Source organism: Glycine soja, chromosome 15 (genome assembly GCF_004193775.1).
Source record: "Glycine soja cultivar W05 chromosome 15, ASM419377v2, whole genome shotgun sequence".
Classification (NCBI taxonomy): Eukaryota; Viridiplantae; Streptophyta; class Magnoliopsida; order Fabales; family Fabaceae; genus Glycine; species Glycine soja.
In genome coordinates this window covers 12,601,746-12,671,429 of record NC_041016.1, presented here as the reverse complement: position 1 = coordinate 12,671,429, position 69,684 = coordinate 12,601,746, and the positions used below count along the sequence as shown (strand labels likewise).

Below are 69,684 nucleotides of genomic sequence, written 5' to 3'. Positions count from 1 at the left end.
TTGAAAGACACCGGAATCTATTGCGTTTGAAAACGACCGTTAGAATAATTTAATTAAGTCGTTTTAGTGTCACTTTAATATCTAGTATATTAGATATTGGGTCCCACTAATGTTCGGGGGTGATGAAATTAGGGTTTGGTTCATGCACCTTCTAATTATCCTTTTTCTTTTTTTCAACCAAAATTATTGAATTGTATTTGTCACTCGTTAGTGTGTCTCGCATCGTCAACCCAAAAGCTTTACGCATTGATCCGCAATAGTTCTAATGCGTGTTCAAAAAGATCTGCCTTTGAAAATGTTGATGAATGTAGTACTTTTGTTTTTCAAACGTAAATTTCGCCTCTCTGGTAGAATGCATGAGGGTGGATATAGAACATCAACCCACGTCGCCTTCCCCTAAAGAATCAGGTAGACATAAGTTAGGTTTAATTATTCGTATTCAAACGCACGGTTTCACTTTATATATATAATATAATATCCAAAAGAAAAGCCCAAATAGATCAAAGGTGATTGTTGAGATCAGCTTATTTTGTTAGAAAAAATTTATTGGGTCCATCGGTCTATCTCTGATGTACACCGATTGATTCTTCCTTTCTATCAACGATGCGCTTCTGGCTTTAACTAGTCGGGTCGTACTTTCAGTATTATATATATATATATATATATATATAACAATCATCCCCCTCTATTTTTTAAAAACACCCAAGACCCCCCTCTCCTAATTATTTCCCTTCTTTCAAGAACTCACCTCATCTCTCAAACTCTCCCTTTTTTTCTCCATTTTACACAACTTTTCACTCATTTTTCTCCATTATTCTAAAATTCATCAAATTTTTTACATTCTTATAGCACTCTCAAGCATCGGAAGGTGGTTGGTGTAAAAAGAAACACCACTCATTTCCTTAAAATTTATATTTGATCTCTTTAAAGTAAATTTATAACCCATTGACTTAGATGAGTATTTTATAGTATAGTTTAGTTATGGGTTATGTGAGAAGGGTTAGAAAACAAAGTATTAGAAATTATTGTGGTTTCCTCAAAACCCTATGTATTTTAATAATTTTATCTAATCTCTTGTTCTTTTTATTTTAAATGCTTAGATCTTGTGAAAATACAATGGTTGATCCTCCCAAGGATATTAGAAGACATTGATTGCGTTCTTTTTTGTGTGAGTAGCTAATTTACTTAGCGGTATTTTTAAAATTCTTTTTAGGAGAAGCATGTAAACTCCAAAAATATATTCTTTTGTCATCTTTGAAATTCTAGGAGTACTTGAGAAAGAAGTAAGATGTTTATTTTCGCTTGATTGAAATTTATTCTTTGAGATTTTTTATAAGGTATTTAAGAATGGATATTGGATTATTATTTTTATTTATTTATTATGAGTTTATGATTGATTGACATTCGCTACAACGAAAAGATAATGTAGCTTATGAGTTGAATACTCATAGTGTATATGTTTTTCGTTTGCTACAATGAAGAGATAATATAGTCTACAAGTTAAACACATAGTATATATATGTATTTTATTTATGTTTGCTACAACGAAGAGAGAATACAACCTATGAGTTGAATATCTATAATTTCTAAAGATCTGTTCACTGTAATGTATCATACAAACTAAATGTCGTAGTTCTATAATTATCATTTGCCATAACAAAGAGATAATGTGGTCTATGTGTATATAGTAGAATGAAAGTTCTTACAAAGTTATTATTCTTGAATACAAGTTTATATGTAGTTTTAAAAGTTTCAAGGGAGTATACAATAGTTTCTAAAAGTGAATTGTATTTATTTCACTTTTATTTAATGTCATTTAAATTCTTTTTGGATATAAAGACTCATGCTATGTTTGTGCTCTCTTCCTGTTCACTTTGTATTTTATGTCCTCACTAAGTTTTTGTGACTTATCCATTTCTTTCATTTTTTTTCCTCAGATACATAGATAGTTAAGTAGCTAATTTCTTGGGATTTGTTGACTTACCCATGAATTTGTTGATCTTTTTGGTAAGCCTCAATTGCATTTGATGGAGAGTATTTTTTTGTTATGACTCCAGTATAATGCGACTATAGGGATAAGGGTAGGAATACATATAGAGAAAATCTCTTTATTTTGAGATGTAGATGATCCTATCTTATAGATATGTTTATGGTGTAATCATGATGCTTTGAGTCACTTTGATGATTAGTATATATGACCAACATCACTATTAATTGATATTTTGGATAGTATGTCAAGAGCTTATGTTGTGGTATGTGGCTTTGATATGTACCGATTGGATATGCATATATGTATATATAAATTTGTATGGATATATGATATATTTTCATAGGTTATTCAATATGAGATTTGTTCTGTTTAAAAAAAAAAAAAAACTCTGCTGGATTTTTTATAACCCCTTTTGGTTGATATTTTAATTGTAATTTAGAGTAAGATACTCCTAGGCTAGCTAGGTTAAGAAAATTATAATATGTACGCCGATCATGGTCCAAGAGTGGATTATAACACATATCGTCATATACGTACAATGTTTACTTTTGTCCTTAAATTTAATTATAAATTCTTTTTTAGTTCGTACACATTTTTTAATTTGTTTTGACTATTATACATATATATTAGTCCTTATAAATTTGGATGACAAAAACTAAAATAAATTAAAAATGACATACGTAAAAACTTAAATGAGTAATTTTTAGGTTGTTCTAACAGTTACAACAAAATTTCACATTGCTTAGGAGTTGAAGCTAAAAGTCGTTTATAAATATTTTCTTCTCTCAACCTGAGGGTCTGTCCTAACATTTTGAGGGGCCAAGACAAAACAATAGATATACAAATATTGTAAAGTTTAAAAATATAATTATTTCCTTAAATTTAGTCTATTGTTGCTTTTGGTCCCCAAGATTTAAATTTCTTTTTATAGTCTCTTAATTTAAAAAAATGTTCTTTAGACCCTCCTATTGTAAAATATAGGTTTAAATATAATTTTGGAGACAAAATGCAACAATTATCCAAATTTAAAGGATCCAAAATATATTTAAGCCTATTGTAAAATATACATAAATATAATCCAGTTCTCCTATTTTACCAAAGATGTAGTTTTGGTCTCCTTATTTTAAAATAAAGATATTTGATCTCCCTATTTTAGAAAATTCATAATTTTGAACGTATCCTCAATTTTTCTTATATTTATTTCTTTTGTTTTTTACATTTTAATTAATTAAATCATTTTTTATAGTAGCTTAAATAAATATGTTGTGTCTAGGATTCAATTGGACCAAAATAAAAAAAATAAAACATAGGCCTAAAATAGGAGAATAAAATGTCTTTATTTAAAATCGAGGGACCAAAATCACATATTAAGTAAAATAGGTATGCCAAAATTGTCTATAAACCTAAAATATAAACATATATTTCATTAAAAATACATAATTTTCAAAAGATTTAAAAATATTTTTTCCTCACACTAACGTACTTTTTTTGGGTCCCCTTTAATTAAGGGCTTAGTGTAGTCACTCCTCTAGACAACCCTCAAGGTCCGACCTGCTCAACTCATCAAGATGATTCTTATAAAAACAAAATTATGACGGTCGACCTAACATTTAAACGGATAATACCTTAAATATAAGAATTCTAATGATTCAAGCAAATTTAAGGTTGAAACATTAACACTAGAAAAACAATCCAAAAATTATAACAATTAATCAAATACCTATGCGGATAATAATATTTTGGATACAAAGGTCCTAATAATATTTGCGAACTTAAGGTTGCAGCATATGTATAAGAAGTAAAACATAAAGAGATTACAAGTTTAGATATAGAGATTAAATTAAATGAAAAATTAAACCTAAATAATATTTCCCATATCATTGAATTTAACGTTTAAATTGTCCTGGTTACATTTCATGACGAAGTTTCCCTTAAGTTCCTTCAGTACGGATATTAACCTAGCTACTAGAAAGTAGTGATTTTCTTAAATAAAATATTACGTGCACATTCCTCTATCAACCATTTTTGTTCATACTTGACATGCTGCTTCCTCTTCACTCTTCCCTTTTATTCATTGTTCTTCCAGTTATATTATATTCTTTCAAAAACAATCGTACCGGCTGGATAGTCAAAGAAGACATGGGGGCATAGAAATTTCTGTGTTTTTGACGGTCAGCTACATAGGTGCTATGTTGATGATGACAATGCATACATATGTGCTTTAGTTTTGAAATCATCATCATTATTCAATTCCCCAGTCAACCAGTAGTAGCAAATTTTCTCTTTAAAATTGTTTTTTCTTTGATCGATATTGTCAAAAATAAATAAAAAATGTTGGTTGGGAGTCGAGAAACAATACGTAGAACATGTGCTGAAAATGAATTTATTTTACAAAGGCAGTAATATATTATATATATGAAGTTACTTTATCGACAGCAGAGAAACACCGTTTGGTGCGTGCACCTACCATGACCCATTCACTGGTTTCCCAAACATAAATATAAAATCATGCATGTTGCAGTAAATTACGCATAAACCCTGCTGGCCTATACTCTTGCCATTTCTGAATTAATGACCCAGTGATTTAAGTTTTAAGTGAAGTATATTTAATATATAGTGAGAAAAATATATTTATAGAGAGTTATTATTTCTTATAACCATTAAGTGAAGTATTCGGATTTGTAAAGTGATACATAATTTAGAGTATGTTATAATCTTGTAATCATTTTTGTGACAGTAAAATACTTTTGAGATGGTTTCATGGACATAAGCAAGAGGTGTCAAATCACGCTAAATTCTTGTGTTTGTTATTATTTTTTTTACAATATAATATTTGTGTTCTTATAATTCTATATGAGTGTAGGTAATTTTGTTTGAGGGAATGTTAATTACCAAAAAGTTCTTACTCTCCTTTCTTCCATAAGGTAGATATGACCACTGTTAGAGTTTTGTGGTCTTAGTTCCTTTGTCCCACATTGCTTGGTTTGTAAAAACTTGTGTCCCATTAGTGTTATATATAGAGACACCTTGTAAGTTTTAAAAGGTGCAAGTAATAAAAAGTTCTCTTAGTGTAGCCATGAACATAGGTACATACATTGTGTGTTGAACCACGTTAAAACTTTGTGTCTTCTCTCCTTTCTCCTTATTCCTTTCTCTTCTTCTTATTGCTCTATACTAACAACTGGTATCAAGAGCTTTTGGTTACTCCACGAGATTTCATTAGTTTAGAGGAATTAGTGGGAGTCTTCTCAGTTTAGAGGAATTAGTGGGAAGGTGAAGATCGAGAAGTTCGATGACAGTGATTTCAGCTTTTGGAAGATGCAGATAGAGGATTATCTATATCAGAAGAAGTTGTATCAACCCTTATCAGGGGTTAAGCCAAATGACATAAAGCAAGAAGAATGAAACTTGTTAGATCGACAGGCTCTTGGCGTGATCAGATTGACATTAGTCAAGAATGTCACGTTCAACATCGTAAACAAGAAGACTACTGCAGGCTTAATGAAGGCGTTATCAGATATGTACGAGAAGCCGTCGACAGCCAACAAAGTATACTTGATGTGTCGGTTGTCCAACCTTAAGATGGGAGAAGGTATCTCTGTAACTGATCATATTAATGAATTTAATACTATTCTTGTCCAGTTGGAGTTAGTGCAGATTAAATTTGAGGATGAGATGAAGACATTGATTCTATTGTCATCACTACTGGATAGTTGGGCTGCAACTGTTACTGCAGTTAGTAGTTCTACAAGGGAGAACACATTAAAGCTTAGTGACATCCATGACTTGATCTTAAGCGAAGATGTTCGCAAGAGAGATTAAGGAGAATCTTCTAATCATGTTTCCAATTCAACATTGAATACTGAAAGCAGAGGAAGGACTACCCAGAAGGGTCAGAATGGTCGAGCCAAATCAAAGTCAAGAGGGAAAGGTCAGACAAAATTTTGAAGTGACATTATCTGTTGGAATTGTGACAAGAGAGGTCACTTTACCAATCAGTGCAAGGCGCCAAAGAAGAACAAGACTCACAAAAACAAGAAGCGAGATGATGATGAATCCGCAAATACAGCAATTGATGAATTTGATGATGCATTAATTTGCAGCTTCGATAGTCCTGTTGATTCATGGATTATGGACTCAGGTGCGTTGTTCCACACCACTATCTCTAAAGATTTATTGTCTAACTATATTTCTAGAAGATTTGGAGAAGTTTACCTTGTAGATGGAAAATCTCTTGACATTGTCAGAAGAGGTGATATTGACATCAAGACCTCCAATGGATCCCTATGGACATTGCACAATGTCAGACATATTCCTACCTTAAAGAGAAATCTAATATCTATAGGGCAGTTGGATGATGAGAGACATTACATCACTTTTGGAGATGGAGCTTGGAAGGTAACAAAAGGCAATCTCGTTGTGGCTCGTGGAAAGAAACAAAGATCTCTTTACATGATTGCAGATGACGATACGGTAGCAGTTACTGAGGCTGTCAATAATTCAACCTTGTGGCATCAAAGACTTGGACACATGAGTTAAAAAGGAATGAAGCTTATGGTGGCAAAGGGTAAGCTATCAAGCCTGAAGCATGTTGATGTTGGTGTTTGTGAACACTGTATCTTTGGAAAGAAGAGAAAGGTTAGCTTCTCAAAGGCAGGGAAGACTCCTAAAGTTGAAAAGCTAGAATTGGTGCACATAGATGTTTGGGGGCCAGCCCTAGTGAAATCTGTTGGAAACTCACGCTATTATGTCACCTTTATCAACGACTCTACCAGAAAGGTATGAGTTTATTTTCTTAAAAATAAATCTGATGTGTTTTCTGTGTTTAAAAGGTGGAAAGCAGAAGTTGAAAATCAGACAGGTCTAAAAGTTAAAAGTCTGAAATCTGACAATGGCGGGGAGTATGATAGTCAGGAGTTTAAAGACTTCTGTTTAGAACATGGGATCAGAATGATTAAGACAATACCAGGAACACCTGAGCAAAATTGTGTTGCAGAAAGGATGAATAGAACCTTGAACGAGAGAGCAAGGTGATAGCGGATCCAATCTGGCTTGCCTAAAGCATTCTGGGCAAAAGCAATAAACACAACAACATATCTCATCAATAGAGGATCATCCGTTCTTTTGAATTATCAGCTTCCCGAAGAAGTATGGTCTGAAAAGGAGGTAAAACTTTCACATTTGAGAATTTTGGGTTGTCTTTCATATATACTGACAGACTCTAATAGTAGAGATAAATTGGATCCGAAGGCGAGGAAGTGTTATTTTATTGGTTATGGATTTGACATGTAAGACTACAGGTTTTGGGATGACCAAAATAAGAAAGTTATAAGAAGCAGGAATGCCACTTTTAATGAGAATTTATTTTAAAAGGACAAATTTTCTGCAGAATCTACATGTGTAGGTAAACTGTCGAAAATTTATGAGAAAGAAACACTTGAAGAAATTTCAGAAAGTGATGTAGCCAATAGAAATCAGAGTACATGCCTAGAGGTTGAATCAGAACCAGAATCATCAGCTCCTCCTAGAAAATCTAGCAGAATTTCAGTACCACCAGATAGGTATTCCCCTTCATTGCATTATTTGTTGTTAACTGATGCTGGTGAGCCAAAATGTTTTAGTGAGGCTACATAGGGGAATGACTCTATTGAGTGGGAGCTAGCAATGAAAGATGAGATGACATCCCTTCAGAAGAATAAGACGTGGTCTTTAACTAAATTGCTAGAAGAAAAGAAAGCGTTACAAAATAAGAGGGTCTATAGGCTAAAGGAAGAATCTGACGGTAGAAGAAGATACCAAGAAAGACTTGTGGTAAAATGGTTTTAACAGAAACAAGGAATTGATTTCACAGAGATCTTCTCTCCAGTTGTAAAGATGACTACCATCAGAGTTATTCTGAGTATTGTAGCTGTAGAGAATCTTCACTTGGAGTAGCTAGATGTTAAAACTGCATTCCTGCATGGGGATTTAGAGGAAGACATCTATATGACCCAACCAGAAGGTTTTGAAGTGCCGGGCAAGGAGAATCTTGTGTGCAAGCTTCATAAAAGTTTATAGGACTTGAAACAAGTATTGAGGCAGTGGTACAAGAAGTTTAATGAGTTTATGAGCAACTCAGGATTCAACAGATATGACATAGATCATTGCTGCTACGTTAAGAAATATACTAATAGCTATGTTATCCTTGTCGTGTATGTTGATGACATGTTGATTGCAGGATCTAGTATGGCAGAAATTAACAGGTTGAAGCAATAGTTGGCAGAAAACTTTGAAATGAAGGATCTTGGTCCACCTAAACAAATCCTTGGTATGAGAATTCTTAGAAACAGATCATAAGGAATTTTGAAGCTGTCTCAGGAGAAATATATACATAAGTTGCTTGACAGGTTTTACCTTTAAGATTCTAAGATCAGGAATACCCCTTTAGGATCTCATTTGAAGTTTTCAAAGAAACAATCTTTGTAGACAGATGAAGAAAAATGTTACATGTCAAGAGTACCATATGCATCAACAATCAAGAGTTTGATGTATGTCATGGTGTGTACCAGACCTGACATAACACATGCAGTGAGAGTTATCAGTAGGTTCTTATCAAATCTAGCAAAGAAGCATTGGGAAGGCGTAAAGTGAATACTCAGATATCTGAAGGGTACTTCAAGGATGTGTTTGTGCTTTAGAAAAAGCAATCTCACTTTACAGGGATTTTCAGATGCAGACTTGAGAGAAGATTTTTATACCAAGAAAAGCACCACAGGCTACATTTTTACTTTGGGAGGTACTGCTATGAGTTGGAAGTTTAAACTTCAACATAGAGTTGCTCTCTCAACCACAGAAGCCGAGTACACAGCTATCTCAAAATCAGCTAAGGAGATGATTTGGCTAAAGAATTTTTTCAATGAATTAGGGAAAGAACAAGATAATGCTTCAATGTTCAGTGACAGTCAAAGTGTTATAAGTCTTGCTAAGAATCCAGTCTTCCATTCTAGATGCAAACATATTCAATTAAGATATCATTTTATCAAGGAGTTGATAAATGGTGGAGACTTATCTTTGTTGAAGATCTTAGGATTAGAGAATCTAATAGATATGTTGACTAAAGTTGTTACAACTGACAAGCTGAGGCTTTGCATTGCCTCAGTTTACCTTCAAGGATAATTGAAGATGAAGGCGCTACACTAGGTAAAGAGTCGATGAACTCATTTCTTACAAGGAGCTACTAGAGTTTGAAACTTAGACCCCAAGTGTGAGAATTGTTAGAGTTTTATGGTCTTAGTTCATCTGTCCCACATCTTTTGGTTTGTAAAAACTTGTATCTCATTAGTGTTATATATAGATACACCTTATAAGCTTTAAAAGGTGCAAGTAATAAAAAGTTCTCTTAGTATAGCCATGGTACATACATTGTGTACTGAATCACGTTAAAACTGTGTCATTTCTCCTTATTCCTTTCTCTTCTTCTTATTGCTCTATATTAACAACCACATGTATCTTTTACTTTGATATATAACACATTTGTATACTACTAAAGTTTGAACTTATGACCATTATTTAAATTTAACTAGTTGATGTGAGCATTCAATTTATTTTTCTCTTTATATTATACTATTTTTTTTAATTATTGTAATAACTTAAAACCTTTGACTTTTTGTTACATGTTAAGATATTTTTACAAGTTTTAATTTTTTAGACTAATTATAAGAATAATCTTCTATTCAAAACTTAATTTTCTATTAACTAATTATTTCATATTATGTTGTATCACTTATTATATTTATATTTTTCTCTAAGTATCATATAGCATTGGAGTTTCCTCTGTTTGTGAATTTCCTTTTTTACTTAGCTTTCTTAAATTCTTCTAAGTTTAAAGTATTATTTTTCTGGTTAACTTTCAAAGTAATACTTTTTCAACCTACTTCTTAAAGAATTTTATTTTTGGTAGCAATGAGTTATTTGATTTTAGTTTGCAAAAAGTATTTTCAATTTTTGAAAATGAAAGAAAAGAAAAATATGTTTATGTGTTTTCCATATATGTATTTTGAAAATTTTTCTAAAACATAAAGATTTAAAACAAAAAATGGAATATATAGTTTAGAGTTATATATTCGTACGTACTTTTGTTTTGAAGATTGATGATATTCTCGTATATAATATATAATTTGACAAATGTTTCATATCTCATACTCTTGTGTACACAGGTTATATTAAATAAAATTACATGAAAAGTTAGTGGGTTGAAAGTTGTCAAATTTACTTATTAAATTTTAAATGTTTCATAAAATTATCTATTGAATCAGCTGAAATTTTTAAAATAACCAAAATATGTATATTTATATTATATTTTTATATAATTTTCAATTTTATTTTATAAATAAAATATATTTTGAAGTTTTATAATTTTAGTATTCAATTAATTTTAAACTCATATTTTTTTATTTATAAATAAATTACTTTCATTATATTTTTAGTTTTTTTTCATATGAAATAGTATTCCACTATTAATCTTATATCAATCTTGAAATATTTTTAATCAAGTTTAAAATAAATTTTAAAAATATTTAAGCAAACATTATATTTTTATCATGTTAATTGACATAATAGTTCAAATAAATCATCTAATGCAAAATTATTTAAAATATAATAAAAAATTAAATAAATCTAGTATTTATTATTGTCGATTTCGTGAAATATAATGTCGAACTAATAAAAATAAAAGTAAAAATTCTCAGACTAAATGCCCCCTAAACAACTTTAGTGTCAGTTTAGTTTAAAGAGAAGCTAATTTTATTGCTTATAAGCTAACGAGGACATCACGATTTAATGTTGGTATTTATGATTTTGATTGTATTCCCTGTCATGTTCATAATTTTATCATGAATGAAATGAAATAATTTACTTTCTATAAAAAAAAACTACAAAGTTAATTTCACAACGTTATCATGAATGAAATGAAATAACTTTACTTTCGGTAAAAAAAAACTACAAAGTTAATTTTTAGGACGTATAATCTAAAATAAGCAGAATTATGTTACTGATATAAAAATTATTTCGATAAAATGCTGAATAATTTGACTTTGATATTTAAAGAAAATTTTAACATAAAAAAAAATTAAAATCATAAAAGTAGTCAATAGTAGAGAATCAAGGTCATAAAAATTAAAGTTAATTATAATGATAGCTGTTGTAAGTTATTAGATTAATTGTTGGAAATTACTTTTTATTTTTTTTATAGAAATAGAAATTACATTTAGCTAGCTAGGATTATTCAATAAGTAACAAGTGTTTTTTTTAATTGCTAAAAAATTATATAGTTGCTGCCATCAAGAATAAGTGACACAAAAAAGCAGGTAAGTTGGGGATATTAATTAAGCTTTGATTAGATGAATGTCAATTTTGCAGTCACGTTTAACCAAAATCTTAATTTGCATTTCAAGGCATTATGTATTAATATATGGATTCATGTAGATCGGGACATGCAGAAACTTAGCATTGCATAATAATAGAAGGTTTTATTTATTTATTTAATTTAATGAAGATTGAATCGGTAGAATAATATTTGAATTCAATTTTTAACGAAAATCATTTTTAATAATATTAAATTTACTTTTTAATTAAACTCCGAAATAATGAGAGTCTCTATTCCTTTATAAATTAGAAAGTTAAAACTTAAAAACTAAAAATAATGGACGAAGGGAAGGACACAGTAGTTCTAGCCGGCTATTGATAAAACTAAATCGCAACAAAAAGGACAATTGAGATTATTCATTGATAATAATAGGCATAATAATTTCTTATTAACAAGTAGGCTCATTTAAATGACCAACTAAACATATACACGTTTTAACTTAAATAGAAATTATTAGCAAAATTAAATTTTTTAGATATAGATAAGTGTACCTATTGGATTTGTTTTAACATCTTGATATAAGTCTTCTTGTATTAGGGAGACTTTTAATTTTCTTTAAGTGCTGAGTATGTTTCATCTATTATTGTATCATTTTAGATTTAATATAATTTACATTTAAAAAAAAAAAAACATATACACGTTAAGACAATGGAACATATATAATCTAGAAACTAGACCTCAAATTCATGCACCAACATCACAATCATAAACGAGGTTTGCAAAAACGACAAGTAGAACCATACTATATAATATTTGCTTAACAAGTAGAACCAAATAATGTCATGCCAAATATATTATATACAACGCATAAACTACATATAAACATGCACGACCCAAACGCTAACACACCCTAATTGGCCTTTATTTATAATCATAATCATAACATATAATCATCCCTCTCATGATACGTTGCACATAATTTTGAAATCATTCGACCGTACAAAACAGAAATTACCAAAGCGAGAGGACAAGACAAAACAGAAAACTAAGAACACATACACCAACATAGTTTTATAAAACTATAACTTAAGAAAACGCCATTTATTAATTAATTAATTATCTCCCTTCTAGTAAATTAAGTGACGGTTGGGCACAACGACGTCGTCCAGCATCCACAGGTCATCCATGTTGTCCCACTCAGCACCCATGTTGTCCAACCCTAGAAACCGTTCAAGTTGTTTCAGGTCGAGTTCATCTCCTCCGCCGTGGAAGGCGGCGGAAGGCGGCGATCCGGTGGATCCAGTGGTGGATTGTGAGCTGCTGCTTTGTTCGGTGGTGGTGTCAGGGCTGAGGCAGCGTTGTTTTTTGGAGGGTGGCGGAGCGGTGGCCGGGAAGTTGAGCTTGGCCTTGTCGCCGCGGATGCGCTTGGCGGCGTCGTCGTAGGCTCGGGCGGCTTCCTCGGCGGTGGGGAAGGTGCCGAGCCAGACGCGGACGCCCTTATGTGGGTCCCTTATTTCCGCGGCCCACTTGCCCCACGGCCTTTGCCTGATTCCTCTGTACACGTTCTTCCGAGCTCGCCCACCACTCTTCTTTTCTGCACTCACACTTTTCTTCTTCTTCTTCTCACATGATGACACCACTGCCACATACAAACACTGTGTTAATCCATCTATCATCATGTGACACCTTTCAATCAATTTCACATACTTATCCGCACAAAGTCACATATATTATGATTGATATCTCTTTTAAGATTATTAAATAAAAGTTTATAAACTTTTTATACACAATAATTAATTATTACATGAAATTATTAATACGTACATACTTCTTTTTTATCTTCAGAAAATAATGTTTTATCTTTTTTGATGGGATGGTTGCTAATGGCTATTATTGATTTTCTGGAAACCGCGAAAGGCCATATATGTGTCCATGTGTCTACCGTGAGGACTGTGATAAGGTCTGATAGGATCAGGGTGAGTTTGATTGTTCTGTCTAATGAATTTTATTTACTTATTTATGAGTTTGCTTTTCTCAAGTTAAGAAACTCTTAAAAAGTTATAAACTTTCCCTTTTCTTTTTACTCATACTTTTCCTTCAATTGTAAGGAAAAAACGTGAGCAAAAGAAACATTGGTGTTTTGTTAGTTTTTAATGTCAAATTAGTGAAAAGCTTCAACCTTACTTTTGAAGGTATTCAACTAACACCACCTCTTTATCTACCACGAGAAACCCAACCAAAATCCCCACACAAATTAAAAATAAATATTTAAAACATTTACAGAGCTATTTCAGTTTAATCCAGCGAGTGATTTTATTTAGTATATTTAGGTGAAAAAAATTTAACTGCTTAAAGAGATCATATTCAGATCAGACAGGATTGGAAATTTTTTTAAAAAAAGCTACTACAGTTTGAAAAAAAAAACAGATTAATACAAAGAGAATTTCATATATATTAGACCTTGTATATACATGTTTTTTTTTTGCTTGACAGACTCACATATATACATGTTATGATCATCATGTTTTTTTTTTTTGCTTGACAGACTCACATATATACATGTTATGATCATCATGTTTGATAATACAATAAAGGAACAAAAAAATTCTTATTGATGTTAGTTTAATTTTAAATAAACACCACTGAAGATAACACCAAAAATAAGAAAATTGGGCGACAAAAATCCAGATAGAAAAGTTGGAACGTGGGGAATTCAACAGCCAAAGAACAACCTTAAAAAACACAGAACAAGCTAGAGCAAGAAAGTGATAGATACACTGGTAGGTGGGTAGGGGTCAAAATTTGATTTTGATTAGGTAGATACATACCTTTTTTGTCTGGAAGGGGTGGTTGGTTGGTGGTGGTGGTGGTGGTGGTGTCGAAGCCAAGGAGGTCAGAGAAAGGGTCAAGCTCGGACCACAGTTCCTGCGCGGCGAGGTTGCGGCCACGCTTCACACCAATGAAGTCTGAGATGATAGCACCTCCACACATGCTTCTTCAGAACTTCTTCTTCTTCAGATAGAGAAAGAGAGTTACTATAATTTGGCAGCACTATGGGTCTCGTGACAAACACACATTAATGTGAGGAAGTGAGAGAAATATAACACGCTGAGTGCTTTCATTTATATAGAGTTAGACAAATACTATCGCTTTAGAATATTGATTAAAAAATTAAAAATCAATACTAATCAATATTTTTAAGATATTAATTAAAAAATTATTATTTTTTATTTAAATGTTTAAAATTATGTTTTTATCATTTTTTTATAATCTTTATAATAAATATTTTTTTTTATAAATATTAGATTAATAATTATTAAATTTCATGACTTGATGATGGAAGCGTGAACGAGATTTCATATTATCTATCAGATATATAAGTTGTATTTCAAGAAATAAGATAGTAACTTAGTTATTTTTCAATATATATATATAAGTTGTATTTTAATGAGTGAGATGAAATTTGAGTATTTTTCAATAATAAGATTAAGAATTAAAAAAGAGATTTTTTTTTTTGAAATAAATAAGATTGTGTTGTTAATGAATAAATAAAATAATTGCTTATGGTCCAGCTAAGAGCCTGAATCATAGAATGGTTGCTAAATTATGATCAGACTGTGGAGAGTGAGGGGGCTGGTGACGTGGCGCGATCTGGCTGGTTAGGGGTTAAGACGGTGTTGCAGTTTGGCTTGGGAACAAGGAAGAGTTGGATTTAACGCACGTCACATATTAAACACAAGCTTTGGGTGTGGGTGTGGGGACCACTTGGTTTTGGAGTTAACCTCGCATCATGTTTCACCCTCTACTTCGGTCATAATAACCCTTTAGACCATCAATGTAAAGTTACTACTTACAATATGATCGAATCACCTACCAACCACTCTAAAATTTTCTTGGTTAAAACTTAAAAGTAAGTTGAAAGGGAAATGACTGTATACAACTTGGTAGAATACATAATGGAGTAAGGTAAAGGTGCATCTAGGACAGGTTTGTCTTTGGGTTTATTTTTGTCTCTGTTATCTAAAATTTTGATGAAAAAAATAAGTGATAAAAAAATTATATATTATTGTCCAATCATAAATTATAAATTTATTAATGTTTATTATAATTATTTTAATAGTCATATTAATAATTATTTATTTGTGATTCTTTGAGAATATAAAATAGTTTTATAATATTATTTAAACTCAAATAAAAAATAAGATTATATTAACTTCATTTTTAAAGTAATGCATCAATTTTAGTATATTATATATAAATTGTAGAATAAAATAAATACAAAATTTATATTAAAGCATTTTTATAATATATATTAAAATTAAAATAAAGAGAAAGAAGTGTACAGCCCACACAATTTTTTTAAAATTTCTTCTATTTTTTTTCTATTTGAACTCCACCTAAAAGAAAAGAAGAAAAAAAATGTGAGTTGCATACTTTTTATGTCAATTCTATGCTCAAGAGGCGACATTTTTAACTATATCATATCAACGTTTTTTTTTAAAAACAAAAACATTTTTTCCCCACAATTGATTGTCATATTCTATGTAATAAAAATAATTAATTTAAGGAAAAAACTCATTTTTTACTCAAAACAATCAATTATTTTCTAAAACAATCAATTAAGACGATTTTTCTCTCTTTCTTTTTACCTTTATCAACCCTGTTTCTGTCCTTTTGTGAAACATAGCTTTAGGCAAATATAAATCTCAAGGTTTGGGGGGAATAGCCCATGGCGGCTAAATTTGAAGTTAAATTATTTTATTCCTTTTTATAGTTATCAAGTTAATAATTATGGTTGACTAAAAAAAGATATTATCATGTGACAGCAAAACATGGTTACTTTTGAATCTGTATCCTCTCCAATTGAAAATAATTGGAGAGTCATAATTAATAATTTTTTAATTATTAAATAAAATTAGGAGTTGAAATTTGATTCTGTGTTCAACTTAATTTTCCTGTTAAAACTATAGAGCTCTTGTATAATTTTTCTCCTTCAAAGTGTTTTTAATAACATATTTTACTAGAAAACAAGTGCACATGACAGCGAAGAATCTTTAAGAACCACTGAAATTCAATTTCTATGATGGAGTGGTTCCAATTGCTGCCTTCCACCCTTTCATCTCTCTCCTTCCACACTCTCCTTTGTCGACCACAGGCTCCACCCTCACTAAGGCTCCCACCTTCATTGTTGAGCTCCAAGTTGAATTACTCGATCGATGAGTTGACTCGATGACTTAGAGCGGGTCTCGTCATGTACGCTTGCTTCTCCTGAAATCCATGACCTCTTTGACGACATTACTAAGAGATTATTTGCTCTTCCGTCCACCGTTTGAGTGATAAGAATTGCTAGAGTTCTTCCAATGTCACCGCAGATAGAATTGGAGACATTTGAGTTAAGAAACCTTATGGGAGCATTGCATGTTACAACGATTGAACACGTGGCTAAATCTCACTACTAATTTAATCTAATGGTTAAAAATTTGTTAATTAAAGACTCTTCAATTATTCAATTTGAGAGGATCCGAATCCATTCCTTTCATTCATATATATATAACCAATTACATTGATGTAACTTTGACCATTTATTACATCATTTAAAAATTTTCAATTGGATAATATTTTTTCAAAATCCTCATTGGATGAAAAGCTCTTTTCACATAGATTATGTATACAAAATTTTATATTAATTCAAAATTATTTACTATATCATTCATATAAATTAAAATTGACGTAATATAAAATTTTTAAATTATATTAAAATATCGATAATTTGATTATTTACTTATTGATATTTAATTTTAACAAAATTTGACTTAAAAAATCTTGATAATATAAAGATATAATTCAATTGTTAAATTAATAAAAATCACATTCTATATAAATAGTGTAATAATTACTTAAATTACACTAGTATAATTTGATCACTTCTTTCTCCATTTAATAACTTTAAATTGCATATGTAAGATTTTTTTAAAAGAACAACTTTCATCCAATGAGTAATATCATATCAAGGGGGCGCAGTTTTTTATCTATTGTTTTTTCTTCTTAATTTTCCTTCTATCTTCACATGTTTTTTTTTTTTTCGTTTTTTTTTCTGAATCTATCTTCACATGCTTTAAAAAGAAAGATAATATTAATGGAGTTATCCTTCAAGATAAAATATGCAGAGGGCGCATTTAATTTTATTAAAGTAAAGTAGCTAGAATGTAATACCAAAAAACAAAAGAAACAACTAGAGTGGAGGCATACGTAAAAATGCAGGTACGTATATGTATGTACATAACTTGCAATTGACCATTACAAACCTGAAAATAGCCTAAGCATAAAGATAACATACAGGTTGTAAACTTGTAATAGAAACAAGAAAAAGCAAACGGATAAATGCAGAAAAAAAACAAACAAGTTGAGAAATCTTTGACATCGCATACGCAAATGATGCGAAGGACTATAATAGGATGAAACTGATGGAACTGCCTTCCACAATCACAATCCTAGAGTAACCGGCTTTAGTTCAGGAAGCTGCAAGATAAATGTGAAAAGGTAAACACATACTTTAAACAAAATTGCGTTTAAATATTTCAATCTCAATTCTATAATTTACTATGGAGCACATAAATCAATTGATACTGATAATGATTTCAAATTTAAGTCATGAATATATAATTATGTCATACTAATATGAGAATTTATCATGCATAATAATTGTAGGACCGGTGGAGTATGATTGTTTCTTGCGAAATCAATTGTGGGTTTAGAGGGAAAAAAGGTCTCATTTCCTTTAATAGTGGTATTTTCTCTATAATCCAAGCTCAACCCCACCGCCATACATTTTGTAAAGAGTGTGACAGTGTGAGGTCCCTACGTAGCTTTAAAAGAGTAGATTGACTTGATTCTTACTAGTATCATTATCATCAAAATGCTCTATGCATATATATCATAATGAATTGCACATTTCGAAGGGGGTTTTCTGCGGTTCTTGTTTCTTCTTGTTTGCAAGTTGTGTTCAGCCCCACGTACCTAAGCTGAAGATATTTTTTTCAGCCGCAATTGATGCACCTTGCATTCGTAATATATGTGTATTCTACACCTTTATCTAATTAAGGTTGGAATGAAAATCTGGAAGCATCTAAGTGGTCCTGCTTACGAGTCTCACTGCACCCTCTTGCTTTGGAATTGTATATGTCATGTCATGATTGTTATAACCATACTCGTTATTTACTAAAAAAAATAAAAACCATCACATGTATTTTAATGTTTTAACATCTTTTTTAATATGTGATTATTAAATAACAACTTAATGCTTGTACCAAAGAAAAAAACAACTTAATGTCGACTAAAGTTTAGAAAAATCTAAATTATGCATAATGTCAAATTCTTACGTTATTTCATAACTATGCAACAACGACAACTTTCTTCGCTCCAATAAGTATGTTGTTCAGCAGCCACCTATATATAGATGGTAACGATACCTATACATCAATGATCAAACTATTCTCAAACCAGTTTCTGCCGTCGAAATTCAATTCCTATATATCTGTGATGATTTTAACTAAATTCAGAATGATATATATATATATATATATATATATATATATATATATATATATATATATATATCATAAAAATTAAACTACTAAGAATTTATTAATCAGAGACTGATTTAGAAATTAAAAGTATTCAATAATTATAAAAATTGATTCAAAAATTAAATTAAGAGTTGGTTTCTAAATCAATATCTAATATACATCTTTAAAAAATTCTTATTTTTTTTATGTATCAGAAACTAATTTCCCGATTTCTAATTGAAATAGTTTCAAAATAATTTTTCAGTAAAAATAACAGTGCATATAGGAATTAAAAAAAATATAATAACAATTTATTTAATAATGTTATTATATATATATATATATATATACATATATGTTTTAGTCATTTACTTGTATTTCACTTTATTTTATCATATTTTTTATTTGGCTTTACCCTGAAAGCATTTTCTTAATTTGGTACGTGCATGTTGTCAGCGATCAGACTCATTCAAGTTGGTAGACCCCTCCTTTTCAGTAGCGTGGGGCAAGCAGTCAAAACAGCAAAACAGCTCACAGAAATCCTTGAGTCTGCTGGTTTTCTCCCAAATAATACAAATATATTTTTTAAAATAAAATAATTTATAAAAATTGTTATAATTTTAAATTTATTTTTAAACATATTTGTTTATAAGACATTCGTAGCAACATGTAAATTTATTGTATTCTATTTAAAATTTATTTATATAAAATTTACTAAATAATATTCTCTTTCCAAAATTTAATGTCGCGATTGCATTTCAAAACATGGATGAGAGAATGTGTTACTCCAATCATCATCCAGTCATCACAGCCTATATGGTGACTCCTAGAAACTGAAATTTGAAATCCCTATTCTTTATTTTCGCTTATGATTAACTTAGCCTCATAGATAGGATAAGATAAATTAAAATATTACTAGAATCAAAGCTAAATGGTAACTTACCCTCCTAAAGATACAAGTGTATGAAAATTTTAAGTTAGTACTTAAATATGAGATATTAAATGTGAAGTAATATCTTATTTGTTGTATTCGTGATGTTCATGTCATCATGATGATTTCATTTTAGTCTCTAGTAATCTAAATACAATATGACAAACAATTAAGATATTATTTGATACTTAACATGTTATATTAGTACTCTTGTTGACGTTAAAAAATAGACATTCATATAGTTATATACACGAGGACTAACATAATTACGAAAGAGATTTTAAAAGATTTTTTTTTTTATTAATTTGCTTACATTTAGAGGCTAACTAGCTAGAAATCTCTATGTGCTCTTAGAGACTAGGTTGACCATTTAGCCTAGAATTAATTTTAATAGTTGAATAGAATAAAAATAAGATAAAATTTTATATTATTTAGTGGTTAATATTTTATGTTTGATACGTGAAAAATAGAAGATATATAATTTGTTAGATGATATATACATTATCTTTATGTTGAGATATATAAATTAATGAATTTAATAGTTATGCACCATTAACCAATCACAAATTATTAGTATGATTTTAAATATAATTATTATAAAGTTAACAAATTTAATAGATATAATATATTATAGTTGGATAATAGCCTATAGTTATTTTACATTGTCAATACATAATCTATTTTCTCTAAATTAAATAATATCATGATATGAAATGAAATATAGGTTAAATACACTTTTGACCGCCCATTTTTTTTTTAATTTGATTTAAGTTTTTTAATTTTTGCTTTTAGTATTTAAACAATTTTTTTAACGTTGTGTCCTATACTTTTTCTCTTTTAACCATTTTAATCCATTTTGTCGAATAATATCATTAATTGATGATGTGATACCCAATTGATAATTCAATGATTTATTACATCATCAAAAGTTTAACGGACAGTCACTCAACTTTTTTTTATAAATTATGTTTTTAATCTTTTATTAATTAGTTTGACATCATTAACTACTATGAACATATGAGAGATTAAAAACACAGCTTTACAAAAAAGTTAATTAGTTGTGTAGTTTAATTTGCCATGTAGTATTATGAAATATATTAATTTTTTGTTAATAATATATTGGCTTAATTGTGTATTTTACCACATAACTTTTATTATTTTGTAAATTTTACCACTTAAGTTTTTGTTTTTGTGAATTTTAATATCTAAGTTTTTAATTTTTGTGCATTTTAACGATAATGATGTTTCACTAAAAAGTTACAATTTTTTTGCGAAAAAACATTGTTTTGTTACTAATATAATTGTAAAGTGCGTAAAAATATTCACGGAAAACAAACTTGGTGATAGAATGTGCAACTATTAAAAACTTGAGTGGTAAATTCGCAAAAAAAACTTAAATGATAAAATTCATAAAATAATAATAATTGAATGATAAAAATACACAATTGAGCCTAATGTATTTTTCACCATATGGATAAATGTTCATAATTATTTTTGAATCACATATCTCCTTGACAAGGTTCTTATATATGTAACCCTATTGGAACCCAAAAAGAAATAAAGGAGACGGTACTAACAAGACAACAAATTGAAATCATGTAGGGGATTTATTAATCTTGTTATATTTCCTGATTTGTATCCATTTAAGCCATTGATTTGGGATAATATAATTTGATATTTTAGATTAAAAGTGAATGTTTAAGTTAATTTTACATAAGATCGTATGGAATGTATTTAGTTTTTCATTGTACAGGTACGTTGAAATCATTTTTTACATTAATTATATTAAAATTTTCTTCTATAGAAATGATAAAGACATTCTCTATATATTTTCTAAATAATTCTGTCAAAAAAATAAAAACAAAAAACAAGCCGGATTTTCTAAATAAAAAACAAACCATGTTTTCAATGTCTTCAGAACTAACCATGATCAATGTGCCGTTCTCAACTTTTGAGGACCCAGAAATGTTTTTCATCAGAATTGAGAATTAACAACTTGTAAATCATGAAAGACACCCTTTGCAATGAAACGTTCTTGCTCCATATCTGCTTGTTTTGTGTAGTTCAAATTAATGTTAGCTAGCAGAATGTTCTCACTAGGGACAGCAGAGCTGCACCACAGAGTTACTCCATGCATGGTATTGTAAGTGCCACTAATGTTCTCGAAGCTCACGTCTTCAAGCTTCACTTGAGATGGCTAATTAAACACAATAAAAGGTAATTGTTAGTAGAACTATTAATACATAAGCTTCTATGCTACAGTTGCACAAAGATTGAAATCACATGTATCCATTTTTTTTGTCTCATTCATGTTCTTCCAACTGAAAAATGACACACTTTTAAATAGTAACATTTTCCCTCTTGATCATTTTTATTGAGGTGTTATTTTTTAGCACATAGACATTTTTGGTATTTCTTTTATCTGTAAGAATAAAAAATAAGTATCAGAATATTTACAATAATAATTCAGGTAAGTTAGACTCTTAGTTAGGTAGACATTTTGGGTATTGTTCTCTAACCAAAATTTAAATTTCACATCAATAATTTTTACTGAACTTTAATGTAAAAAACAAGTATCAGAGTATTTGCAAATGCTTTCACCCTGACACCGTTCTTGGTACCATTAATTATGCAGTTTGAAATATGAACTCCAGCTACATCCTTCTCATTTGAACTCTTGCCAAGGATTCCCACACTGCCATAACAACAGAACACATTCTACTAAAATAAAGACCTGTTTGGATAAACTTCTCTAGAAACACTTCTAGGAGAAGAAAATAAGAAAAAAATAAATGAAATGAACTTCTTCAGAAATTAAAATTAGCTTAATGCATAAGTTAAGCTTATGAAAAAATTTATTCATTTTTCTTCTTCTTATTTTTTCCTTCTTGAAGTGCTTGTGGATTAGCATATCCAAATAGGCAAACAAATATAATACAATGTAATTGTTATACAAGTATACAACCTGATTCCATGACCTGGACCACAATGTACAAATGACACAGATATGTTGGTGCTGCCAGGTCCAATGGCGACACAGTCATCACCAACTCCAATTGTTCAGCAAGTGATAATAATGTTATTGGAATCACTAATGGTGATTCCTTCAGTGTTTGGGCTAGTCCCAGGTGAATGAATGTTGAAACCAGAGAAATCAATGTTCTCACACTTGTGAATGCTAACATGGGCCGCCTTACTATTCAACAAAGATATATTTCTCACAGATCCATTTGAAACATTGAGGAATTTCAAAGCCTGCATGAATCAAACATGGTAGATATGTTTCACTTAAGGACAATAAACTCTTCAAAATACATTCTAAAAATTGTCTCTAGTGAAACATAATTTTTATTAGAGCATTTGAGTAATTGAATTTTAAGACTTACAGTAGGGATATTGTGGCATTTCATGACCCTGTAGCAAGCAGCTTTTGACCAGGATTCTTGACCTTGAGCATCCAAAGTTGCCTTACTATTGAGTCCAGGGAGATTGAAGCCATTCAAGTTCTTAAACACAACCCATTCAAGGGTGGGGAAGTCATTGAGGCTGATTGGAGCCTTCAAAGTTCCCATTATCTCTATCTTTGGGGACCCATTATTGTGGCAGGGCCCTGAAAATGAGACTGGACCAAGAAAGAATGTTCCCTTCGGGACAAAGAAAGTTGAGGATCCTGTATGAGAGCATGCATCCTCCCATGCTGCCAAGAATGCCTAGCAACATTATATTCTAACTTGTTAGCTATTTTGCCTCAAATTTTACCTTTACCATATAAGCATATAGTACTAACTACTATATAATTTGTTATAATCAAAGTTTTAAAAAATGTCTACGACTGCGATCTTGATTGCAATGGGGTCTCCGTGACCACAACGAGGGCCGCATAATTTTCTGCAGTATCAAGAACCACGATAAAACTGCAACTGTGACCGCAATTTAAAACATTGATTATAATAAAATGAGAATCAAAATTTTTGTTTATCTACGGACTACAGTGACTAATGTCTAAATAGAAAACTAAAAGAGGCTTCCTAGCCTGCATCTCTGGCAAATTTCAAAAGATCCTCAGTTTTAAATACTATAATCACATTTCTGACATGACTTCTCCAACTTCCTAACCAGAGTAAGTATTTGTATTTCTAAATGAAAGTGTGAAAGGGCATGATTCTTAAATAGATAAAACTTAGGATAAGTGAAACTGAAAACCAATTTAAAGAAATCTCCCGGAAATACAAAATAGATCGCTAAGTCCTTTATAATAATTTGTCTCAACTAGGAACTATTTAGATAAGCTTTGTCCTTAAATACCTAGTGATACTGATACCATAACATAGAACATGATGTTTACTTGCTTCTAGCTACACTACTTTTATTTTACATTGGTAAAAAGCATAAATAGTCAAAAGAAGCTACAAATCCTGCAAAGTAATCCTTCATCACTGAGTTCTTAGATGCAAGTCAAGAGCTTACAGAGCTAGAATCTGTCCTCCCATCAGCCACTGCTCCATAACGAGTCAGATTGAAATATTCTAATAGCGTTGAATATAACTCAATGTATTCAGCTGAGCCATCAGAAGGGCTATTATCTAGTGAAGGTGGTTCAGCTGAATCAGCAGGAGGAATTTCAAATGGGGCAAGATAATCAGCTAGAGGTTCTGGAGCTAAAGCGGTTGAATCCCTGGCAAATGCTATGTCAATTTCAGAACTAACTATATAAACAACTGCTATACTCAAAGCTTAATGCTAGTATATTCTTCATTTTTGGCACAGATCCTGAAAGTATGCTTTGTTAACTCCTAGTCTCCTACTACTATTATTAGCACTTTTGCATGGGACTGACCCTTTTTAATATGTTTAGTTTATAATCTTAAGTTGCTTGGATTATGCTGAACTTAATCTTGTTATATGCTAAACGTAGAGTCTTTCTTTCAAATTGTAACTGTTTGACACATTCATAAGGTTTTATGTTGTCATAAATTTCATTTAGTACCATGCAAGTTTTCGAAACAGATCCTGCATGGTAATGGTGCACAGTTAATTGGTGCCTGACTACTTGAAAGGGTTATTCTACGACAAGGAAACATGACAAGGAAAGCGACCTGATATATAGTCAAGGAAACAGCCATAGTCATATATTAATTATGATTTATGACATGAAGCCAGTAACAATAGCTAAGCACTTTGAAACATCCAATTCTAATTTAAAATTCTGCAAGAACTTGTGACAAAATAAATCCTAAAGCACAAACAATAAAGTTATTTGATTGTACTCACACAGTTAAAGTATTAAAGTATGGCATTTATTTTAATAAAAAAAGGTAAGGCACTTATATAAGTAGGTTTTACTGTTATTTAAAGATGGCTGTTACTTATTCGTCCCTAAAAGAATCCAGCATTTATTTCCTTATATTAAAATGTTTTCTTTAAAGGCAGCCTCTGAGGAAATGAGACCAAGAACTTTTTTCTTCAGAGCATCAACACAGCCTAATAAGCAGATATTTATGAGAGGAAAATTGTGGTTTCTTAGTCATTTAAATGGCATTGAAGGAGGACTGAGATTTCCACAATATCTTCAATGTGAAAGCGACCTTGATTTTTTAAAGTAACAAAAAGTTTAACGCCTCAGGATGGAGAAGTTCATGTACTATATAACTGAAATATTGTTTTTGTTTAGGTATTACATGTACAAAGTATCTATTGGTTTTATTGATGATTAATTTATTAGAAAACCTGATTAATTACTATTAGTTGGATCTTTCTTCTCAATTATAATTTTTTCATCTACAAAATTTAAATCGAATTCCTTACCTAAGGAATGTGAGCCCATATTTTGCAATATTTGATTGATTGGATAAAACATATAAGATCCTGTCCCATGAACAATACTCTGGGTTGGGACTTTTTGCTGAAAAGTCTCGGTCAGGGATTTAACACCCCTTAATGGAATATGGCTTTAGGGTGTATTTTTTTTTTGACCTTATACTTTTTACACTCTATTTTAATTCAAAAATTTCTATTCTATTTCTATTTTCTCTATTTTCTTCCTCTAAACCAAATACACACTTATTATTTCCTTTCTCCCTTCTTGGACAGCAAGTGAGACCCCTTAAGCACCACTCTAGTAGTGAGCCTCTCCTATGCCCCTAGCAAGGTCTAATACCACACACACACAAAAAAATATTGGATACATCAATAGTTTTCTTTTGGTCTGCTGGATACATCAATAGTAATAACGAATGCTCTAATGTAACCACTTTGAAAAAAGAAAAAGTTGTAACTTGGTTGATCATTGTCATCTTTTGCTTCATACTTTATAACACAAAAGAATTGAAATGAAAAACTACTTCATAATTAGAATTGGTAAACATTAGCAGCAAGTTACAACATGAAGTTTTCATTCTCTGGTATTTTGTGATAAAATTAATAACCAAGAATGACATACTCTGAAATTTACTCCTCTCAGCCAGTTAATATACATGAGTTCCTGACCCAACTGTTTGAAACAACACACAACCTCTCTAGATTCACTCTAAGAAGATCTGGCGGCAGTTGAATGGCTGGTATAAAGGGAAATGTTTATATTTACACTTTGAGTACATACTACATAAGGCTAGAAAAAGTACTTAATTCACTTATTTTATATACAATTTCTGGTTTTTCTATATTCAGAAAACTAGGCATGGAAGTTGATTCAATTGGTTCAAATTGTTGAAAACCTTTCCCCCTACTCCTGTATATATATGCTACATGTTTTCCTCATTTGGTTTGATTGTCCAAAACATTACTTTCCCTTCCCTCTTTATTGCCAGAGCTGCAAAATGCTTGAAATTTCAAGTACTTATAGGCAAGCTGCTGGTCTTTGAACACCCCCATAGACTGGTTTAATATTGGTACATCTGGAACCCGACGGCTTGGGTCCAAGGTTCAGGTTTATGTTCTTAAGTTTAACATCTTGGCATGGGAACTGCTTGCTACACCTTAAATCCACTGCAATTGGTGAAATTGTGGTTCCCCTTATGTTTGAAAAAACAACATCTTTTATCTTTACAAGTGAAGGCTGCATGGAAATAAATGAATGGTCTGATTAGCAGGGTTATTGTGTGTGATAACTTCAGTATAGTACAATTTTTGCTGGATTAAAAAGAGAGAAAGAAATGAAGTAAACCTTCTTTTGGCAGTTTGCTGGTTCGCAATCATACTCTTGGTCAATGATGATAGGATTTTTAACATTTTCCATGACAATGTCACTGAAGGTGATAGCTGATGCTGAACCTGGATACTTATCTGGCCATGTCTTGATTCTGAGGCCATTGGTTGTGCCAACCATCGTGCAGTTCTTGACGCGAATGTCTTTCACTTCTTGCTCATCCGCATACTTTCCAAGACTTCCAATACTGTCAATGCACATTTAAGAGTAAGGAAAAAAAGGAACACAGCAAATCGTAGTCTTAAAATAACCATCCCGTTCTTGTGTTATATATATATATACCACTACAAATCTAACTAACTGTTTATTTACTTATCTTTCATTTAAGTCGGGATCAAAACCCATAATTATGTTTTTATGGATCACTCAATTTTTATAAAAAATTAAATTAATTAGAACTATTGAACTATATATGATCCAGTAGTGGACATTCTGATTTTAATGCATTGACAAATATGGACTAATGGAGTGGAAAATAATCTTTTTTATCATTTGTGAATCAATATAGCCAGGAATTTAGCATTACCTAATACCGTGTCCAGGGCCACATTTCAGTTTGTTGATAGTAATATTGTTGACTCCTTGAATCATGGAAACACAATCATCTCCAGTTTCAATGGTATTTTTAGATAATTTAACATCGATGGAGTTGCTAATATGAATTCCATCGGTGTTGGGGCTGGTAGCTGGTGCAGTGAGCTTAAGTAATCGGAGTCTGATGTTAGCACAGTTAGTGACAAAAAAATGAAAGCCTTTGGGGTTTACGGATTTGATGTTCTGTATAATTCCATTCCTGACTTTGTGGAAATAAATACTCTGCATTACCAAACATTCAAAGTTCACAATCACATAGTGCTAAACCGTATCCACATGTTGTTGATTAATGCTGCAGTTCAAAATCAAATTAAGATAAAACACACCCTCTAAGGTTCGCTTTTTGACACTTTCTCTATTGTCCTCAAAATTATTTCGAAATTTGTTTTTAATTTCTATAAAAATTTAATAGTATGTCTTTTTGTCTACATTTAACGAAAGTTACGAGGTTATAGTTTTTCATCAGGACTAAAAGTAGGTGTTTCTGTTAAAATGTAGGGACTAAACACATTAAATTTTTATAATGACAAGATGACATTTTGAAATGTTTTGAAAGACTAAAAACATTTGATTTCATTAAAATTTATGTTAGTTCAATGGAACATGTAGATCTCATTTCTCATTTAGTGGATCTCATTTTCAAACTGGTGGGATTCACATGAATTTCAACGGATATAAGAGAGAGAATGTATTAGAAAGAGAGTATCAAAGAATGTTTGTGTTCATAAGTTAAATAGATATTGACTTACACTAGGGTTTCTGACGCAAGTGTCGGTTTGGTCTGCTTCACAGTTCTCAGTTGTTGCCCATGATTCCTTACCCATGCCATCAAAAGTACCACCACCAATAAGCTTTACACCATCCAGGTCCTCAAACATGAGCCATTCACCATTCACATACTCACTGATATCTGTTGTGGCCACAACAGTGCCTACAACTTGGATTGTTATGGGCCCTGGAGTCAAACATGGCCCTGCAAAAAACATTGTTGAAACCACGAATCTTCCCTGAGGGATCAGAAGCCTGGCTTGCACATTGGACTTGCATGTTGCTCTCCATGCATCCATGAAAGCCTGCAGGTACAATTAACCAACATCAAATTAGTGATAATTTTCCCCCCCTAAGGATTTTGTTTTGTATTAGCAATTTTGAGTTTGATTCATTGTTCTTGTGGTTTCTTATGATCTCTCCCTACAGACTACAGTACTTGCAACAGTTTGTGAATGGTATTTAGGCCAACAATTTAATTAAACACTTATTTTAATTTAATGAGAACTTAGTTATATGCTCCAGTATAAATTTCGTGTAAATAATTCCAGAAGTTTCCTTAATCCCAAATTCAAAGCTAGAAGTGCTCTAGGATGCCATGGACAGATTTTTATGAAAAGTGAATATCTCCTGACCAGATGTTGTATATCAATTCGTGGTGATTCTACATCATATATACGTAGCATGGTACAGAACCTAAAGTATAATGTCTAAATTCATCCAATATTTCACCATTAATGGCCAAAATTTAAATTTGACTTTCAATCTAGTAAAAATTTCCCTATAGGTATCTTTTTTCAAAATCAGTTTTGTTGGAAACATGATTGAACACTAAATATGAATATCTTTCTCAGCATGATTGAACCTTGCTTCATCCCATAATGAAAGGATTTCACCTCTCTGAGTGATTTCACATTTTGTTAAAACCAGGTTTGATTATATTATCTTGAATAAATTATACAAATCTCTGTTGTTTTTTAAGGTTTAGACTAACCTTTTTTTAGGGGAGTATGATCGATGTAATGTTTTTTTTTTTTAAATAACTAAGGAATTAGTGTAGAAATAGATAGACAGGAGATGTTAGTGTAATTTTATGATGCTTATATTAGAATCTTGTAAGGAATGGAATAAATGATGATCTTTTATGTAGCGGGGAAATCACTCCACGTCCACTTTTTTTTTATATTTTTTTTATGGGTATATAGGGATGAAAACGAGTAGGATTTTATAGGACCTGTTTCCATACGTTTAAAAAAAAGTTTATACCCGGTTTCATACCAGCATGGATAACTTTAATCCCCATGCTTACTTGCTGGATGCCTATATACCCATACCTGTACTTGGGATCCACATTTTACATATCTATAAAGTTAATAAGTCAATATAAATATATTAATAAAAAAATTACTACAGGTAAATTGAAAGTTTATTCTTAAGTAATTAAAATATAACATTAAAAATATCTACACATAATACTATGCTTGGTCCTATTTATAAGAAGTAATTACTTAATTCATTAAGACTAATATAAGTCGTTAAATTAATTAATTTTTCATAAATTTTAAATTTATTTTGATACTACCCATGATATTAAATGTTTAAGAGGTGGTTCTTTTCAAAGATGATTTTTAATCAATGAGTATACATTATTTTATTGATAGCTCAATCAATACACCCACTTCTATGTAGAAATGAGTGCATAACATTAAGAGACCTCATAATTAATTAGGAATAAAAAAAATTTAACAATAAAATAATCTTATATTTATTATAATTAGGACCAAGAAGACAATCTTGTCTTTTATTTCTTATATATAAGACTAGAGGTAATATTAAAAACAAGCAAACATTATATTGATTTGTTGAAACTTAAGTCATAAATAAATAATATTATAAATATAAATTATTAAATAGGTATGAATCTATCCTACTTATTTGAAGCACTAAACTATATAAAATATCAGTTAACAATTAGAAGATAATCTTAAAAGAACCTGTTAACAAATTTATTAATTTATACATAAAAATAAATAATAGTTCAATATTCTTAAATAGAATGTGAATCAAGTTTATACATATACTATCTATTAGACTATTATGGTTAATCATAAAATTAGAAAAATATAAATATTTTTTTTTTATAAAAGAGTATATATATAATATAAATTATTTTTTTAAGTAACATATTCTAAGTACATTAATATTTAATATATATACATACATGTGCGGGACGGGATAGGGTGGGTACTGTACCGGTTTCCATCCTTGCAAAAAAATGCCGGTAAATACCTATCCCTTTCCCAGTATAGGTAACTTTTCACACATGACATCTTCAATAATAATAATAATAGATTTTTTTTTTAAGTTTAAACCTACGAAATATTTTGTTACATTCTCTAATTATCTCTCTTTCTAAACCCAGGCCTACCTATTGTAAAATATTTGGTCAAGCTTGACCATGGAATGGAACTAGAGTCCCTCATAGAAAGTATCATATTCTCGTGTAGGATTTGAAAGATCTTGGACTTTCGAAATACAATGGTTAGCTTTTATAGCGTGGTACTCCTAAAAATAGCATTGCAATATTCTTCCAAGAATAATCAAAAGACAAAAGCAGAGCTAATTGTTATTGTAAAACATGGTGAAATGTTAGGTTTTAATTGCAAGGTATGGTAATTCTACCAAGCTTCTTATCAAATTATATGATCATATTTTACCAATGCTCAAGAAAAAATTGTCAATGTTAATATATTTCACATTTTAATTAGGGAGAAGAAAAAGACAATCTGTAAACATTCTTAGTGTTTATTCTGAGCAGAATTTGGCCCTATGCTAAATTTTAAACCGAAGCAAAATCACCATGATTGAACAACAGATATAATTTCATAAATTAACTACCTGAGTGCAATCAAACTTGCCATCAGGTTTGGCTCCAAAACTCAAGACATTAACTATCTTCTCGCCAGGAGCAATTTTATCCTTAGCTACATTTCTACCCTTGTAGATATCAGGACTAGCAACTGGCTTTGTTCTTGATATAGCATCCACATAATAAGCCAGAGCAAAGAACATAATTAGAACACCAATTCTCTTCGTAGCGGCCATTGCACCTTAATTCCCTATATACCTCTATTCAATTTTCTTCTTTTTTTTTTTTCAACTTTTTTTTTGTTTCAGCTAGAGGCCTCCTTGGGAGGCTAGGAGAAAAAAAAGTTGTGAAAAATGAAAAAATGATTCTTCTTTGTTTGGCTTTGTATTTCATACCATGTTTTTGGTTAAACAAATGGTTATCATTGGTTTCTTCTATTTACGAGCATCTATATCAGCGGAGAATGTTAGCATTTGTAGTTAATTAAGTTGGTTAATTTAAAATTCGTGATTCTCTCTGTTCATTTTTAACTCCTAAATTCTGGCTCTGCCTATTACCCCTCCAAAGCAGGCTATATTTTCTCTAGCTGCCACATTACAATAGTAGCACTCAAAAAAAAAAAAAAAGAAAAGAAAGAAAACTTTTGTTCCTCCATTCACAGTTTGGGTGGAAAAAATATGCTGTCACCACAATCCCTGAAATATGCTTTCAGTGGCCACTCAAACTAACAAAGAATATTTCGTTAATCTACTAATCTGATCTGTCTCTAAATATTACAAGTTTTACATACAGCCACCGCTTTGCAAAATTTGAGAGTAAATGTTAGCAATTAACTTCGACCACAGAAAATTTTCTAATTTTGTAATTTAGTTTATGAATTTACCTTACGCGTGGGAGTTAGCTCCTATATTTATAAAATACTTATCGATCGCATTAGATTTTATTGTATATTAAGGACTAACTAATACGAGCTTAGTAAACTTAAGTACTCAAGGACTAGATGCAAATGAAAGATTATTTCATTGATATAAGTTACCAATTTACTCGATGATTTTATATTCAGACTGCAAGTTCTTTGTACTTGCCAATTTATGAAGCGTAAACATAACCCATAGAAATTAAGACTTACCTGAATTTTTGTTTTACCATGCATACAAATGAACTTTGGAAATTCAAGTGCCTCAGACTTGTGCGTACTAAGAGTCAAATTAGATTTATAGCACGTTATAATAACTCGAGAGAAAGTATATAGTATAAATAAAACAACTTTTAGTAATCATATTTTAAACCCATGTCCATGATTACTCAAACTCATTTCTGCTACAAATTTAATAATAAGATCACGAGAACAAAACTTCTTGATGGATAGTATTAGTAATATATTGTCTTTGTACATAAAAAAGAAACCTAAGCCATAGAAAGAGCCTAATTAATAACTCTTGATCAAGCTGCAGAAGACCTTCCTGTTTGTCGTCGAGCTAAAGCATACATAAGTGTTTTTATATAGTAAAAATGGTACGTACTAGACATCGTATGCTAAGAGATTCAAGAGCTAGAAGACATCTAATTAAAGTTTATAATAAAAAGGAAAAAAAAAAACTGCTGAATATTTCTCAGTAGAACTACAATATTAAATTATTAATAATCACTGCCCAAACAAACCTTTCATCTGAAGCTCCGTTCTCTTTTCTGATATGAATCTTGAAGCAGCTTCATTGCACTTGACATCTTCTACATGCATGTGAACCACCTTGGTAGCACCATACGTTGGATAAAATTTGTATTGGCAGAGATTTTGATGAGTGGCTGGAGCGTTGCCATTGCCAAAACTCTTTTGCCTGCCAAAGAGCTTTTCTATTTCAAACCCAAATTTTCCAAAATCTGCTTGTGGTGCCATTTCCGATCAATTACACAAGAAAATCAAGCAATTAAAGAAAAAACTAATTAAGGAAGTGCTCTCTATGTTTTGAGTATAAAATTTGAGGGGCAAGGGTATATATATATATATATATAGGTCCATTAGTTAATATGTAATAATGTAAAGCACTGCTGCATCTTTGCTCCAATAGGGATGGAATCTGTTGGAATAGTAAATTTTAGAGCATCAAAGAAGGTGGCAAAATAGTAGACGTGGTTAAACCTACATCAAATGATTTGTGATTGATATTTTTTTTAGATTATTCTTTTCAGCTAGTAAGAGAGTTAACCCCTTGAAATATTTTCAGATGCCAAATATGTATTTCTGAGATTGAAAAAACAAAATTATATTTAGAGTAAATATTCAAATTCGTCCATGAAAATATATTTTGCTGACATTAATTTCTGAAAGATGAAACACTGTTTTTTATTCTTAAATATGTAAAAATATTGACATATTAGTTCTATCGTTAGTTTAGTCAAATCTATTTTTGTTGATGTAACAAGTAAAAATTGAAATGTCATGAGAAAATATTGTCAATTGGATAGCTGACTCGACAAGACTAATTTATTATTAAAATATTGATAAACTAATTTATTGTTTTTAGAATTTATTTCCTCCTTTATTTTCCTATTTTTTCTTTTCTTTTTCTCTTTTTCTTGGACTATCTCTGGCCACCATAAAAAGATATTTTCGACAACCCTTCTCTTGCTTTCTCTCCTTATTATTAATTTGGAAATGAAATTTGTATGAGAAGGAAAAAGAAAAATAAGAAGAGAAAGAGAGTGAAGGGTTGTCAAAAATATTTTTTAGGATAGGTGACCGTGATCTAAGAGAAGGAGAAGAAAAAGGAAAGAAAGGAGGAAATAAATTTCATAAACAAAAAATTAGTTCATCAACATTTTAATGACGAAAATAATCTTATCAAGTAGGCTATCCAATTAACAATATTTTTTCATGATATTTTAATCTTCACTTGTCATGTTAGTAAAGACGTTCGACTTCACGGATCGAACTAACGACAGTCGACATATTTACACATTCAAAGACAAATAAATTATTTTTCATCTTTCATTAACTAATATATTAATAAAATACATTTTTAGCAACCGATTTAAATATTTACCCTTATATTTATTGAATGTCAACCTCTCCATTTGGATGATAAAATTGTATAAATTAATCCATGTGTCATGTCATGCACATATGCATTTGATCTTTTTATTAGGTTCCTTTATGTCAAAATTATATATTGTCCCACTTTTAGAGTTAAAATACAATATCCTTTGGAATTAGGTTAAGCTAAGATTTATTTCATATTAATTAATTACGACTTGGCCTTGATTGGATTCTTTCTCTTTTACAAATTATTCTTTAAACTGATAAGGGAAAGTTTTTTTTTATTTAAAAAAAAACATTCTTATTACACAAAATTACGTGTTTATGTTTACAAAATTTGAACCCGTTCTACTATTTGTCATGATTAATTGTCGTGCATATCTTCTTATTATGTTTCATTTTGTCAAAGTCACATTTTCCCATTTTATGGAGTTGAAATATAGTATGACTATCTTCTAATTAAGTCCAGCCTATTTCTCATTAGGCTTGATGAAATTTTAAATTTATTGAATTGATATTTTTTTATATAAATAAATTCAAGATCAAAAGAAAAATTTTATGTTTAAATTATTTAAACTCGTTTCATGACTCAGGCTAAGTACTAACTCACGTTATAGTATTTATCATGGAGTAGTTGACATGCATATATATGCTGCTGATCTTCTGATTAAATGTTCCTTTTAGACACGATCATACTGTCCCATTTTATGGAGCTGAAATACAATATCTTCCAAATTAAATCAAGGTTGATTTCTTAATAGGTCTTAGGCTTGATGGACCCCAAGCTTTGGAAAGTGAATATTTACCTCTTAATTTGATTCGAATTCTGAGCACCGAAAAAAAATTCAAGGTTTAATTCTTATTCTCTTTCAAAAATTCACTAAGATGAACAGTACACATTCATATTTTTTTACCAATATTGACAAATTACTCATAAATTTCATAAATCACAAAAATTATCGTATGGTCTGATATATATATATATATATATATATATATATATATATATATATATATATATATATATATATTTGCTCTTGACCAATTCGATATATAACTCATAATTACAATTTATTTAATTTTCTTTGTATATTGAAAAATTTGATTACATATCATACAAAAATTATTCAAAATTATAAACGTTTGATAGTCCCATATCACACATACACCTCCAATAATGTGATATGGGTGTGGTACTGCGATCCCTCATAACATGGTTTGAGATATGACCTATACAGCCGATGGGTTTTTGTAAGCAATATATAGATGAGTATTGAGATGGAATGGTCTTCAATTTTTGGTTCATTGGGTGGAATCAGTTATTAGTTGATAACTAGTAGAAGACCTTCATCTGGTCTAAATTCACAGACACACCATTAAGCATGCCTAAGAAGGTTGTGATCATGATGATTTGATCTTTGCAAAATTATTCTATTCTTTTGAAAAAAAGGAGCACATTTTGGGACCCGCAAGATGTCAGGATAAGGTGATATTTTATGGTATAGCATCAAATACATGGTAAAATTAAAAGCGCATACGATGGACTCTATCCATATAAATTTGATCAGATCAACACGCGGGCGAATTTGGGACGGAACTGCGAAAGGCTTCAAGCTTCTAACATTATCTAGGTTTGGACATAGACGGCATAAAAGAAGGATATTCTCTAAAAGTTTCACTTTTCAAAAATCAAGTTCAAAGTTCAAATAACGAGATAATTTGTCATGATTGAGTCTATTTTACATAGTAATTCTCCATCAAACAAAAACCTTTTTTCATCCACAAAGTATTCAAATGATAGTCGCCCTAAATCTTATCCATTGTCATCAATATGCTCTAAATAATTACATCTCCTATTAAACCCTTGCACGGTCATTAGACCCTTAGAGCTTATCTATTATTCTCAATATGTTATAAATACTTTCATTATCGTTAGCTCACATCAAGACGACATGCCACCTAACCTCTACACTACCAAGAAGACTCTTAATCTTCATATATGGATATATCATCAGAAAGACTTTCGATACAAGGGATCGGATTTCATGCTTAGATCTATAACCAATTTTATTATGCTCGTTTGAGCTAACACCTAGTTGAACCATTAGCTTTGATATCAATTGTTACCAGACAATAACTAGAGTTCTAAAGAGATAAAACATGCATACACACAAACACATGCAAGATTTAACAAGGTTCAACAAGTAATTGTGTGCCTATGTCTTGGGGAGTAGATTGATTGTTCCTATTTTTGATTATGCAAATAGGGTTACATCTGTTATATAGACTAACCATGATACAAAATTACAAAATCACATTGTACTGTATTGCGGGGGACGGACTTAAATAGGTGACCCAAGCCCAAAGGAAAAATGCTATTTCTACACTTAGCTTTGCTTCGTTCTAGCATCAGTCCGTTCATAAAATGAGTCATGCAAAACATGTATGAGTCAAGGAGATTAATATGGTTTTAAGATTAAGAAAAATGTTTGTTTTGTTTTCTTAGATAACTTCTAAATACTTTTTTTGTTATTGATTAAGTTCATATATGACACTCATTAGAAGAGGTTAGCTACATATGCATGCAGAACTTAAAACAAAAAATTTGAGTTTGATTTCCACAAAATATATTCTTAATTAGATAGAAACAAAAGAATATGTTGTAATTGGTTCAGCCAACTTACCTTATCTTCCAAGCTTCTAGCCTATGACAATTATGTTAGTTAAATTATATTCTCTATAACAATTTTTCTGATATAACTGTTTTGACAGTTAGAGGTTAGGGGACAGAGTCTTTATATAGCTCTGAGTTAGTTAGTTGGAGGTGGACTGGTTTTACATTATTGCTTTCATTCTCTTGTATCTAGTGAGAAAAATCTGTAACTTTGAGTGAGACAGATTTTGTATACTCACAAATCAAAGATTAACTTGATAATCACATAAAAGATCAAAACTTATAGGAATACCTTAGAATTTTACTAAAGAGCTAAAAAACTTAACTACATTGGTTAAAAAGAAAAGGCAAGTTATGTTTCTTATTTAGTGAGTTTTATGTCCTTACCATTTGTTTTACTTGTTTATCATATTATAAGTACTAGATATCAATAAGCTTTGCTAACATCTAATCTTTGTTAAAGATTCCAACTCCATATCACTTAGACTAATGTTATGTCTCATATGTATTTCAACAAATAATAAGGAATATTTCACAAAATAGATTACTGGCATTCATTATTTTAAGGTAAATATGATCTGAAGTCTCTCCTTATTTAAATAAACCATATCCCAAATCAACTTACTAATAATTAAATTCAATGCTTATTTCATATATAAAAAAATGTCATTGTTTATGTGTATTAACTAGTATTTTTTTTTTATAAAACATAATTAGTTTAATTTTATTAGGATTTTCTTTCTTTGATCGAGTAGCTGCGACCTGTGACACTAATCCTTAAAGGCGGGTTAAATAATTAAAGCCTTTAAGGGTTAACTTTGAGATTCAAACCTTTAATTTGATCGATGAATCATTGTTGACTTAATCGTAGTTTGTTAGCTTAACAATTATATAAACAAACATGTCTTTAAATTTATATAAAAAAATTAATTTTAAAATTCTAATTAATTATAAAAGAAAAAAATATTTATGAATGTGTGATACAGCAGGCTTCAATATATAGTTCTTATGGGACAGTTTGGGTTTTATATCTAAAACTACGTAACGTACGGTGCTGATATACATTATCAAACGTTATCTTAAATGGGGCAGGATAGGATCGACTCTTGCAATTAATCTCACTCCAAACAGCTCCATTCAAGACGAGTGTCTTATTGCAATTTAATTATTCACCTGCACTGTTAAATATGGTGAAATCTTACCTCTAATAACTTTATTTTTACATCTACCATATTCTGAATATCTCTCACGTAATGAAAGATTATAATACTTTCTGGCAATGATTTCAAGAAAGTAACAATTGACTGATTATCCTTACCTAGTAAAAACTTTTGACAGGAAATATTAATATTATTCTCGTTAAGTAGATTTCGTCTGTATTCTTTCAGTTTTTGTTGTATAAATATTACGGTCATTCTGTTTTTCTACTGTAGTGTTAAAGAATAAAGAGAATAGGATGATGAAGATGAAAGAATGTGAGAGATTCAGTTACTTTTTCTCGTGGAATCTGTCCCTCATGTTACTTTCTCCTTTCCAGCTAATATATTCCTGATCAAGAAAGTGGTGTAGGATGATATGATAGGTGATTCCTCTCCCAAGTTCCAACCATACTGTTTTCAATAATTTTACCTTGAATATGTTCAATCAGAAATATATATATATATATATATATATATATTATAAATTATAAACACTTGGAGCACCCTATTGGGACAACTTTGGCTAGTTGCTAGTAAGAATGTTCAAATTTAAATCGATCCAAAATAAAAATTGAAAATTATTAAAAAAATTTTAAAAAAAAACCAAATTGATTCTTTTTGAATTTGTTAGAATGATTTTTTTTTAAACCAATCGATTTGGTTCGATTTGTGGTTTGTTTTTGAAATCGAACAAAACTGTAACTTATATTACTTTAGTATTATGTGTTTTGTGTATATATCACTTGAGTTTCACAATGTTTTGTAGTGTTATGTATATGAAATTTATACAATGTATATTATTTTCTTTTTTAGACATCTTTTTTAATATATGTTTGGTTTAAAATGGGTGAAAATTTAGTAGATTTTTATTGTAAAAAGTTTAACATATCAAAGTTCGAGAATTCGTTGGATCCAAGAGGGTGACTCAAATTCCCACTTTTTTTACTCCTTTGTGAATTGGCGATGAAGATCTAATTGTGGATCTCTATAGACGGTGAATGGACGGAGGACCCTACTAGGGTCAAAAAGGAAATTGCCAAATTTTTTAAGATCGAATTCCAACAACCTTTGGAATTGGGAGTAACATTGGACAGAGTAAGCTTTAGCTCTATTTGGAAGATAGATTGAACTTGGGGAAAATGTTTGAGGCAGATGAAGTGAAAGCTGCTATATGGGAATGTGATGGAAATTGGAGCCCAAGGCCTGCAGGTTCAATTTTCGTTTTATTAATTAAGCGCTCTTGGGACATCATGAGAAATGATATCGTGAGAATATATGATGCAGGAATTCCATACTTTTGGAAAACTACCTAGAGGTTCCGACACGTCATTTATAGCCCTTATTCCTAAAAGAGAGGCGCCTATTGGTCTTGGAGATTATAGATCAATATCTCTTATTGATAGCTTGTATAAGATTATAGTTAAAGTATTATCTTTGAGATTGAAACTTGTAACACCTTATTTTTTTAAAAGAATTTTATTTAAAAATTAATAAAATTTTAGAAAAATAATGAAGTTTTTGTAATTAATTAAATAAGGAGAAATAGTTTTATTAAGTAAAATAATGATTTTAAGGTAAATAAAATAAATGTATTAGATTATTTTTATAAAGAGTAAATTAGTGTTTATTTTTATAAAATAATAAAATAAAGAAAATAGAGTAAATAATAGGCTCAGAGTACCCTATTTATAAATAGAAACATATTAGATTAGTTTTTATATTTATGATATGTTTCTACATTTTCTCTTCCTCCCAAATTTGTTTTCCCTTCTTCCTCCCCTAAAACTCTCTCTTTTTCCTTCATACACCCAAACTCATCTAAGTAAAACTACAATATCAGACTTATTAACCGTTAGATCGTCCTGCAATTTTGTCACCACCTTCAAAACACATTTTCACACAACTCCACCGTTGGGATTTTCTAAATAATTCCTGTGGAGTGAAATTCCCCTCACACTAAGATAGTTAAATTGAGATTTCAATCTCTTCTCCTTCTCTCTAACGCTTGAAAATCCTAGCGGAGCAACTAGAGAAAAAACTTGAGAAATCTTAGGAAAACGTTAGAGATGCAACTATCACTGTTGGACTACACATGTGAGCCCGCTAAGAGGTAAGGGATGAATTTATCACATTTGGGGTTAGAATGATGAACATGTGTAGGGATCCTTAAAGGATCAAATTGAGGTTTATTTTGAGATTGTTATGTTCGACAGGCCAATTGATGCCCTGATGTGAATTGGTTGATAAAATTAAGGGCTCTTGGTGTTTTCCTGTTTTTGAACCTATGATTTTGATTCTTTTGATTTTAATATGATTATGTGAAATTGTTTGAGGGGTCTAATCGTATGAACATAACATATTAATAATATTACTGTGTGACATGAATATGATGCATAAAGCATGATAATATGTTGTCTTGGGATTATGGAAATGTGATCAATTGCGTGTAAGTGACAAGTTAAGTATGTGTTAAATTGTGAGATCACATGTGTATTGAGATGTTGTATGCATTAAGTTGTGAGCCATGGACTGTGCAATCACATAATTATAAGACCCTTTAAGGGCGAGGAGTTAATGCGCGACGAATTATATGATGGGCTCCAATGTGGGAACCTGACAAGTCTAATCACTTTGAGGCACAACGAGTTAAAAAGATTTTGAAACAATTGAATAGTTGTGTGTATTGCATAGTTCATAGGTAAAGTCTGTGTTTGTGCCATGTACATATTAATATTGTATAATATGTATATGATTCATGAGGTGTGATAACATATTGCTTGGAATTATAACACTGTGATTAAGATTGGGTGTATATGATAAATTGAGCATGTGTTGAATTGTAAGATACATGTGTATTGAGATTTTGTACACATTGAGTTATGAGTTATGAATTATACAATCACACAATTATAAAATTCTTTAAGGGCGACGAGTTAATACACAATGAGTATTATGATGGGATCCACTACGGGAATCCAACGAGTTTAATCACTTTGAAGTGCGACAAGTCAAAACTATTTTGAGAAAAATTGAGGAGTTCTGTGTTTTGTATAGTTCATAGGTAGAGTTTGCGTGTTAAAATGTTTCTGGGTTGAACCTGTATCAGGAGGGAAAGGTTCTGACGAACTCTTCGGAGTGTAAGCCTTGGGGGTAAATACACTCGGTTTGAATGTTCCTTCAAGTCTATGCTGATCTCATATGGTTGGAGCGTTCTAGCAAAACAGAGTGACCCTGACTAGTCTCCCTATGATTTCACCTAGTGAGAGTGACATGACTTCTAGTGTGTGGTCCGTCTTGTCATGTAGAATTGAGTCTTAGTGAATTTGTTGTATAACGCTTGTGTAATGATCATTGTGACTTGTTACATGATGATGTGTAATGAATTGTGAGTGTGAGATGTTGTGTTGTACTTGAGATGTGTTGTTTTGAACACGTGATTAATGTGAAGGTGTGAAATGCGATTTTCTAATTAAGTCCTTGAGACAAGTGATGTTACGCAATGAGTGATAAAATGATGCGAATTATGCTAAGTTAAGCTTGTTATACTTGTATATTATATGTGTGTGTGTGTGTGCGCGTGCGTGCATACTTTCGTTTATCTCTACTTATTTAGGAATGTGATAACTTACTCCATGTGTGTTATTTGTGTTTAGATCCTGTGATGATATCGAATTTTATGTTCGTGGGAGCAGATGATTAGGTGGATGATTTTAAATAACCTCGTGCTAGAGGACGCTGGGACACAACACTCTGATGGATGTGACATTGAGGTATGAATTTCTATATTATTTGTATAATACTCTGAACATGTTATTTTATGTTGTTCCGCTGTTTAACTAGTTTTTTTTTAAAAAAAAAAATTGACGACTTTGTTTGGGGCTAGAGATGTTTTCATACTCTTATAAATTTTTAATTTGATGATTAACGTGAATGTGAACCTTTTACCTATGTGAATCCTTTTATATTTAGAAAATAAAATCTCTTTTATGTAATTCCGCATTTTTATGTATTTTATTATATAAATATGTATATCAAGGTAAAAGGTGTCACAAAACCTCTTTTGTCGGAGGAAGGCAAATTCAAGACACAATGGTTGTGGTGAATGAAGCTAAGGTGTGGAAAAAACCCTTGTTGATCTTTAAAGCCGATTTTAAGAAGACTTATAATACTGTGAGTTGGAATTTTCTATATTATATGCTATGAAGACTGGGGTTTGGAGATCAGTGGATCACTTGGATTAGAGCATGCTAGAATACTCATTGTTAGGGCGACCCCTTGGCCCCTTTTTTATTTTTAATCATAGCTAAGGGGATGGAGGGCCAGTGAGAGAGGCAATGAGGAAAATTTGTTGAGTGGGTTTAAAATTGGGAGAGGAGAGATAAATATTAATATTCAACCGTTCGCGAATGACACGATCATTCTCATGGAGCCAAACTTTAAGAACATTGTAACCTTAAAATATATCCTACGATGCTTTGAAATTGTTGCAGGTCTTAGGATGAACTTCCATAAAAGTTCACATGGAGCTATTAATGTGCAAAGATACTCTTTGGACAGATTTGCAGAGGTGCTGCATTGTGGAATTCTCACCATCTCGATCACTTATCTTGGTGTACCGGTAGGCATTAATGCTCGCAAAGAGGACACTTGGAGGATAGTAATCCAAAAAATGCAAAGCAAGCTAACTCCGTGGAGGCAAAGGCATCTCTCAATCCGAGGACGAGTTAGTCTCATTAAATCTACTCTTTCATCTATTCCTTTATACTTTCTATCATTTTATCGTACTCCCTCAAAGGTTGTATCTCAAATTATCCGTTTACAATGTAACTTTTTGAGGGGCTCAAAAAATGTTGATAAATCTATAGCATGGATCAAGTGGGAGGTAGTAACTAAGAGTAAGAAGCAAGGTGGTCTTGGCATAAGAAACATATATGAATTTAATAAAGCACTAGTCTCTAAATGGAGATGGAGGGCAATTAATGAGAAGGAAGCTCTGTGGGTGAGAGTATTAGAGGCTAAATATGGCTGCCTAATTCCACCCTTTATGAAGACATGTAATGATAGAATCTCTCAATGGTGGAGAGACATTATTTCCTTCACTAGTGAGCAGTCTAGGTTCTCTTGGTTCATGGATAATCTGGTTGTAAAGTAGGGAGAGGTGATCAATTTAGGTTCTGGTTGGATGATTGGACAGGAAACCATTGCTTATCTAGGCGGTATCCACGATTATTTTCCCTTGCAGTTAAAATAGAACGTGGCATGTTATCTACGAATTGTTAATTATCTCTTATGACAATATCAATATATTCTGATTAGTCTACAAAATCTTGTGACAGATTTCGTGAAATGCAATTCGCATGAATTAAGTTGTTCAAAATTTCGTGATAGATTTCTTAGTAAGTGTGAAATATATTTTTTGCTTATAATTAAGATGGAAAAAAATAAACAATTTTGTGAAGGAGCATCAGTATATAGCTAACAACTAAACACACTTCTGAAAAACAAGGGTACAGTCGTACAGATTGGTGAATATGATACATATAAGAACTCTTAGTAGATTACAAGCATAACACTATACTAGCTACTATAACATCTTAGCATGAAGGACCCTTATATAGTATGGTCTTCATTACAATATAGCTAAAGACAAACGTAAATATATAAGAGGGTCTAGTTGATCATAGACCCTAGTGTGCAGCCGTTTAATACACACACATAAATTTTATATCCCTTGGTTTGGTACATAAATTTATCTCTTAGCTTCAAGGTTTGAAGGCTTGGATGAACTTACCCCAACGGTTCTGTGGCTTAGTCTTGGGGTAATAATTCACAACCATAATTCCACCAAACTTAGAAGCTGCCTCTCTGCTATTGATAACTACTGGCTCTTCCTTGTGGTTTTGGTGGGTTGCTTGAACTCCGGAACGTCCTTGCCTCTGCTTGCTCACGTTAGCTGGCCTTCTGATTGGTGCACCATAGAACCTGTCTATGAGATCAAACCCTTCCAATCCTATTTTAACAAGATCTTGTTGAGGTGCCATATATGTCACAAGTGACTATGGGATTATGCAAACGAATTGATATGATTTGCTTTGCTTTGTGGTTTCTTGATTGAAATTAACAAACATGAGTCCCATTTATAGACAAGGCAAATATGGTTCTTTACCTAACAAGTGTCACATTTGGACCCACATGTCACATGTACATTGTTGCATATTTTTAAGTAGTGATTCCCTTTGTAGTACATTGAAACATTGGTTAATTGTATTAGTGCATGTAGAGATACACACTCATAGTGCATACTATTCATGCATGTGTCACTACAAATATTAGTGTGGTTTAATTAATTGCAGCAACAGCTTAATTAATTTGTTTCTAGCTAGCCTCCAGCCCCTTTTTATTAAAAGGAGATAGGTGTTAGTGTTTCATCCTATGGCTGGGGGGAGGGAATTGGAAAGAATGGTAGGATGCCCCATTATCTACGTATTTAATACTTTTGCGTTTTGCAAAGGCTATGTAGTATGAGGCATTCAGCAGGTTGGTAAGAATATTGGGCCTACCGTCCATATAAAAAAAAACTAAAAGAAATATCACGAGGCATATATGAGATACACCATACATATCTATTCTCATATCATATTATATATAATAAGAACCTGGTACAAGTAGTAGCAAGTTCAAAAAAAAAAAAAAATGTTCTGCTAACAGATGATGCTTACCCACATTACTTCACCGCCCACCAGGAATAATTACAAGACTATAAATAAATAGACGAAACATATAGTAAGTGACGGAGTTAGAAATTTTATTTAGTGGAGGAAAAAAAAACAGTCTATAATAAAATGATTTAATTTTTTTTCATTTAATTTATTTTGCTAGTTTAATTTGATACTGTTGTTATTTGCATGTTTAATTAGGTACTTTATTTGTTAAAATGAGTTTAATTTGATCTTACGTAAAATCAATTTAAGTTCTATTTATTAAATTTTTTGGAGTAAATGAAAGAATAACACTACTATAAGCTTTTTTTACGACATTGTTTTTACGTCGATTGATAAAGAACCGATTTAGAAAGAACACGGTGACATTTTTAAAATTAAATGCAACACCTTACGACGGTTTTACAAAAACCGCCTTAGAAAGTTATTATTCTAAGGCGGTTTTGTAAAAATTGTCTTAGAATATTTTGCAACTATATGTATCTCTTTCTCCTGTGAGACTCCCTTATAAGAAGAACCTTTGGCTACAACATGCGCCTCTTCACTTTTCGTGAACTCTCTCGGCCTCCACCCTCTGCCTCCGCCAACCACACCAACCCCGTCACAATCCTCAACGAATACTCTCCATGCTCGTCCACACCGGGCTCTACAACCTCGACGCCGACTCCAAACACCCCTGCGATTACCTCTCCGTCGACCAGACCCAACTTCCCATTCTCTACTCTGTCTTCTCCTTCACCTACTTCGCCTTCCTCACCCTCTGGATAATAATCTGCTACTCGAACAAGCTCTCCCTCCACCAGATCCACCTCCTCAAGGTGACGCTCCTCCTCATGAAGGCCATAACTGTAACATTCCATTTTTTTTCGTGTATAAAATTTTAGAGAATAATGATGTTTTATAATTAAATAAATAAAGAAAAATAGTTATAATAAAATAATGGTTTGAGAGAAAATAAGAAGGGTATTTTATTATTCATTTGATGGAGAATAAAATAGAGTTTCTTTTTTTATAAAATAATAAAAATAAATAAATAAAGTAAATAATAGGTCGTGAATACCCCTAGTTATAAATAGCGACATGCTAGGTCAGTTTTCAGACTGACTTCTCCGCCTCCTCTGCCTACCAATTTCGTTTTTTCTCTCTTCCCCTTCCAAAACCCTCTCTTTTTCCCGCAGGTCACCAAACTTGTCTCAGAAAAATGACGATCTCGGACTCATTCACCGTTGGATCGTCGTGAAATTTAGACAGCAAGTTTGCAACCCATTTCCGAGCATTCTAACCGTTGGGAATTTTGATATCACGTCTGAGCTAAGAGAAATACCCCTCGCATTGTAGCATTTTTTTTTCCGTAGAAACCCAGAGCTGTCTTGGTAAAACTACGATCCCGGTTTCGTTAACCGTTGGATTGTCGTAAATTTTGGATATGTTGTCCGAAATTTAGTTACTCACTCTTTGATCGTTGGGATTTGCGAGATAATATTCGTGGAGGGAGAAATAGGAATCGCATGAAGATAGTCCAAATGGAGGCTTCAATCCTTTCTCCGTTTCTCTGACGTTTGGGAACTCTATCGGAGCAGTCGGAGGAAAAACTGGAGGAATCTTAGGGGACCGTTAGAGATGACGCTATCACTGTGGGAAGACACGTGTGTCCGCTTAGAGGTAAGGGATGAGTTATTCACAGTTGGGGATTAGTGAGAACATATGTAGGGATCCTTAGAGGATTAAACTGGGGTTTTATTTTGGGATGTTTGTTAAATTGCAATTTTTCCTTTATGATTATAAATAAAATATTGATGTCCTAATGAAGATTGCTTGATAAATTGTGCTCTCGATATTTGTATATTTTGACCTATGATTTTTATATAATTGTGTAATATTATTTGAGGGGTTTTAGTCCTTATGTTGTGATAGTCTTTTATATAAATTGTTATATTGAGGATATGAAATGATGATTCAAATTGTATGTGATGAATTGTAGAATAACATGTTGCTTTGAGATTATAATATTGTTATTGAGATTGAGTATAAGTGTAAAGTTGAACATGTGTTAATTTGTGAGATACGTGTAAACATGTGATGGTGGATTGTGACACTATGAAATGTGAAATTGTGAATGAGTTCTAGTTGTGGATAAGTGTGTAGTTAACACTTGATGTGAAATTACTTGTGTTGTAAGTTATGAATTGTACGATAACCCGACCAGCGTTATCTTGAGAAAAGCGTTGATGTGCAGTGTTAAAGAGAAAATGTAGGTTTCCTATTTAGGAACCAGTGTTAAATCGTAGCGCAATTGAGTTGAACTTGTTTAAAACACGAGTATAAGGTCGTGGGTATTGTATAATTCATGAGCAGTGTCTGCATGCAAAAATTATTTTAGGGGTTGGACCTGAATCAGGAGGGAGAGACCCTGACGGACTCTTCGGAGTGTAGGCCTTGGGGGTCACTGGGTTTGAGTGCTCCTTTAAGCCTATGCTGATCCCATATGGTTGAAGCATTATCGCAAAACATCGTGACCCTGACTGGTTTCCCTATGATCTTACTTAGTGAGAGTGACCTGACAAACCCATGGTGTGGTGTGTCTTGTTATGTACTCCTAAGCGCCCCAGAGTGGTTTTTCACTGACATGGTACCACATTGCATATAGGATTGAGTCTTAGCATAACTGTTGCATATGCTTGCTAATTGATGTGTTATTATATCTTGATCGAAGTGTGGGATTCTTGTGTAATGTGATTGATGATTGAAAAGTGAATTTTGAATGACGAAGTGGTGGAGTTACGTGAGCTATGTTTAAGAAAGTGATATCTCATTTATATAATATGTATATTTAATTGTCTTGTTTCTCTATTAGCTAGGAATGTGATAACTCACTCTCTGTGTGTTGTTGTGTTTGGATCCTGTGATGATCTTGAACTTGTGTTCGGGGGAGTAGATGAATAGGTGAATAACTATGAAGAACCTCATGCTAGAGGACACGGGAACACAACACTATGATAGAATGTGACATTAGGATATAGGTTCTATATTAATTGTATGAAGCTTAGACGACTTTGTTTGAGTCGAGAATACTTTATTATTTATTTGGACAAGTTTGAATATGATGTAGAAGAAAATGAATGTGAGCCTTTTTCCCCTTTGAAAGACTTGTAAAAAAAAGTGTCTTAACAATACTTTTAATTAATATTTGAATTTTTTTTTCCTTATTAGTATATATGTGAGGGGTAGAGGGTGTCACAATAACTCCTTTAGTATTGACTCATTGGTAATTTGAAAACTTTATTTATTTTGAAGTAGTGTTTTTCTTACTTTATTTTATGAAATTGTTGAATATTGGTACACCGGAGTTGTACTAGTTGAAATTGTTGTCAGAGACGAAGTTGTGGCTTGACCATAAAAAGGAATTGAGAAATGTGGTGAAGGTCTTTCCTTATTGTCTGGGCCGCTCCTCTTCAGGTAGGTTAGGTTAGGTTATGTTAGTTTAAGTTAGCCTTCAGTATTAACTCTTTCTTCTCTTAACTCTGTCGCCATAACAGCCCTAAATCCAATGGTACAACACTTTCTCCCTTTCTTTTCTTCTTCTTTCGAAATCAAATTAACCCTTTTCATAAACTTGAATTTTCTTTACATTTTGTTTTTTAATTTATAGTTTTATAGTTAAATGGAATTGGAATGAACATGATTTCAGGCTTCAGAGAAGAAACTTTCAAACCCAATGAGGGAGATAAAGGTGCAGAAGCTCGTCCTCAATATCTCCGTTAGTGAGAGTGGAGATCATCTCACCAGAGCCACTAAGGTTGAAACCCCTTCACACCTCACAGCTTCCACAAATGGTTTTTTTTGGAATATATATATATATATATATATATATATATATATATATATATATATATATATATATATATATATATATATATATATATATATATATATATATATATATAATTTTTAAATTGAGAGCATTATTAAGTTGCCTCTAGGAACTTGATTAAAAAATCTGTGGAAAAAGTGAAAATGAGGACTCTGATATCCTTCGGTGTATGTCTTTTATCTGCTTAATTTAATTTAAACCATGTTTCTAAGTCCAAAAGATAGAAATAATAGTCTATTGCTCTGTGAAATATTTTAAATAGTTTGTTTTACTATTAGTGTATGATAAAGGTTACTGTATACTGGATACGTGAGGCTTTTTTCCACTGTTGAATGGTAAGAAATCTTTTTCCTCAGCTTGGTTTTGACAGCAAGGTACACTTATTCGTTCCTTTGGGATTAGAAGAAATGAGAAGATTGCATGCTATGTCATTGTCAAAGGTGACAAGGCGATGCAACTTTTGGAGAGTGGTTTGAAGGTGAAGGAATATATGAACTTCTCAGAAGGAACATCAGTGATACTGGTTGCTTTGGCCTTGGCATTCAGGAGCATATTGATTTGAGAATCAAGTAAGTTGAAGAACTCTTGGGTTTTTATGCTGTTGTTTTTACTTTTGCCTGAGGTAAGCATTTTATGACTGAAGGGGAGTTGATGATTTGATATAGTTCGATCTTTCTGGGATATTATTATTATTATGCTAAAAGCTACCAATTATTTTTAATGTATATTGATGATGTTGGTGATTGCTTTGCAGAAAGAGTAGTGGGTTTTCAATGTACAGAGGAGTGACAAGGTTCATGGTGTTCCTCTACTACTTATATATATATATATATATATCGAAATTAAACATGTTTGTTAAGTTACAACGATATGATATGTAGATATTTTATATGAGTGTATTATTATATGGAAGACCATCTGCTTGAGAGACTGCTTCTATTCTCAATCTAAATCATATTTGTTTGATCATATTTGGCTAGATTTGTATAGATTCAAGAATATTTTAACCAAACTTATATACATTAAAAATAATATTATGTTGTCCAAAAATATTTATATATTTTTATTAATGGCTAGTTTATTGAATAAAAAGTATTTTTATATCTAACTATTATAGAATAATTCAATTTGAAGAATGAGAAACCACGGTTCCAATTGTAATGGAGTTCATCATGGGACGTATTCGTGCACCCAATCCCATCCAAACTTATATACATTAAAAATAATATTATGTTGTCCTTTTCATTGCACTTTGTTTTTTGACTAAATATTGGTAGTTACTTTGACTCTAGGTCATACAGAGATAAAAATAGAAGATAGTTGATACGAGAATATTTGTCAAAACAAATTTACAAGTTAGTTGAAAGTTAAACTTATAAATTAGTTGAAACTCATAAGAGCTGAAATAATAAAAATTTATAAGCTAGCTAGTTGATTGAATAAAAATATTTAATAATATTAGTCAATAAGCTAATTAATAAATATAAAATGACATAAATATTTTGATTTAATTACTTGATATAAAGAGAGATATCAAATAAATTAACAAGGATTTAATTACTTTGACATAAATATTTTTTACTTGATTTTATTATAGGCCAGATCGATATGTTGCATCGTTTGGCGAGTTTTCCTATCATTATTCAAAATGGAGATCCAGTGTGCCATTTGTTGAGCAATTGCAAGCTTTCCAAGAACTTATGAATGAGGGAAAGGTGACTGATTTCACTCAATTTACTTCATGCTTTAGCTTTCCTAGTTTTCTAACGATTTCTAGTGATTTGTGTTGGTTTTGGCTTAAAGAAACTGAACACATTTTTTTATTTTCTAAAAGTATTTATTCCAACTGAAACTATTGATATTTCCATGAAATTATTGATATATATTTGCTTGTAAGTTGATAGACAAAATGTTGTTAAGGAGTGGAATGGTATAGTAGATTGTTTATCTCTCAAAAAATTTGGTTGGACAAGAGGGATGAGATGGTCATACCACTTTTGTTGTCTACTTTTATATGTTATATGCGGCAAATGTCTCGTATCCTATATTCCTATTACAAGTCTGTAAATAAAAACAAACTATTGCATGTTTGTGTAGTCAGCATAAACCCACAAGAATGTCAAAGAAGAAGCAACATTCAAAGGCGGTTATTAGCTAATAACCGTCTTTGAATGTCAACACAGACATAGCATTCAAAGACGGTTATTAACTAATAACTGTCTTTGAATGATTTTTACTTTCAAAGACGGTTTTTAAAATAACCGTTGTAAAAAACAATTTGGTTTTAACAACGTTATATACAGCGACGATTTAGAATCGTCGTTAAAGGCACTTATTAACCGTCGTAAAAAATTCTTTTTCTAGTAGTGTAATGAGACTAAATTGAATCTATTTTATAAAATAAAAGATGTAACTGAACTTTTTAAAAATAAAAGACCAAATTGAATATTTTTGAAAAACTACATACCTAATTGATACAAGGAATAATAACAAGTAGTGATAATCTTTCCTTTTCTCTATTAGTTTGGATTGTATTGAGATGTATTTTTTGTTAGTGACTTAGTACATATTAGAGGTGTGAGAATGATAAAAATTAAAATAATAAGGTGATAAAATTAATATTAACATATTCTCTTTTTTATGTTATAATTTTCTTTATTCAATTTAAAAGTATATATATAATAAAAACAAGAATTATTTTTTTATGAACACAAAAACAATTCTTAAATATATTTTAAAAAAATTGTAGGGACAATTACTCCCACACTTTTAACGTTCACCCTTGTGCATATAATACCCTAGTTGGGTACTATTTTTACTATTAACCCTTAAAATCAAAAGAGCAACTATTTTTACTATTAACAATTAACTTCTTCTTCTTCTTCTTTTTCTTCTTCTTCTTTTTCTTCTTCTTCTTCTTCCGTTGCAGCCTCCTCCTACACCTTTCTTCTTCTTTCTCCTTCCTTGGCTGCGACCTCCTCCGTCGCGGCCCCCTTCTTCCTTCCCATCCACTGCACCCTAAACATCAAATTACACACACACACACAAACAATTACACAAAAAACCCACAGAGAAAACATAAAGAATAAGAAGAGGCACGAATTTGAAGTAGGTGAAAGGAGCCAATAGCGGGATCTCCAAGTATCTCTCATTCCTTTCCTCTCATCCCTTTCTTTCTCCCTTCTTCTCTCCTTAGTTTTTCCTCCCCTTTCTTCTCCTCTTTAGTTTTTCTTTTCGTTCTTTCTTTGGGTCTGCTATTTGATTCGTTACATCTCGCCAGTGAGCCCTAGGCCACTAGCGAGATCCTTAAAATTTATCTGTTAATGTTTGTTGTGTATCATTGTCTATATATATATAATGAAAAATAATAAAAAATTGAAATGGACCTAATTTCTTAAGCCTAAAACAAAATAAAAATTGTTATTTACACCACCATTTTACATATATGCATTTTCCATTTTGGGCCTAGTCCTTTTTTTTCAAAAAAATCCCACATAAATTGAGTACTACTAGTTACACCCCCATTTACGCGCAGACCCCACTCCTTTTGGGCATAGCCCACATAAAATAAAAACTTCTATTTATACCACCTTTTCGGCTTGGCTCTGTTATTTATTTTATTCTCCAATTTGATTTATCATTGTCTGGTTAGTTAGTATGTGTTGCAAATATTCTGTCACTTATTTATTTTTCCCTATGTATTAACCTCGCACCCTTTATTTCTAAGTATATTCTCTGCTTCTATTTTATCCCTTTCTATTCTCATTCAATTTATTTGTACACATCCCGCTCATTTAATTAATTATGTAATGCTACATCGACTATTCATTTATTTTGCAATTATGCATTAGTATTATTTAGTATGTACTTACATTTCATGTTGGGTCTCCAACTTTCTTGGTGGTGTTTCAATGACGTGTGAATAAAATTTTGTGAATGCTATATTAGGTCTCTGACTTGCTTGACTTCATAAAGTATACTTAAGATTTTCCTTTTTCTCCTCAAACAAATTATTACTCGATTCTCCTTTTTCTCCCCAAAAATTATGCATTACTCGAGATCACTTCAAGGTCCAACACCTTAACGACTATTTTTCACGCAATTAAAACAAATCTTTCTAAAACAATAAAATCAACCTAACACACAAATTTTTTTCTATCTAAAGAACTACGCAAGTCTGATTTCCTTATTGCACTCGAGGATACGTAGGAGCGAGGACAAACCCATTGTCAACCTAAAAAACTAAAAAAAAATCCCTTTTTGTTTCTAAAAACAAAAAATTTCTTTCTTTTTCTAAACAAACAAAAATATAACAAAATATAATTCATGTTCTCAAGTGAAGATAAATAATTAAAAAGTCATTGTATTTTTAGCACACTCGATTAAAAGTTGTTGTCTTCATGACGGACACATAGGGTGCTAACACCTTCCCTACACGTAAACGACTCTTGAATCTCTTTTCTCAAATCATAAACCATTCCTTATCTTTTTATTTTTCCGATGTTTTCCATAAATAAACATTGATGGCGACTCCCTTAGTTTTCCTTTTTAGAAAACTCTCTCTCTTTCTCTCTCTCTCTCTCTCTCTCTCTCTCTCTATCTATCTTCTTTTATTGTCGCCCCGTCGTGACCCATGTTGCAATACCCCCTAACCCTCAGCCTCAGATCCTTCCAAACTAATTCCACAAAGATCCTAAACAGTTTTATCTTGGAACCAACAATCTAAGACTCTTAAAGGCTTTGGACCCTAATCCACCCTCAAATCTTTCATAATAATAGGACAACGGTCAGAGATATTCCTCTCAAGGATGAAACTAGTACTACTAGGAAAAATATTGAACCACAAACAAGAAACCATGAATTTGTCTAACTTGCTTTTAGCTAGCTTTTCCATTAGGCATGTACCAAGTAAAACCTCTACCAACCAAAGGACGTTTGCAACTTCCATCTCTTGGATAAACTGGTTGAACAAACTTCTTTTCCCCAGGCTCAACTCTTCATACCCAATACCATGTTTTTCATGGTCCCCAAACAATATTAAAATCTCCCAAGATGCACCACAATCCAATACTACTAAAAGATTTTGTCGCCTTAAGATCATCCCATTGTGTTTTGTTGCGAGATAAGTCACATAGTGAGTGTACATTAACTAGAACTTCCCAAGATCCAACCACAACCCTTCCACCCTAATGAAATCCATCTCTAGAGAACAATTTATAACCTCTAAAGAATCCTTATTCCACAGACAAAGTAACCCTCTAGATGCATAGATGAACTCTCGACCCAGTAACCCTCTAGATGCATAAATGAACTCTCGACCCACTCTAACTCGTTATCCTCCCACAAGGATTGGCATAACAATTTTCCTACCATTTCCTTCTTTGTCTCTTGAATACACACAAACTCCACCCCCCTCCTTAGAAATAACCTCCTCTTGGTCTTATCACCAAGCTCTCTTACATTATATGATAAAAGCTTCATAATTAACTTACCTCTCTTTGAACCCTCCTTATGACACAACTTCAGTTGTTCAATTTCACTTGAGTCTCTTTCTTTCATAACATTTACTTTTGATTCCATCACCAAATCAAGACCTCTATAAGAAACAACTATCTCCTTTACACACGTTGCCACATTGATCTACCATCAAAGTTCTTTTTGTTCTCCTAAAATAGTTTGTTACAATTTCTTATAGTATCATCATTCAAATTTTGACACCAATCAAAGCTTTTTAGACCTTTGTGCTCTTATATTTCTATGAACTAAAGAAAATGAAACCTACTCCGTAGATATCATGTCATTAAGAATTTTTTTTCTCATCTTCCTCTCACAACTCCATCCTTTGCGATATGTTCCTTTGCATAGCTGCCACACAAACCTTGAGATGAAATATTAATACGTTCAGGCCCGCCGACCACCTCCCCCTCTACTACTTGTAACTCCATTTCCTCTACATAAGGCCCATTGTGTTCATTTGTTGTTTGCAGGTGAATAAATAAAATACTCTCCTTAAGAAAGGAACAAGATTGTTCGAGTGGTATCTTGGCCACCCCACCTTCTGTCTTTCTTTGGCCCGAAAAGATGGGCCTTCCCCTAAAGATAGTATTTTGGCCAACATCCTCGCATGTCTCCACTAGCGCGTTGAAAAGGCCATTCCTTGGACTGCCCACTAAGTCACCGATAGATGTTGACCTTTGGTCTTGTCCATCCTGCTCAGACTTCGGAAGCTGGTCATGTCTATCCTTCCCCCTTTTTAGACCAAGAAGCCTACAATTGCGACCACTCCAACGAAAAGCTTTTCAGACCACGCATTGAGAGGGATGCCTATGCATCTAACCTAAACAATCCTATTTTGTGTTCTAACGTTTGGGTTCCATCTCTGTACATTATGAAAGACCGATAAGAAACTTTCATCCTCGTTGTTGATCTTCTCAGTAACCCCACTCTCATCCAGGCCAGATATAAGGATCAGGTTGTCTCCCAAGTACCTGAGTCTAATCTCACATTTCTGGTTCAAAAAAACCAGATCTTGCAACCTGTCATACATCCTTATATCACGAAGTCTCACTACCCAGCATTCACTTTGCCACTCTTTTCCTGTTTCCTCCACCTCAATAACCGTACCCTTCCAAACATCTAAAGTAGAGGCTAACTTGTCTTCTGGTTTCGATCTCTAAACCCTATCTTGGCCCTATACTTTCTTATCCAGTACTTTCGCATACGTTGTCTCGTCTGCATGTATCTAAAATCACGTCATTTCCTTTAAACTGCTTCATGTTGTTTAAACCTCCATTGTTCCAGCTGATTATATAAGCCTCATTATATGGCTTCTCATGCTGACTACCTCATCTTTGAACCTCCCATTTCCTGTATTTCGGTAAGTTCATGCGCATTTTAACATTTCCAATGTACATTTGGTCCAAGTTTTCTTGAGCTCACTTATATTCTGGACACCCAAAAACCTAACAAACCCATAGTGATTTCCCCATCTATCTTCCTTATTAGCAATGAAAATCTCTTGTATTTTGCCCCACTTTTGAAAAACTCCCCCGAGATCGATCTTGTTCTAGTCCCATGAAAATATAGAGAAGAAAAAGTGGTAACATCCTATTAGTGTTTTATTTCACGATAGATTGATCAACTTATAAGTGAAATATAACTCAATCATGACATAATAGTTGAACTTTTGTTCAAGTCATCTCCCAAAAGAATAAAGGAGAGATTTCATATAATTATTTAACTAATAACTAGATTTTTGTATTTTTGTTTTGTGATTGTTACAAAATAAATAACATAAAATAAATTACAAAAAAAATTAAATGACAATCAAATAATTAAATAAAGATAGAAATACTAGACTTAGATGATAATGTCGATTTTGATGAATGAATGTTTAGGTTTGAACTTGGAATTCTCTCGATCCACTATAACTTTACAATTCTCTACTCGTCTTAGTTGTTCATCCCCAATTCACTAATGTATGCTACCCCAGCTCCTGCATGGTCACAGATTTTAAACCATTTGCCTGATACCTAATTCCTTGGACATACTAACACAAGCAATCAACATTAATTGTCAAGAATAGTGATGCTTAACCAAGATTATTCTATCCTTAGATAATTTCAATTATGTACTTGATTCATGTTCGAGTTTCAACAAGATTCGCCAAGGCACAAGTCAATTTTTGAATTCATTTATAAGATGACCAATCAAATAAAAACCGAAAACACATGAAAATTCAAGATGAAGTATTGAAGTGATAGAGTTAAAACAAAACAAGGTTCATCTTTTCCTCTCTTAGGTGGAAGGAATTGTACTCATAAAAGTAATACAATGAAACCAAATGATGGAGACATCTAGTCGGTGAAAGTCTAAAATATAATTCTAAAAACTGATCGGGACTTTTACACCTTTACAATGAATGTCTAGTTTCATATTTATAGAATTGCAGTTAAGTTTAATTAAGGAGATAATCATAAGAAATTACAAACAAATAATATTTCTAATTAATTCAAGTAATTATCTTCTTTTTCAACTGATTTATCGTTGAAAAAATATATTGCTTTTAATTTTCTTAGCTTTTATCTTCAATTTCTTAGCTCTTGCCCGAATGACTTGTTTTTGCTGAAAAACTATCAAAATCTTATTAAAAATAATTAAAACATAAAATTCTACCTAAAACAAAATAAAAATTGAATTTAAAGCTAATTTGATTCAAAGCAAGACCTAAAATTAATTAAAATATCAAATAAACATCACAAAATACATATAAAAATCCAATAAATTTGACATTAAGCACGTCCCTTCTATCACCCTCTTTGTATGACTCTTGAACATCCCTTACAAACCCTATTTCTCTCTCTAACCTTCTCTCTCATCTCTATTTCTCTATGTTGTTAAGGGATCATTGATGATTAGGTTATTTATATTCCATTTAACTTTTATCTGAGTTTTCTTCTTATCTCTTTTAATATTTTTTACAATAATTTTTTTTCATTTTCTCTATTAATCTTAAAATTTATAATCATTTGCTTTGGTTCTACTTTAATTAACTATTTAAATGTAAAATTAAAAATGCTCATACAATACATAAATACTTACTATCATGTTTTTAAATTGTAGTTTTCTACTAAAAAAAATGGGACTTTCTTTCTTTCAATTATTAGTGTCATCATATATGCACTTTGGGCATGTTTTGGAAAAGTAGTTAAAAGTTAGTGGAAACATAAAACAAAACTTAGAAATTAAAAAATTAGCTATTAATGCTGAAATTAGTTGTTGAAAACTATTAAACTAAATTATTCAATTATAAGTATGTTTTTTTTTTAGATATGGTAAAAGAATTTGTTGAAGTAGTTGATAAATTTTAAATGCTAGAAATGAACGTGTTTATATTATATTAATTTTTTTTAATTTCAATTATTATGACTTTTTGATTCTATATGAATCAGGTATTATATCTTAAAATATTTTCAACAAAGTTTAAAATAAAGAAAAATAACGTACACTTACGTATGCATTATATTATCTATGTGAATTAGTGTAATGGTTAAAATGAATAGTGTAATATAAACTTATTTACCCAACATAATTGTTAAGATAAAAACAAGTCTTTTAACTATTAATAATGGTTTGAAGATAAATGAAAATATTTCCTAATTAACATAAATTAGTTAATAAGAAAATTAATAAAATTAATTCCTAATTATTACTGATAATTAAATGCAATAAGTTGTAGATACATATAAATGAACTAAAACCCTATTTATTTTTTTCTTTTGGTTCTTGGTAATTGTTACCTACACTTGAATTTCACAAAGTTTTTAGTGTAATACATCTCTTATACTTTTCACTCCCTAATTATAAGATCCTTTTTAGAAATTTATTTATCCCTTTTTATAAGATCATTTTTTAATTTCTATATGTATTAATTATTTTTTCCCACATATTTTTACTTAATTATTCTATCTTTAAACATTAATGAGAAACAATTAAGTAGATAGAGAAATAAGAAAAGAGTAATTTTAAAATGATAATATAAATAATTGACAAATTTAATGTGATTAACTACTTTTCTTGAAGGACGTGAATTAATTGAAAGAGTCTTATAATCAGGAGCAGATGGAGTGTATGCTTTTGATATATGCCTGCACTAATTTGGTTAATTCATAAATAAATGCTTTTTCTAGTGAGAAGTTCATTTTGTTTTCTGTTTCAGTTTGCACTACTAAAAAAGTAGCATTCTACGACACAAAAATGACGATCGTTCTCCAAAAATCGTCTTAGATTTGATTGCGGTGGCATTATTGTAATATGATCAACTTCAACAAAGACAGTTTAAAAAAACCGTATTAGAAACCTGTGTTCCACAATGGGTTTTTGTAAAATCGTTTTGTTTTCATTTCTCTTCCAACAATTAAAAATCGAATGGTCGCGCACGTCTAGCTCAGTCACACTCACTAAAACTCACACTCACAGCAGAGAGGAACCCTAAAATTATGCCACCGCAATGGACATGCATCGACGACAATGTCGATCTCGACTAGACCAATGGACCAACGATCTGAAGAAGCTGGCTACTCTTCTTCAGATCTGATCGAAGAAAGAAATGGAGGAAGCACTTGGACTATGACACGTGAAGGACACGAAGGAGATGATGGTAGGCGTGGAGTGCCTCACCAACTTCTAGAAGCTTCCAGAAAGAGGCTATCCTCTTCTAAAACTTCCAGGTGACTTTTACATTCTCTTGAAGCTAAAAATGTGAGGAACGATGAGAAGTAGATCCCGTATGAAAATGTTTAACGTTGATGTTTCAAAAGAAAAGAAAAAGCTTAAATAAGGTGATAATGTTGTTGAAGAAGCTCTGGCAGATATACGATCTCTACCAGAGTTGAAGCGAATCTATTATGAACTAATGATTTGGTAAGTGATTCCTTACTTGTTCAATCTGCTGCCGAGTAGGGGTGTTAAAATGTGGATGTTGTTCTGTTACGTAGTTATCAGTAGCAACGAATAGCACCACTGCTGCAATAGAAACACAATAAACCCACTAGTTCGTTCACTTTAAAAGACCAACTTAATTTAGAAAAACTTTTTCCATCTAGCTCATTCAACTTTTCAGTTTTGCTTCCACATATTTGGAATAAGTGGTTTTTAATCTTTCTTTATCAATCTTGTTAACTAGATCTAGGGAACTTAATTCATTGGTTGATCTCGGGAATGGGGATCTGGATTATGTATTATTTATAATAAAAAAATTGGAATCTCAGGCTTTCTTTGCTTTTTGCCAAGTGTTTATTTCTTTGTTGTACTTTGCTGAAGCGTTAAACAGTGCCTCTCTCTAGATATCCCACTGTGGAGGGTACATAGTAGATTTAAAGCTCTTCACTTTCGAGGGACACTAAATGTTTGGACTAGTTTTGGGGCTTCTCTTTTCCTAAACATTATGTTTGTTTGTGTGTAAATAGACATGAAGGAGATGGAGAAGAGGAAGATAGAATAGAAATACCAAATTTCCACTATTTGTTTGAGAGGAGAAATAAAAAAGAAGGAATTTTTTTTATGGCTACCACATATAAAATCTCCCATTAAATGAGCCAACTTATCAACCAATGTTTATGGCATGTTAACTGTCTGTCCTAACAGTCCTGCTATGATACAAACTGTGTATTTCACTGGGAATTATATGAAAGATTATCAAAATGTCATGAATTAATTGACCTTAAAAATATTAGGAATGATTTTTGAAGTCAACAACATGCTACTTATACTTTTCCTTTCCTTACAAATGTAAAGATGCCTTTTTTACTCTTGATTTTTGTTTTGAGAATAACTATCACTCTCTAAATATGTTATACTGTGAACTTTGAAGTTGAGACCCTTTTTCAAAACTCCATTATCAAATTTTCATTTAGTGAGTGTTATCCGTCTTAGAAGGATACACTTTTTTAAGACGATTTTTTTATGAAACCGTCATTGAAAGTCAAGACTTTCAACGATGTTGGCTGCAAACACGATTTTGAACTGTCTTTGAATGTACTCTACAACCGTCGTAGAAGGTCTTTTTGAAGTAGTGTTGATCTATATTTTTTGTTCAATTTTTAAGGATTTGCGTTGAAGGATATCTTTGGAGAGATATAAGGAAGCAAGTTCACTAAAATGATGAAGAGTTTAAGGTCCCTGAGTTGTTGAGCTCACTTAAAGTGAAGCACTTTTGCTCGCTTAAGCAAACCAACCCTCGAGGCTCTAACTTTTGTCGTTTCTAATTTAAAAAGACCAAAGAGTCAGAAAGAGGATACAAATTCTAAAGTACAAAAATAGTGTTTTAGAGTATAGATCAAGAGTGTGACGACTTTTATGCTCAAGGACTCTTCTCAAATTGTCTCTCCATCAGGTTCTTCAATTTTCATACTTATGTGGAACTAATTTAACATTCGTTGCGTTGGGTTTAATGTAATTAAACTACCTTAATGTAATTGTCATTTTTTATTCAATAAAGTATTGTTATTCTTTTTCTTATGTGATTCTTGGTTGTTTTTAAATTGATCACCTAATTATTTAACCATTTACGTTCAATTATTTTGGTAAAATCAATTTGAACAACAAATTAAGGAAGACAACCAATTAATAATCTTTATGTCTAGAGATAGTGTAAAAAGTATTGATCATAATTAAAATCCATTTTCTTAAAGAAAGTCATTTGGTTATACTAATCAAAGAATTGATAGTAATTTAAATTTAAGGACTTGAGTTATTTTGCTTAAGGAATTAAGGTTAGGATAATTTGTTGATTGATGATAACACAATCTTGATTGAATAAGAGTAATTAGTAATGCATGGTAGGTTAGTTTAATTAAATTAAATTCTGACGATTTCATTTGATCATAACAACCTGTTTTTCTCCATTCATCAAGTGATGGAAAAAATTTCTCTATTATTATTTTTTTCTTAAACTCTTTAAATTTTCACAATTGCATGCCTTTACATTCAACACTTAAATCTTTATAGTCTACTTAATTAGGTGTAATTATCCAATTATTACATAAGTCCATATAAAGACGATATATACTTATTGACTATCATGTTACTTGAGCGATTTGATACATGGTCAAAATTCCAATAATTCTTATTTTTCAACACTAGCAATCTCATTTTCAAAATTGGAACAACTTATGTGTATTAACAACATCATAATTTTTTAGGATCACTAGCAGCAGCTACAAGATCCAACATTCCGAAACAAATGTTTGTTTATGCTTGACCATGAAGAGGAACATTCACTAGATTATTGGAAAATCCATTTTGAAATTAGTGTTGTGTTCATCTTGTAATACTTCTCTGTTACATTGATCTATATTATTCTTGTTTCATGACACGCAGTTTTCAAAGTTCAACTAGTACGCTATAGAAGCGGTTCAATTTGGTAATTAGCATGCTAAAACTAGAGATGTTTTAGGTTCGCGCGGTTAGTAAATTAAAGCGTAGCTCTGTTTGAGGGATTCGATCTGCATCTTCTCATGATTTTTGTTCAAAATGTTTTAAGAGAAACCTAGGAATTGAAGGTTATCACATTTCAAAATTAGGGTATTCTGATTGCCCCATGTTAGAGGAACTGGAACCCGAAAAACTCTTTTTATTATAGATATTAGATTTTACCAATTTGGAGATATCATATGGAAAATTTAGGTGATTTCATGATCTTATACAAGAATTTGAGTAGTGGCCGAAATGAGAACACAAGTACACGGCACTAATGATAAGAGAGCTATTTTAATTTTTACATGCATCGATCCACTTAAGACTTAATTCACGACACACAAACTACAGAGGGCACTAATAAAACTACATATCCCTCCTTAGCTGCAGAAGACCTTGCCTTATATATTATAAACTGTGGCAGGTCATCGAGCTCTACAATTACATTACATGCTACACTGAATATATTAACCTACATGCATGGATCAGAGATCTAGAGACTCACAAGAAGATCACTTTATAATAATAATATTTAAGCCATAACTGCTTAAAATTTGATAGGCCTACCCCAACGATTCTGGGGTTTTCCCCTAGGGAGGTTTGCAACAGGTACTCCATAGTTTACAACATCTTTGTTTTTCCGAGGCTTTTGATCCATGTCGCCATTAGGGACTTGATGAACCACCCAAAAGCCTTCTCGTCGGCCGGGGAACGCATCATTGTTGGCAGGGCCCCTTCGACCGTAGAGCTTGTCTATTAAATCGAAGCCTTCTAGAGCAATCTTTCTGAGGTCTGTTTGAGGTGATGCCATGGATATATATGCGTGTGTTGAATTGAGGAGTAGCAGAATATGGCAATGTATATAGTTGCTGGTTTTTGGTTGTGTGGCTTTTTACTTCAAACGGAAGAGAGCCAAATGGCTTTTATAGGAGGCAGGAGTAGTTGATCATTTTTTTAGCTTCATCTACAGCTCTCTTCCTGTGGAGCCAGGAAGAATATTTAAAGAAAAAAAAAATGCTAAAATGATACTTCTTTGAGAATAAATTAGATGATGGACACCTCTACTGATGTTGACACTAAGAGAGAGATAAAAAGAAAAGATAAATAAGAATGTGTTTGGAAACAAGTTCAAACTATGTTCAACAAAGAATTCTTGTGCTTTGATGCAAAAATCGTAAAGCAACTCAAGTGTTGCTTCTGTGTGAACCCTGATTATGTTAAACTCAACTCCTTCACAAATAGACTCTAAGTAATTGATGTGGTTGATAATATGATATTATGTTGTGGAAGAGATAAATAGAAAGAAACTAAGAATATTAATTATATTTTTGAACTATTTAGGTGTTTATAGATCATTCCTCCTTTTTCTAATATACTTTTATTATAAGTAAAAAATTATTTGGTCTTAGTGAAATTATAAGTGAGAATCAGTACAAAGTTAGACTCATGTTGTGTTGTGAGTTTCCATAAATTTTAGTTAATAATAAGTAAGTATAAAAACTAATTATAAGTCTGTTTAATTAATCATTTCAACTTATATTTATTTGACTAGCTTATGAATTTATTTAAATATACAAGTATTTGTATCTTTACTATGGATGAGATATTCAATTAATTTATTTATTTTTATTATGTCGAGTATGTGGTAATAAAATATATACAAATGATTTTAAACCATATATAAATTACAAATGAGAAACAGTGATGGTCAATAAAGATTTAATTAGATAGTTTTTTTTTTATCAATGTGTAGGTAATAAGAGTTTTTTTAAGACTTATAAAATCCAGAGAGACAGAATAAATAAAATACTTTTTCCTGATATACATGCATTTCTCAGTGTTTAGTCACTGAGAAATAAGTTTGTCTCATTAATTAATTTATAATTTTTTTATAATCAAGAGTTACCTGCTAAAGTTTATCTCCTAGATTTACTCATCTTAAAGTAAATCAATATCAACTATTTATATTATTTTTCAAATAATAATTGAAGTAACAAAAGAGGAAGATAGGATGAGAGATAAAACTTAAAAGAGAGGTGCAGTTCTAGGGAAGAAGAGGGAAAAGGTGAGACATAAAGAGTCGTTGCATAAAACAGAGAAAGAAAACATATAAAATCTTTTAAGTGAGGGAATTTGCAGTGGAATCACACGAGAAAAATCTTGTTTTAGGTATTATTTGAAAATCTTAATTTTACTTTTGAAAAAAATCTCCTATACAATTTTCATTTTTAAAAAATTGTTGATATCCAAATAAATCATTTATAAATGTACTATTTTAAGTCCATTTAAAAATTGAATTCCTCTCTCAAAACTCTAGATCCAAAGACTTTGCTAAATATTTTAAAACAAGTACTAAGACATCATGAATATCCTCTAAATCCACTAAGATTTTTTAATAGCATAACTTTAAAGGTATTGATTTAAACTTAATTAAGAAACCTTATCTTTTCCAATTGTATCATCAAAACGACTTAACCTTATACGTAATCAATAAGTAACTGTTATTTATATAAATAATTTTTTTAATTTACTTATCTATATTATATACACGAAAAACATATTTTCTGTAAGGTATTCTTACTTTAGTGTTTAACTTTATAGATGGTAACAAATTAATCTCTTACTTATCAAGTGATCAGAGAATACTCAAAAATAAAATAAAATAAAATAAATCCTTTATAACCTCAATAAATTAAGTGCTAGATCGCTAAACCTCAATAACCTTTATATGAAATTATTCCGAACAATAAACCAGTATAGTATTGACTAGGTAGAACATTTGCAATCATTAACATTATCAAAATCAATTTATTTTTAAAACTTTGGGGATACTTGAGTAATTTAAATTAAAGCTCCCAGTGTATAATAAAATAATGTGTAGAATCGAGATATGGATGGACTCAAATAGTATCATAAAGTAATCGACTTTAAGCATCTATACTCTAATAATTCAAGTAAGATACGATTGAATTATAAGGGGACATCGGTGCCTCATGAGAATATGATCCCATTTGTATGATCTTACATCCTTCCGGCATCTTCATCATGAATTTTGAATAATATAATGCCCCGTGGTCCTATATACCCTCTTTGAAGCCTAACCGTTTAGGGTATGATCCTCCGAAGCATTTGTGGTGTAGGGCGCAACATGCATGCATGCATGCATGATCTCCATTCTTTTCATTTTCAACAATTTATGCCCGTCTATTGACATAAGCTCACGACGAATTAACTTTCATACATAATTGATTCAGAGTATGGCAATTGGCATTATGGATTAACTAATGCAAAAAAATATTCCAATCCGACTTGAAAATTATTTATATATATAATTAGGTGTAACTTGTTTTGAAAGATGTAATTGTTGTTATAATTAAAATAAAATAATATAATAGTTTATAATAATTGAAAAAATATTCAGAAGAAAAAATATTCTCTTTATAATCAAGTCCAATCTTGCGGTTCCAAAAACATTCAGTTTTCATCCACTATTAGTATCCTATAAGAAAGACGTGAGACAGAGAGGAGGGTGACAGAAATGAAAGAATGGCAATATGTTTGATGGTTGATGGTAATAAGGATTTGTTTGTTTGTATTTTTAATCAAAAGACATTTGAAATGTTTTCAATAGCTACATTATTTTTTTAAGAAACTTTCTTGAAAAAGTAACAACTAAAAGTTATTTCAGAACTTTCTCGTAAGTTAAAACTAGTTGCGTTTCATAAAAGTTCTAAAAATGTATCATATTAATTAGATTTCTCAACAAAAAAGTTATCCAAATTCAATTAATTGTATTTGGTGAGGTATTTAAAAAAAACATTGCATAAAATCTCTGGAAATAAAAATAAATAAATGAAAATAATCATATATAAGTTTTTTAATAGTAATATTTTTATAATCATTAATGAAATAAAATATATTTTTCAAATGATATATATTGATTAATGAAATAAAATAAGTTCATATATATTGCTAAAAACAAAGAGAGATGCTAAAGATTACATCTATGGGAAACTGAGAGATTAATTTCACAAGTTAAACCTCAACAAGATAAATATACGAAGAATATAGGGGAAACGTCCTTAATTCATAATTAATAAGGAACTTGTAGTTTTAAACTTCCGAGACTTACATGTATATTTTTTTGGAACAAAGAACATATATATGCCCGAAAAAATAGTTACATGTAACTTGAGAAACATAATTCATTTATGATATATAACTCGACCTTTAATTTATTTTATGAAGATTTTTTCTTGAACTTTATTCTTCTCGATCAATATATATATGTCTCTCTCTATGTATATATATGTGTGGGTGTGTGTATACATATGTATAATTTATGTATGTCTGCCTACATATTTAGTATATGTTCAACAGTGTCCTACTATATATAAAACTTTCAGATAAAATAAAATATTGCAGATACGCGTACACTGGTTCTTTTCTCATTTGAAACAGTTGATTTTATTCATACTGCATATATTCCTCCCAACCTCCCCTTCTTCTTCCTTCCTTAGTGATTATTCTTTTTCACTAACAGTTAAGTAATTCATCAATTCAATTTAACAAGTGATTTCGTGTCAAACATAACTACATACGTTAAAAGCGAACTTATTCAACAGCACTTATATATCTTATTCTTCAACATTATTATGTTTAGTAATTAACTTTATACGTTCAAATTAACAATTGTAATTAAGTTAGTTGGAAAATGCCGAACCTCTTTAGCTAACTGCAGATTTTCTTTAATCCCTCAAACAAAGTACTTAATTATTTATGCCAGTCAAAGCGCCAAACACATGTCTTCAAATATTACGCTTTCTTACTTGCGTAAACTGCATGACGTAGTTATATTTGGAATTGTCTGGAAGGAATATATATGTATATAGGAAAAGAATTAGAAAAGCAAAAGTAATTCTTATCACTAAGAGTAGTAGTTGCGGCATCTCTATCCCTATGGTGGTACAAATTTTACTCAAATAATAAGATTAATGGCATGAATTAAATTTTAGAAGTACAAAAATACAAATAATTAAATTTAAAAAATACTTTATTAACTGTGACTACTCAATTTTATCTTTATCTGTTTATTAATTTTAGTTTTTTTTTTTTGCATACGATCCAAACCCAATTGGGCCAATCTTCGCCCTTTTTTGTTTGAATTTTTCCTTTAGGGAATTGCTATTTTCGCTCCATCTTTTACTAAACTACTCTCCTTTAAATAATTTTCCCCAAAATTCACTCCCTTTTAACGAAAAGATTAGGTCGCGACGACATCGCTGCACAATGCTTATGCTACAAAGACACTGTCTGTAATCATCACCAGGGATATTCAAAGTTTATTGTATTTTTCAAATTTGCTGCTTGGTTCACCTATTAGGAATTTTGATTTTTCATGTTTATTCCCTTGGTGGCAGATTCTCCTGCCATAGTCTTCCATGGTTAGTTTTGTTTCTGGTTTGGCATAGTAGCCCTTTTGTATAATGCTAGAAAAATATGAAATTTTCAGCAAGGTAGTGATGCTGAATCAAAACAGTGTTTATAAATTGCTGTAAAAGATCGAAGTGACAAAAGATATGTCCGCATAAGAATCCTCAGCACAGTCTAGTTGCAAAGGAATTTGGCACAAATAGAGTCCTTTTCCTTTCCAAGATTGAGACCTCAAATCATATAATTTTGTCAATGTTAATTGCACTCTCCTTAAATTTGTTTCTTGTGTTTCTGATTTCTATAATTTTTCTTCCACCTTTGTAAATAACTACGAGAAGGAAAAAATGAGAACGAGTGGGAATTTTTAAGAGGAATTTTTTCAAAAACCCTTATTATTATTATAAATAGTTACATGGAGACCTCTCTTTTATATCTTTTCTTCTATTCTTCTTTGTGAGTTTCTAGGATCTCACAAAACACCTATTAGTTATGTTGCCCCAATTTATTATTGGGAAAAGCGTGTTAAATCTTAGGAGACTTCTGATATGAACTCAAGAAGATTTAGAACCCTTAAACCTACAAGTTACTTGAATTACTCCCACTCCAAAAAAGCTAACAATTCTATATATAGTACAATGTTTTAAAAATGAATAACTATGAGAAGGAAAAAATGAGAACGAGTGGGAATTTTTTAGAGGAATTTTTCGAAACCCCTTATTATTATTATAAATAGTTACAATGGAGACCGCTCTTCTATATTTTCTTCTATTCCTCTTTGTGACTTTCTAGGATCTCACAAAACACTTATGAGTTATGTTGCCCCAATTTATTATTGGGAAAAACGTGTTAAATCCTAGGGGACTTGCTGATATGAACTCCAAAAGATTTAGAACCCTTAAATTCATAAGTCACTTGAATTACTCCCACTCCAAAAAAAACCTAACAATTTATATATATTACAATATTTTAAAACCCCGACTGATATTGAAGCTTGGGAGACGTGTTGTTGGCCTCTATTAAAGAAAATTAGAAGATTATCTTCCATGAGGATTCAATCCTATGCACAACTACTCAAACGAAGTAGAGCTAACCACTAAGCTACACTTCTTTGTTAGAAGTAATACGACAAATTATAATATATAATAGAAAATATGTATATATATATATATATATATATATATATATATATATATATATATATATATAAACATAAATATATATAAACATAAATTTATCATATTTTTATTATAATTTCATTATTTCATTTTTTTTTGTTTAGAATCTCATGGACGAATGTCAATAAATTTGAACTTGTGAAATTGTATTAATTTGTGATTTAAATTTTTTTTGGCTTTTGTTGAGATAATTTTCTTTAATAAAGACTGGATTATGGAGGTTAATGGGTGACCCACTAATTTTGTCCTTCCGTAATCCATATGAGGCTTACGGATTAGCTGATCCGTAAGTCTTACAGATTGGCTGATTTGTATGAAACCCGATTCGTAAGTGTTTTTTTTTAAAAAAATTCAAAAATATGTTTTACGAATTAATTTAAAATTAATGGCCCAAGCAGAAGTCAAACCTATGACTTTTAGATTATTAGCATGATGCTCTAACCAACTGAACTAATAGTCTAATTATGTTATAAAATAAATAATGTTACTATATATAATATTAAAAATTTCTAATATATATTTAATGTGCATGTAAATTTAAATAATAAATTTTGTAACAATTAATTTTAATATAACTCCTATGAATTATTTAATCTGTATATTTTTTTATTAAATAAAAAAATATTTACTATTAAAAAAATTAATTTATTAAATTTTCTTAAAAAAAGTTACTTACGGATCACATAATCCGTATGAGTTAAACTCATATAAATTATGTAATCCGTATGAATCATATATATTAACTCATTCGGATTACGTAATTTGTATGAGTCATACGAATTAACTCATACGGATTATATAATCCGTATGAGTCATGAAAATGACGTAGTATCCCTTTTATGGAAGGACAAAATGAAAAAAATTGTAAAATTACTGAGTGTATCAACAATTTCGTTGGGTGCACGTAACAATGTCCTTGAATCAACCTCTTGCTGGTTGGTCTTGTAATAGACCTACTTGAAATTTGCAAAGAATCCTTTAAGGAGCTTGGGTGTGTTTGTTTTAGCCTATGATTTTTACTATTTGCACACCACACGTTCAAACTTAATTTTTTTGTGATCATGCTTGTTCGGAAATTCTTGTTCGTAAATTGTGGTTTGTGAATGGTCAATTACATAATTCATGAGTAGTTGTGATTGATTGCGATTTTGAATGCCAAGGACATTGTAACATTATCTTCCGACCAAGGCGATATAGGATTTGATCAAACAAAAGCCTTTTAGTAATACTACACTAGATGAAACTATATATATTCATAATACAACATTACAACAGCTCCTATCCGCAGTCTACACAGAAGATCTTATTGCAGTTCTTCGAGCTGCTTCCTATATATA

General features: G+C 31.2%; 3 protein-coding genes across 3 annotated transcripts; 1 reads left to right on the top strand and 2 right to left on the bottom strand.

Moving 5' to 3' along the window:
- Positions 1 to 12,123: 12,123 nt before the first annotated feature.
- Positions 12,124 to 14,439, bottom strand: LOC114388309 (ethylene-responsive transcription factor RAP2-3-like). The gene is made up of 2 exons (XM_028348726.1): positions 14,162 to 14,439; positions 12,124 to 12,972 (listed from the first exon to the last, which is right to left on the bottom strand). The coding sequence occupies exons 1-2, from the start codon at positions 14,322 to 14,324 to the stop codon at positions 12,461 to 12,463; spliced, it is 675 nt and encodes a 224-aa protein (XP_028204527.1). The 5' UTR covers positions 14,325 to 14,439; the 3' UTR covers positions 12,124 to 12,460.
- A 7,365-nt stretch (positions 14,440 to 21,804) lies between these two features.
- LOC114385837 (polygalacturonase-like) lies at positions 21,805 to 31,553 on the bottom strand. Its single transcript, XM_028345898.1, has 11 exons — positions 31,294 to 31,553; positions 28,377 to 28,700; positions 27,560 to 27,849; positions 26,992 to 27,220; positions 26,721 to 26,883; positions 24,297 to 24,535; positions 23,216 to 23,539; positions 22,976 to 23,084; positions 22,795 to 22,879; positions 22,431 to 22,524; positions 21,805 to 22,026 (listed from the first exon to the last, which is right to left on the bottom strand). The coding sequence occupies exons 1-11, from the start codon at positions 31,498 to 31,500 to the stop codon at positions 21,805 to 21,807; spliced, it is 2,286 nt and encodes a 761-aa protein (XP_028201699.1). The 5' UTR covers positions 31,501 to 31,553.
- A 14,960-nt stretch (positions 31,554 to 46,513) lies between these two features.
- Positions 46,514 to 49,326, top strand: LOC114385836 (60S ribosomal protein L11-like). Its single transcript, XM_028345897.1, has 3 exons — positions 46,514 to 46,555; positions 48,582 to 48,689; positions 49,135 to 49,326. The coding sequence occupies exons 1-3, from the start codon at positions 46,514 to 46,516 to the stop codon at positions 49,324 to 49,326; spliced, it is 342 nt and encodes a 113-aa protein (XP_028201698.1).
- Positions 49,327 to 69,684: the final 20,358 nt, after the last annotated feature.

Bases quoted from the DNA above. Each gene is read 5' to 3' on its own strand.
- LOC114385837 (XM_028345898.1), bottom strand. From the start codon at position 31,500: ATGGCCGCTACGAAGAGAATTGGTGTTCTAATTATGTTCTTTGCTCTG. The intron at 23,540-24,296 runs GTAAGCTCTTGA...TAATGTTGCTAG, and splicing joins GGAGGACAGATTCTAGCTCT to GCATTCTTGGCAGCATGGGA. The intron at 22,525-22,794 runs GTTGTATACTTG...TTGTTATGGCAG, and splicing joins GGTCCAGGTCATGGAATCAG to TGTGGGAATCCTTGGCAAGA.
- LOC114385836 (XM_028345897.1), top strand. From the start codon at position 46,514: ATGACGCTATCACTGTGGGAAGACACGTGTGTCCGCTTAGAG. The intron at 46,556-48,581 runs GTAAGGGATGAG...ACATGATTTCAG, and splicing joins ACACGTGTGTCCGCTTAGAG to GCTTCAGAGAAGAAACTTTC. The intron at 48,690-49,134 runs GTTGAAACCCCT...TGGTTTTGACAG, and splicing joins ATCTCACCAGAGCCACTAAG to CAAGGTACACTTATTCGTTC.
- LOC114388309 (XM_028348726.1), bottom strand. From the start codon at position 14,324: ATGTGTGGAGGTGCTATCATCTCAGACTTCATTGGTGTGAAGCGTGGC. The intron at 12,973-14,161 runs GTATGTATCTAC...TGTATGTGGCAG, and splicing joins ACCCCTTCCAGACAAAAAAG to TGGTGTCATCATGTGAGAAG.